Below are 72,089 nucleotides of genomic sequence, written 5' to 3'. Positions count from 1 at the left end.
GGGTGGAGAAAGGGGGAAAGAAAGAAGGGAATTGTAGGGTATGACAAAGGTGGTAAAAAATGATAGGAAGAAAGGCACTATGATTGGAGGTGTGAATGTCATACGAGACAATGGATAGCCAACCGACAAATAAGAGAGGATGAAAAGAATGATAGTTTTTAATAATTTTGAAAACTCTAAAAACATAGCTGACAAAGATTTTTTTAATCTATGAAAAACATTTTTTGATAAGCACTCAGCAATTTTAGGGCTACAAGATAGGAGAAATTTTTTTCCAAAATTGAGGAAAATAAATTAGTTATAATTTATGTTTTTTATATTATAAATTTTGATATATGGGTATAAATTTTGATATATGGTTATAAATTTTAATCTATATTATAAATTTAGTATAATTTTTTAGCCTTTTTCATATATTTCATCTTGTAATATAATATATAAATAAATATATATATATTATTGTTTTGAATTGAAATACAAACCGGTGCATAGCACGGGTCAAAATGCTGGTTAACCCTAAAAAGAACTATGCACATATAAAATTAATAATATATACCCACAATACTCAAAACAAGAAAATGATTAGATAACATTCTATGAAGTTTGGCTTTAACTTTAAATTTTCATATCTTGTACTTATGATTGGACATCAATTTGAGGTTTATAGATAACTAGTGGGTAGGGCACACACTATGTGTGTGCATATTTTAAAAATAATAATAAAAAAGATATAGAATAAAAAATTAGTTAGAGAGATTTTTGGGAGGTGATGGAATATTCATTGGCGGACTAGTTAAGTGTAGTGATAAGTATATAATGGTAGTTATATACGAGTAGGAGATTTTCCAAATAAGATGCGAGTAGATAATGGTAAATGTTGAAAGGATAGTTTTGGAATAGGAAATTTGCCAATTTGGTTCCTAATATTTTCACAAAAAACTTTTTTATTCCCTAACATTTAAAATCAGCAAGAATCATCCCTAATATATAAATTATGATCCATTTTGGTCTTAATGCTCATATTTGCTCATTTTTTCCAACTGAAAATAGCATGTCTCTCTCACATGGGCATATTTTTAAGGGCAAAACCGAAAAACATACTTCATTCCCAGTTGAAAGCAAAAGTACCCCTTTTCACCTTTCCCCCTAAAATTACAGTAAAAAAAACCCTAGTTTTTCCCCTAAAAGACCAACCGGCATATCCAAAACTCAGCTGCAACTGGATGGCTGTGCAATAGAGGAAGAATAGCAGCTCTATCTCTTTTTCCCCAACTTCTTCTCCTTCTAATGCAGTCCCACCACCTTCTTCTCCTTCTAATGCTTGCATTACACCTCCTTCTCCCAATGTGTCGCAGTAGCCTAATCAGACTCCCGATACTCCACCTCCATCTACCCCTTCAACCTCTTCCACTCCACCTTCTCAATCCTCTCCTCCAACCCATCCTACTTTCTCCCTTCCTCCCCGACCCCAATCTTTACCATCACCATTATCAACACCGCCCCCTTCCCCTTCCTTACCTCCTCTATCCCTCCTTCCTCTTCCGTCTATGCCACCACCGCCACCCCCTGCTGCCCCCCTCCATCTGTAAACTTATCACCTCCTCCTTCCCCACAAGCATCACCTTCCCCTCCCTTTGGCGTAGCACCTCTCTCTCCAACTCTTTCACCCTCTCCTACTCTGTCAATTGCAGTCCCATCACCACCTACCTAGTTTCTCCACCTCCTCTCGCTATAAAGTCACCGCTCACCAGCCCTCCCTCTCCTGCATTACCTCCACCTCCACCGCCTGTTTCTTCCCAGGCTCCATCCTTGTTAAATCCCCCTCCACTTTCGCTGGCGTCTCCTCCTCCCATCACCACATCTCTTATTCCACCTTTTCCCCCGCCTTCTAGAATAATACATCCCAAGCTGATGCTCCAACTAGCTCGGCCTTACCAGTAATTGCCCCTAAGAAACCCACTGCAAGATCAACTACACCTACTCCAAATATTGCTGCAATCACAATATCCAGAAATGGTGAGGGTATGAAGGGTGGAGTTGTCATAGCAATTGGATTCGTGGGCTTTCTAGCAATTGGTCTTGTGGTGCTTGGTGTCTGGTTAGCATGAAAGCAAAAGAAAAAGGGGGCCCTATTCAACATTAAGTACATAATGTCTTCTCCATATGCTTCCTCCCAAAATTTAGGGGGAAAACTGGGGTTTTTTGTGACCGTAATTTTAGGGGGAAAGGTGAAAAGGGGTACATTTGCTTTCAACCGGGAATAAAGTGTGTTTTCCAATTTTACCCTTAAAAATATTGCCCACGTGAGAGAGGCGTGCTATTTTCAGTCAGAGAAATGAGCAAATATGAGCATTAAGACCAAAATGGATCATAATTTATATGTTAGGAACAATTCTAACTGATTTTAAATGTTGGACACTAAAAAATTTTTTTGTGAAAATATTAGGGACCAATTTGGCAAATTTTCCTTTTGGAATAACAAACAATGACACTTGTTAACATCAAACCATTGCTCATGCTTTATTATATAGAGAGATATTTTGAATTATTATTTGAACTTGGGAAAGACTCGTTATTAATATTGTCCAAGGTAATGGACAACTTTTTCATACTCACGTTAGTTAATTAGTTTTTTTTTTTGTGAAAAAAAATCTATTATGCATGGTTGAGGTAAAGAAGTTAACACCATATCCTTCATCATCTAACAATGTTTGCAAGTTCTAATCAGTTATACAACCATAATTATTCTTTTGTTTAGTAGTTAGCACTATAGTATTTTCTTTATGATATATCTTCTTGGTATTTTTTTTTTCTTTTCACTATTCTTCTTTTGCAGTATTCTAACATATCAGAGCAATACATTATGGAGCATCATATTTTTTTTATTTATATGTGTAACATAACACTCTTATACTAAGGGTAGGACTTAAGGTGAAGGTATTACCTATATTCACTTGAACAAAAGTAACATATTCTAACTTAAATGATCAAGCTTATATTTGGATGGTTATTTTTTAGTTTCTTTAGAAAATTTTGACTATAAATATTTTTAAGAAAGTCGAGGAGTTTACACCTTAAACCTCAATTTTAACATAAAATAGGATTTAAGATTTGGTATTTGGTAAAAAATATCTAGGCAATGACAAAACTATTTGTGAATGGTGAAGGGGGAGGGAAAGAAGGGATTGGATAAGCTAATCTTTGGTTGAGAGAGAGAGAGAGTAGGGCTGCAGGAGCAAGAAAAGAGTAGTGAGAAAAGGTGATAAATAGTGCTATATTATAGGTGAGAAATGGAACAGTTGGGGTAGGGATTTGAATTGTAAGTGTGGGAAAGGGAAGGATTGCAGAGGGGTAGTAGGGTAGCGGGATAATGTTAAATTCTTTCAAATGGTTTTTGTACATTCACTTTTACTATACATAGCATGGGCGGGTAATATGATCTAAAGTATTATTATCGATTATATGTAACACTATCAAGTCAAATGATTTGGTTTACAAAATTTTGATGACTAACCATTAGGTAATTAAAAAATCCACATCTCATTCAAAATTTGTAAAATTCTTTGCTGTTCATAGGCATTTTAAGAATATCTATATCTATATAAATTTGAGAAGGGGTTTTTAACAACGAGCCTCTACACACCTTCCCACTCTCAATTCCATTTTTTTAACATTTTATATTTAATTTATTTCGTAAAATACATCATGTCCACATTTGAAACACACTACTACGTTTCCATCAAATAAGAATTTCACTCTAACTAACACTCCTCCCTTCACACACTTCCCACTCCATTTAATATTCCTCCAACCCAATAATAAGAGATAACAACATAATTTGACCAAAAACCGCAATTTACCATTTCTTTCAACTTCCTTCTGGAGAGGAACAGGAACTGAATTTGTGGAGATATGGAGAAGGAATGAGTCAAATGTGAGACTGCCATTTGGGTTCGTATTCCATTTCTTGGACTCTGATTTGAATAAATAATTAAGATAAAAACGTTACAAAGAAAACAAGGAATAGGGAAAGCAATTTGCCTAACCTAGGAAATAGGGTCCTTTCGCATACCTTCCCACTCCAATTAATACTCCTCCAATTAACAATTCCACTTCAATTAAAACTCCTCCAACCGAATAATAAGAGATAACAACATAATTTCATCAAAAACCACAATTTACCATCTCTTTTAACTTCCATCTAGAGAGGAGGAACAGGAACTGAATTGTGGAGATATGGAGAGGGAATGAGTCAAATGTGAGACTGCCATTTGGGTTCGTATTCCATTTCTAGGACTCCGATTTAAATAAGTAATTAAGATAACAACCTTACAAAGAAAACAAGGAATAGGGAATGCAATTCGCCTAACCTGGGAAATAGGGTAAAACACATAATATTATAAAAATCTATATATCTATATCTATATGTATTGCAGGGAGGGTTTTTTGGATGGTTAAATAAGAATGCTTATAACTCCTCATTCATTTTTTTTTTTAGAATTTTAATTTTTTTAATTGTTATATATCCTTTCATATCTTTTGAATTTAAAAGTAAGAAGTGGTCCACTTATATAGGAATTTGATTTGAAATCTATTAATGTGAGGGTAAATAAACAAGAAAACCACCAACCCTACTAAAAGTAAAAAAGTAAATAACAATATTTTACTCTTCAACTTAGTAATCCTAACTAAAAGGGCAAATTATATAGAAAACAAAAAGAAAATAATATTCATTGGTCATGGATTTAAAATATCAATAATGGGACCATTTGTGAATCCTAAATTATGAAATCACTAAATAGAAAATAAAGTACTACTAGCCTAAAAAAACAAATTATGAATTTATAGGGTTTGGAAGAATAGTGAAGGGAAAAGCATAGGAAATTGGGTGGCAAAGATAGAAAGTTAGAGGCTAGCTATAAGCGAGAGAAAGAGAATAGCAAGAAATTAAAGAGTGGTGGCGAAAGTCAAAAAATGAAAGTAAACTACTACAAGATTGAACGAAAAAAGGGGAGAAGAAAAAATGGGATTGTAAGGATATGACAGGAAGGATGATACCATGGTAAAAGGTTTGAAAGGCATAGAAGGTAGCGAATAGCCAATTAACAGATAAAAGAGGATGGAAAGGATGATAGTTTTTAATAATTTTAAAAACACATCTTACAAAGATTATTTTAAATCTATATTAAAATTTATGAAGAACATTATTCTATAAGCACTCAACAATTTTAGAATTACAAGATGAGAGAAATTTTTTCTAAAATTGAGGAAAATGAATTAGTTATACTTTATATTTTTAATGTTAAAAATTTTGATATATAGGTATAACATGATATATTGATAAATAAGTTTACAATTGCTCTATCATATAAATCGTTATAACTTAAATTATTTTATTCAAATTGTTATCATATCATATCCTGACAATAGGTTAACAAAATTTGGTTTCAACTTATTTAAGATATTAAAATTAAGAAAATCCATTTTGTACTTATGAAATAAACTTTTTTTAACATGTTAAGCATACACTTCTTTGAATTTTTTTGCCTTTTTCATACACTTTATCCTATACTATAATATATAAGTATTATTTTGAATTAAAATATAAATCCGTGCATAGCACGGGTCAGAATGCTAGTTTTGAATCCTTAGGGTACAACAAAATTAAAGAGAGGAATATTTCTAAAATAGGAGAAATAATAAGCAAATGCAAGAATGTATGACAATTAATCACCACAATTTTTTTTGGCAATTTCTTAGTTTTCTCAAATTGGTCAGTGAAGCCATTGCGCATCTTCAATTAGTGGGGAATTTTTCCTTTGTTTTTATTTAAAACAATGCATTTAGAGAGAAATTGACATTAAAGTAACAATGTCTTGAACTTTTACATTTTTCTTTCCATATAGTTTTGTTTTTCTTACAAACTAATGTTATTGTTTGATTTAAAATCATAGCAACATTTTTAATTGATTGTTTCTCCTTTTTAGTTGGCATGCTTAATCTAATATATGTTTTCAAATCTAGGTTTCTAATTAACTAACTAGCCATGATCCCATTCATTGCACGGGATTATGTTTCGCTTTCTAGTTTCTTCAAAATTAAGTAAATATTCATGTGCATATCAACTTTTGATGGGTTTTCTTTTGAAGTTAAGCAAATAAGCAAATAAAAGTTTATGTAAAAAGCTAGTTAATAGAAGACCATTTAAATAGTAAAAAGATATTGATTTTCAACTATTTAATTTTAGATGTTTTGTGGGAAAAGAAAGGTTAAAAAAGTAACATATGAATCCCTATGTCCTAATAACACAAACATACTCCTGCCAACTACTTCTGAATACATTTACAAGGGTTGATACATGCTTGAACCTATTATATTTGTTCTTCTAAATCTTTTAACATAATTTTGTATATTTAATATTTCTTATATATATTAATATATTTTGATACATAAGTATTAGTATTATATATTTAGATATATATTATATAATTATATATAGATTCAAATTAAAAGGCCAAACCTATATCAAATTTGAACGTAACAAGACCCAAATTCGGTTCACATTTGATTCGCACCTAATATTTAGGCTCAATCTCAGCCCAACTTAATGAAAGGTTAGGCTCATCGGCATTTTATCGGATTGAGTGGGCCGAGTTTTGATTGGCCCGACTCGATTGACAGTCCTATTTGAACCCGATATCAACTTCACAAAACAAAAATCCACAACAAAGTCATTCAATATCATGTTGTTTGTTCTTTAAGCTACCAAAGGGGGGAAGTACAAGTAGAATTGCGTATAGAAGTTAATCAAATAGGCCAATAAGATCAAATACTTAAGGCTTAAATATTTAGTTCCAGCGTTAAAGAAGATGGTAGTTGAATAAGTAATAAAACTTTTGTTATACATCTTGAGCTGTTTGTAACTATCAATTAAGTAGTTTAAGTAAAATTCTAGATTATATAATCATAATGCCTTGTAAGTATCAATCATGTAATCTAAGCCAAGACAAATATGCATGAAGGAGCAGAGAAGAAGTACATGTAAATATGATAAAAGGGCTTTAAATATGAGTAACTAAAGGATACTCCACCTCCTTGATTTTAGAGATTCTCATGTCTGTGTCTATCATTTAAGAATGTCGTGATTTAGAGTAGCATTTTGTAGATAAAATCTAAATTAGAACTATTAAGTAACTGGTTGACTACTTACATTTGGTATGTAAGTTAACTACAATAAGAATTTTTGTATTGGGATTTCTTCCCTAAGAAGGGAAAAAAATTATGATGACTATAAGTAATAAAATAGCAAAAAGTAGAACATTAACATTGGATATATACAATAGTGGCCTCGTCAATTAAGATCATTAAGTGTCCAAATGTCTATTATTGGCTTTTTTGCTTGTGCTAAAATTACAGTCACCAATTAATATTTGAGTTGTCTAATTATAAACAAACCTCTAAGTCCGTGAGGCTATAAAAATGCATAGAAAATCCAAATTAAAAATAATCACAACACAATGCAAAGATTAGTTAGACTTATTATGCAAATGCATTTGATAAACTTACATACACGAATGAACTTACTGTTCATTTTGGATTGAGGGATTTGACAAATGATTTGAAATTTTGTCAAATCCTTCTAATTGTTTAGATTATTAAGGATGTATTTGAATTTGCAAATTACAAATTATTATAGTGTTTAAAATGTATTTTAATAATTGATGAATTATAAATTCAAATGCCTCTTAAATAATCCAAACAATTAGAGTGATTTGGGTAGATTCAAATCTTTCGTCAAATCCTTCAATCCAAACGAAGCCTTAAAGGTATGATGAATCTTTGAGAAAACTCATATCAAGCACACCAACAAAATTTACAAAAAGCCTTCCAAAAGTACCACTTCAAAAAGAAAAAAGAAAAAATTGTTTCAAGTGTAGAGTAGATCAGTAAATTCTTGAGAAAATCCAGAAATCCTCTTCAAGAAATTGCAATGAATAAATTTAAAAAGAACCGTTAGTTCATTAAGAAAGTTCAAATATTTATGCATAAGAAACAAACTCGGAGGAGACTGAACCACCACCGGACTAGACAGGTGCGTAGGCACCCGTCTGAATTTTTTTTATGCACTCGTCTGAATTTTTTAAATAAAGCCACTTAATGTGGCAATTGGTGGGAGACAAGGATTCACACCCCCACCAAGTTTTAATACTTTGGTGGTGGCCACCAGGCCAAAAGCTGGTGGTTCTAAGCCATCCCTCCACCTATGTATTTTTTGCCACTTAGAATTGGGGATTGCATGTTGCTGGTACGAAGGGGGATCTCTATTTGATTAGCGGATCCACCATCATAAACAAACATTTCATTTTCGGTAGGTCATATACACTCTCTGTTATTTGTCTTTTCTTTTAGTTTTTTTTTTTGTAATAAGAATTTCAATTGATTGTGTAAGTTTATTATAGTATCTAATTGAAATAAAAATGATAAGTAGTTTGGCCGTGTCATCTCCTGCTAGAATTTGCATTACATTGTGGAGAATTCTAATTTCTATTACTATGTATCATCTTAAATGGGAGTGGTCCCAAAATTACAATGAATTGTTAAGTAATTATACTTATTTGATGTGGTAATGCTTTGTGTCTAATGATCTATAAACATTGCGTTCAAGGTTAGTCATGTGGGAATGTTTTTGTTTTGCCAAATAAGCAAGAGTTTTTGGTCACGAAAACGATTTAGACTTAGATTTTGATTACAATCTCTAATCAATTAATAAAAGAAAAGGACTTACATGAGAATGTGTCTGTATTTTCGATAATTTGGATTAAAATTTATTTTTGTTAATCTCTTGAATGATTGTTACCTATAAATATATGACTTCTTTAGCAAGAAAATTAGAAATATACTAGTTTAACAAAGTTAATTGAACAATAGTATCCTTAGATAATTACCCTTTTATTTGATTAAAAACTAGTTACAATGCCATGATATGTGGTCATGTAGGTTTAAAGTCCATATGTTAAAAATGACAAGAGAAAGACAAATGGAATCTATGTGTTAAAAATGAGTATAAACAAAATCCGAACAATATACTTTATACATAGAAGTAATAAATACAAAGATAGATAGTATTCAAAAACCAGTTACTAGATTTCCTAATGATATATCAGCACTTCATTTTCAACCTAGAAGTTTAACAAGAGAAAGAGAACAAGAGTTAGTTCAAAGTGTTAATATTCAGAAAATAAACAATACAGATAATATATTGAATAGAATATCTCAGACGTTGCAGAGTTTAACAACAGAAACTCAAAATCAAACTCCTAGAATAAATGCATTAGATAATGTAGTAAATGAAGAAATAACATCAGAAGAATCAAGTCATTCAGAAAATGATGAAGATATAATTTCACCCGTAGAAGATCAGTTTAAAGAAGAAGGAGATAATCAAATAAATAAAATAAGAAGAAGAAAACCTTTTAGTAATAAAAAAGATTGGCAACTGGTAAGCACTAGAAATTATTATCCAAGACCCAGTCCCCCAGATATTCAATATGAAGAAAGATCAAAATTTCATACTACTAAATATGATGGAGATTCAATTTATGAATGGAATATAGATGGAAGAGCAGAATATGAAGTATTAAACACTTTACAAGAAATGGGAATGGCTAGATTAGCTTATAAAATTAAAAATATTCAAGAAAGAAATATTGCAACATTATTAGTATCAGAATTTACAGGACAATTAAAAAATTGGTGGGATAATGCTTTAACACTTCAAGATAAATTATCAATATTAGATCATACACAAGAAATTGAAGATGATCAAGGTAATATTCAAGTACAATCAGATGCTGCAGAATTTTTAATTGTAACAATAGTAATGTATTTTGTAGGAAATCCGAAAAAAGAGTTAAATGCAAATAAAACATTCTTAACAAATTTAAGATGTCCAACTTTGTCAGACTTTAGATGGTATAAAGATATGTTTTAAACAAATGTATTAAGAAAACCAGATCGTAATGCTTCATTTTGGAAGGAAATATTTATTACAGGATTACCAAGTTTATTTTCACAAAGAATAATGGATAATTTACAAAAGGAAATGGGAACAGATGTTATTTCATTTGAAAATATTACTTTTGGACAATTTTTTGCTTTTGTGAAAAAAGAAGGTTTAATATTATGTTCAGAATTAAAACTTCAAATTAAATATGGTTCCTAAACAAAAGAAGTAGGATCATTTTGTGAAGCATTTGGTATAAAAAGAATTAAATCACCATCAGCACATAAAAAGAAAAGTAAAAAAGATAAAAAATACATAAGATATAAAAAAATCCAATAAAGATGGAAATTATGAGAAAAAGAAAAGCAAAAAATTTTATAAAAAGAAAATTGTTTGTTATAAATGTGGGAAAGTAGGACATAAAGCAAACAAATGTAAATTAAAAGAAAAAATAAATGAAATCTATGCAGAAGAAGAAGAAATAAAAAATAAACTAATAAATTTATTAATAAATGAAAAAGAACAAAGTACAGAAGATGATTATTACAAAAATGTAAGTAGTTCAGAAGTGAAGAAGATTGTAATTGTTCAAGTAATTCAAAATATATAAATGTAATTACAAAAAAGGAAGATAAAGAATTTTTATTAGATATAATAGAAAAAATTGATGATCCTTTAGCTAAAAAGGAATATTTGGAAAGATTAAAAAGTTTAATCATACAAGAAGACAAGATGCCAAAAATAATTGAACCATTTAGTATTTCAAAATTAATAGATAAATATCCTAATATAAATAGTATGAAAAAAGAAACTACTAAAGATCTTCAATCAGAAATTAATAGTTTAAAGACTCAAGTAAAACAATTACAACAAGAAATTATAGAATTAAAAACTAAAGATTTAAAAATAGAAGCTAAAATGACATTAATAGAAAATAAAAAGATCAACCTTCTACTTCAAAAACATTAACTACAGAAGAAATAATTATTCCAGAAAAACCAGTAAATGAACAACAATATTTAAATATAATAGAAAAAATGACATTTCAAAAGTGGTATGCTTTAGTTACAATAATGGTAAAAGATTTCAAAGAAACATATGTAGTTTTATTGGATAGCGGAGCAGATTCAAGTTGTATAAAAGAAGGAATAATTCCCACTAAATACTGTGAAAGAACAAATGAAACATTAATGGCAGCAAATGGAGAAAATTTACAAGTAAAATATAAATTTACAAAAGGATCAATATGTAATAATAATTATTGTCTTAGACATAATTTTTTTAATTGTAAGAAATATAAGCAATGATATAATATTAGGAACACCCTTTTTAATACAAATATATCCATTTTCAATAGGATATGAAGGAGTCTCTACTAATATTATGGGAAAAACTATTACTTTTAAATTTTTAACTCCAATTAAACAACGGGAATTACAAATATTACAATCATCATCTATTTATGAAACAATAAATACTATTACTAAAGTTAAACAACATATAAATTATATAAAGGAAGAAAAATCTTATTTAAAAATTAAAGAACAATTAAAAGAGATAAAAATGCAAAAAGAATTTCAGAATTAGAAGAATTAATTAAAAAAGAAGTTTGTGCAGATATTCCGAATGCCTTTTGGGATAGAAAACAACATGTGATAAATTTGCCTTATGAAAAGGATTTCAATGAGAAAAATATTCCAACAAAAGCTAGACCTATACAAATGAATACTGAATTATTAGAATTTTGTAAGAAAGAAATACAAATATTAATGGATAAAGGATTAATAACACCTTCAAAATCACCTTGAGTTTGCAGCTTTTTATGTAATGAATCAAGCTTAAAAAGAAAGAGGAGTTCCAAGATTAGTTATTAATTATAAACTATTGAATAAAGTTTTATTATGGATTAGATATCCAATCCCAAATAAAAAGGATTTATTGAATAGATTATATAATACAAAGATATTTTCAAAATTTGATTTAAAATCAGGATATTGACAGATAATAATAGCTCTTGAAAATAGATATAAGACAGCATTCACAACACCCTTTGGACATTATGAATGGAAGGTAATGCCATTTGGATTAAAAATTGCACCTTCAGAATTTCAAAATATAATGAATGATTTATTCAACCCTTATAGTTCATTTAGTATAGTCTATATTGATGATGTGTTAATATTTTCAGAATCATTAGAACAATATTTTAAACATCTAAATATATTTTTAAAAGTAGTTAAGAAAAATGGATTGGTAGTATCAGCATCTAAAATGAAATTATTCCAAACTAAAATAAGATTTTTAGGATGTGACATAAATAAAGGAACAATAAAGCCAATAAGTAGAGCCTTAGAATTTGCAAATAAATTTCCAAACGAAATAAAAGAGAAAAATCAATTGCAAAGATTTTTAGGATGTTTAAATTATATTGCAGATTTCTTTCCTAAATTAAGACAAGAATGTTCCATATTATTTAACAGATTAAAGAAAAATCCTAAACCATGGTCAGAAGAACATACTCAAAAGGTTAGATATCTTAAAGAAAAAATTGAATTGTTACCATGTTTATGTATTCCTCATCCTAAAGCTTTTATGATAGTTGAAACAGATGCATCAGAATTAGGATATGGAGGAATATTAAAACAAAGACTGGATGATTTGAAAGAAGAATTAGTTAGATTTCATTCAGGAACATGGTCTAATCCACAAAAGAATTATTCTACTATTAAAAAAGAAATCTTATCAATAGTATTATGCATATCAAAATTTCAAGATTATTTGTACAACAAAAATTTTTTACTCAGAATAGATTGTAAATCGGCAAAAGAAGTTTTACAAAAAGATGTTCAAAATATTGTTTCAAAACAAATTTTTGCTAGATGGCAAGCAATTTTATCAGTATTTGATTTTGAAATAGAATTTATTAAAGGAGAAAACAATTCTCTTCCTGATTTTTTGACAAGGGAGCTTTTACAGGGAAATGGAACAAAGTAAGCAATTGCTCAAGGCAATTCGAAAAGGAAACAATGACAAAAATAATACGAGGAAATATCTTCGTATTATTTCGAGAGATACAATATATTATGTAGTTCAAGGAGGAAAAACTAAGAGAATTTAAGTATATGATATTCCTAAATATGATGAAGTGAAGATGAGACCTTCAAAAGTTATTCTTAGCATTCGAGAACAATGTTTTGCAAAAAAGAGATTGATTGATCTTACAATATTACAGAAAGAATGGGCCAAAAGAGTTCATGGAGAAGAAGATGAGTCAATAGAAGGATATAATTATGAGATTAGAGAGAAAAAACAAAAATTGAGTTGTATTATTTGTTAAATTTTGCAGGATCATGGATTCAAAAGCAGGAAGTTATAGACCAAAGACTCCTCAAGACTATGAGATGGGTCTTACTCCTATAACTCAAAATAGATTTCAATTATTGCAAGATTTTCCAGCATTGACTTATAGTCAAGCTACTCGTACTCCAACTTCTTCTCAAATAAGACCAATTCAACAAATTCCAAGAACTCCTGAGAAATCCAATGAAAATCCCTATTTCACAAAACCATTTACTCAACATATTACTTTAACTAGATATCAAGAAGTACCTCTTTACAATGTACTCAAAGACTTTTCCCTTCAAAATGTTTTTGGCAACCAGATGACCCATCCAAAAATTTAGACTATTATGAATTGATTCTCACAGATACTCAATCTGTGGAAATTTTCCCTATTCCAAATAAAAAGAACCCATAAATAATTATCCATTCAAAATGTATTATAAAGAAAGTTTGTTCTCCTAATGAATGGACTTCTCTTTATTCAAAAAAGTCTTTCTCAGTTAGATTCATTCCAGATGGATTTACTTATCAGGATTACAAAATGGCATGGTATCGTGTTTTTTTGTATAGACCTTTCAATCATTCATGATTTTTCACATTCAAAGAAAGTTGCAGCAGAGAATTCCCAATTTGGTTTAATCATTGGTGGCAATGGTTTGGGCCTCAAAAAGAAATTCTACCTCCAAATGCTTTAATGGGATTCCAGACCTATCTCAAAAAAGCAAAGGGGGAAGAGTATACAAGGCCAATTTTATTCCACATGGAATTTAAAGTACCACGGATTTTTTGCTGGAGTTTCAAAATTCATCAAGAACTAGAAAGACCACTTTCAATGTCACTAGTCAGAGAATTCAAGATCAAATGGTGGACAGGATTCAATCAAGAATTCTGTGATCAAAAGAATGTTTTAAGATTTTTAGAAATAGGAGAAAAGCTCAAATGGACAAATCCAAATCAGCAGAATGCAAAAAGAGTTAGTACCCCAACAACTCCACAAAAGAAGGAAAAAGAAAAATCAAGCAGCTCAGTCTCAGAGACAATTGCAAATGATTTCTTAATGAAGAAGATGATGCAAAATCCGGAAATGCTTAAAGAATATTTGAATTATTTGCAAAATCAAGACAAAAAAGAAGAAGACAAAAAAGATGAGTCAGCAGAGTCATCGTCAAAATCTACTTTTGATCCTTTCAGTGGTCCTTGTGCTCAAGACCCAGCAGACTTTTGATAAAGTTGTCGGCCAATTTCAAAGGATAAGAATCTCAAAAGCAACCAATCAAAAGAAGATAAGGTGTCGGCAGAAAAAGCAAATGAAATTCAAATGAAAGGTGTTGCTAACCAAATGAAGATGAAATTCGAAGACAAAAGCCTCTATAAATAGAATTCAAAATCAGAAGAAGAGGCATCGAGTGTTTTAGCTGTTCTAAGAAACTCTCTGAAAACCTCTTACTTCAAGAAAGAATAAAGAATTGAAGTTTGATTTCATCTCAAAGGCTCTACAATTAAAAGCTTCCATTTCAAAGATTATTCTGATTTCCTGTAAGTTCTTTATTATGCTTAACTATTTAATATTATTAATTAGCTTTATTTTATTCCTAGGTTGGTTCTGGTTTCCTACTTGAGTTTATTCACAACAAGATAAATAGAGAAGAAAATAGAGAAATTAACACAAAATGGTCACTGAATTATGTAAAATTCCCTACTTTGGTCACAAGTATATTCTTTACGGAAAATAATCATTTAATTGATCATAACATATATTTTTGACAAAAAAATGCACAATTTCGTTAAATGACAAAAAAAAATGCATGTTCTTATTAGATGAGTGGTCAAACAATTAATAATTTATTATTTCAGTGACCATTTTGGGAAAAAAAATTAAGTTACTACAATAAGAAATCGACCATTTATCCCATTTGCTCAAATACAAACCTCTCAAACTTTTTTTTTTTGGTAGGAAACAAGCATGTCGAACTTGCACGAAAATTAGGCCTAAACAATGTTAAATTTATAAGCCAACTAGTTTTGTACCCATTCGTTGAACGGGAATCTTCGAAAAATAATAAACTATTTAGTCAATTTTATAAAAATGTCGATATGAAATACAAACTTAATGTATATTCTATTATAACCTTTTTTAAGTATATTACTATGTGTGCATCATAATATAAAGTATTCTTATAATATAAATGTGAAAATCTAATTCAGTGAATAATAATTCAAAAATGAAAAATATAGCATTCGATAATACCATAACATTCAAAAACTTGAGAAGAAATAAAAAGTGCAGTAAATAGTATCAAATAATGTTCTATTTTTCAGAAACTTTTTTTTTTTGTTTTTCTTCTGTTTGAACATTCTCCTCCATTTATCCGTGCAAATCAGCATTTATTGATTTTCCATTATCACTGCATGATAGCAAAACAGGACAACTAAGTATAAAAAAAATAAATGATTTAGCACATTCAAAGTTGTGTAAGACAATACATAAAGATTATAGATTAAGAAAGTAAAATAGTATATTAAATCTACCTCCTCATGCTAAAATAAAATATTGTACATTTAATTGGCTAGACTATTTATGGTATTTGATGTATTAAAGTGAGTAATACTTTTATATTAAATTGTATTTGTAGACTTAGTTGACTATATATTATACCCATGAAAATCTTGTTACGTTGACCCTTGAACACCGACATACATAAATTTCACAAAAGGAACTAGAATAAATTTTTCCATTTCAGTTCATGATCACTTAAGAGGTATAGGCCAAATGCTTATAATATGAATATTTAACAACAGTGGAAGACATAGAAAACATAGTTCAACTAAAGTAACTAACAGCAATAATAGCTAAAGATACAAAATTTCTGAAGAAATATCTTCGTCAATTGATTATTAAAAATTTAAGAACAACATGGGACATAATCAACAATAGCATTTACTTCCATAAAATTGAACAATTCAAGATGAAACTGTTCCAGATTGTAGTTACAAATTGTATTTACAATTCTGGGCAACAAAACCCATGATCATTCACAATTCAAGATGAAAATTTAGTAGACATTTTGTCTTCGCAAAAGGAATGAAAATAAATTTGCCCCTTTTAGTTCATGATCACTCAAGAGGCATAAGCCAAATGCTTATAATATGAATGTTTAACAGCAGTGAAAACATAGAATAGATAGTTCAACTAAAGTAACTAACAGACTTACATGTGGTTGGGAAAAAAAGGCTGGAGACAATAACAAATTCAACTCTTGAAGTATGCACTGAGCAAGGATCCACAGCACCAGCTACAAGTCCAGTACCTTGGACAAACGAAACAAAGGAAAATTAACAAACATCTAACATGCATCCTATAGCATATGAATGTTGTCCAATTCGGTGGAAACATCTAACATGTTTCTACATGAAAACTTACGATGAAAATACCATTTTAAATCCTATCTCTTCAAACAAAACAAATAGAAAATAAAACCAAAACACACAAAATTCAAGATATGTTACTAAATTCTTACAATTGAAGATGAACATGTCTTTTTAAAAAAGAAAAATGTGTATTGAAGGAAGATTTACCTGATAATCAAGAGGAGTGAAAACCCAAAATCGATACTTTAATGTGCCAACCGCTTGCACTGGAAATACCTAACCATATAAAGAGGCTATATGTAGGCATAAGAATTGATAAGCATATAAAGAGATATTGATAAAAATATTAAAAGTAGTTTTATCTTAATTTAAGTTGCTGAAAGTACGTAACCTTATGTAGGAAATAAGAATTGATAAGGATATAAAAGATATTGATAAGGATATTAAAAGTAGTTTTATCTTAATTTAAGTTACTTAAAGTACGTAACTTTGGGTAGGAAATAAGAATTGATAAGGATATAAAGAGATATTGATAAGAATATAAAAAGATGATAATAAAAAATAGTTTTACTAAAGGCATGCATGCTAAAGAAATTATACGGGTCATACCTTGTTGTTATACCTAGAAGTTCACAAACCAAAAGAGGAGCAAGCGGCCGCAGATATATGATTATGATAGAATGATAATCAACCGCAAATATAGGATAGAATGCTAAGAACAGTTTTCTAAGTCATACATGGATGATAAGGACGGTTTTATATTTGAAATTTAATTTAAATAGATATTGATAATTGATTTCGTGCTTATGAAAAGAGAGAGATAAGCTCTATATAGAGCATAGGTTATTTTTTTTAAAAAAGGTGGAAATCATGGAATAAATGAACAAAGGCAAAAGAAGAGAGAGATGGAAGAGCGTAGGTTATTTTATAGGGCGTGTTGAAACCACTTGCCCTGTCATTAAGCCACATAGGAAAGAGAAAGTATAAAGCGATAAGAATGAGAATACGACTTTACTATATATATATATATATATATATATATATATATATATATATGGGTTAAATGCAAAAAACCCCCACAAACAATTTCGGGCCTGTTTGGAAGGTGAGTTTTTTGGGTGTTTGTATAAAACTTTACTGTAGATCACTGTAGAAGTTGTAGAAAAACTTTGTAAGATGAAAAAACTTTTTTTCTTTTCCTTTTTCTTTTTTTCCTTTTCCTCTCTCCCTTCCCCTTCCCCCTCCCCTGTTCCCTTTCCCGAACTCTGCAAACACATACAAACTTTTTTTTTTTTTTTTGCTTTTCTCCTCTCCCTCCCCCGCCACCCCCTCGGCCCGCCCCCCTCCCACTCCCTCCCCCACCACCCCCTTCTGCCCACCATCCCTTTCCTCCTCTCTCCCCTCTCCCCCGCCACCCCTCCCTCTCCCTCCACCGCCACCCCTTTCCTCCCCTTTCCCTCTCCTCTCCCCTCCCCCTCTCACTCCGACGCCAGAGGAAGGCCGGCCATGGATTTTTATTTTTATTTTTGCTTTTTCTCTCCCCCTTCTCCCCTCCCCTCTTCCCCTTTCCCTCCCCTTCCACCCCCTCTTCCCCTTGGCGGGGGAGGGAGAGGGGAAGAGGGGAGGGGAGGAGAGGGGGTGAGGGAGAGGGACAGAAAAAAAAAACTTTTGAGGTGACCGGCGCCGGGAGAGGTGGTGGAGGTAGTGGCTGGCGTGGTGGGTTGGGTGAGGGAGGAAAAAGAAGAAAAGTTGAAGGGAAATTTTTTGTGTATTAGATATTTGAAGTGTGTAAGTAAAAAACTTTGGAAGTTTTTTGGGATTCTTGTAGCCAAAGTTGTTAAAAAACTAGTTTTATACAAACTTGCTAAAAAACTACACACTTCCAAAATATACCCAATTGCAGTTTACCCCATAAATTATAATAATAGGCATTTTGCCCCATTGAATGATATGTTTGGACAACACTACCCCTACTATCTTAAATCCTTTCTTTTTTTCTCTCTATTAGCTTTTTTCATTTTTTCCTTTTATTTTCTTTTTTTTCTCCTTCTCTCGTGGAACTAGCCAATGTCTCTCTCCGATGTGAAAAGACTTATATAAAAAATTTTAATATTTTTTAAACTACTTTTTAAATTTGTTTATTTGTTAAATTCATTCTTAATAATTTGTCATAAACTCTTTGTTATTACAAAATATATGTAGCTTATATTGTAAAGTATATTAATCTAGTAATTCAACAATTTAAGTACCTATAAACTAATTAAGAGTTCACAGTTACTCAAGTACTTATAATAAAAGTAACATATTATATATCACATAAAAAAGAAATGTTAGCAATTGTTATTTGTTGTGAAATAAAAAATAAGAATAAACAACAATAATAGTTCATTTTTTTTTGTTATTGATACTACTAATAATTGATTAATCAATTTCCCTATTTTGTTATTATATATTTGAAAAGTTCAATTTCTTAAATGACATTGACTTCAACATTTGGAAAAAAAATCTTGTATTCCATAGATTTTTTTTTTTTATAAAATATTGACATACGAAATTAAGAAATAAACAAATTTTGACTAATCTAGTCTACTTATTTAAACAATGTTTAAAGAAAAAAAGGAAGAATTTAAAAAGAAAATGATAGGGAAAAAGAAAAATAACAATGCTTAAAATGAAAAGGGTAGATTTGTCTAAACATATCATTCAAGGGGGCAAAATGCCTATTATTATAGTTTAGGGGGTAAACTGCAAAATTATGTTATATCTATAAGTCTTAGAAAAGGGGACATTATTAAAAGTGTCCCCACCGCTGCCGCTTTTAAAATCGTGTGCGTGTGCGTGTGCATCCGTTTCGTTCTCCCACCCAATCCCACCCTCCCTCTTTCCCTCTTCTTTCCCAATTTCAAAACCTCCCTACTTCCCTAGTTCCAGCTACCAAGCCTCCAAAATCGAACAGGAAAAACGGGGAAAAAAAAAGAAAAAAAGAACATAAAAATCCTCAAATGGATGAATCAGGAGAAGAAGAAATCACAGAAGCGCAAAAACAGCGAGCCGAATCTAACCGTCGAGCCGCATTAGCCAAGCGGAAAGCCGCTGCTTTAGCCGCCACCTCCACCACCAGCTCCACCGTCGCCGCTGTCACCACCACCAACTATAATTCAAACGCCAATCAATTTCAGAGTGCTTGGAAGCTGTTTAAGTGCCAAAAACTCTCATCATCTGGACGAAAGTGCTCTGATTTTCGAAAACCACTAATTTCCCCTCCTTCAACTGAGAAATTTAGGGCTAGGCTTGAAATTTGCTCCCCTGATTCATTCTTCATCACGCCTTTTACGGTTCCAGGGTTTCCGTATCCCGGTGATGAAGCCTGCTTCGAGAAGCTGAGTGATTGGCTATCTAATGTATGTATATATATATTTTTGAGCTTTTTTGTTTCCCAATTGAATGTGTATTTAATGTGTTTGTAGAAAGAGCTGTTCTTGATTTTCGTGTGAATAGATGCGAAATTAGTTTTGTTTGATGTGATGTTGGAAGAAGGACTTCTTGCCGTTTTGTTACTTGCTGGTGTTTTTCTTGTTCTTGCGCAAATGCAGGAGTTACTTGTGTTTGATGAAAATTGTAGCTGAAGGAATTCTGAAGGCGAATGAGGATATTTTTCTTCTGCATTAGCTTCCAGGGTCCTATTCTCCTGGAGAATATGTTTCCTCTGGTGGACAATTTAAAAAAAAAAAAATCAACTGGCTTTCTAGTATACAAAAATTTTATCTTGCAGTGAACCAAGAACACCTCTGTGTGCATCTTTTTTTTTTTGTTTGCATATGTGCGCAATGTGAGTTGAAAAATTGTAGAATAAGAGTCATCTAAATTCGAAAAAAGGTTTCTAAAGTTGGTTGTAAGTTGTTCTTGGATTTGTCTGTGAAAGGGAAAAAAATGTAAATATTTTGTCTAGGGAAAGCGGGGACTGAGCAATTATGTTTTAACATGAGATAAAACAACCAGAAGAGATTTATCCATCATTATGATGCGAAAAAAGTGCAATACGAGTTGTTATAATACAACTAAAGCTTCTGGGTTAACCCTTATCGTTTATTCCAATTTGATCGCAGCTTTTTGTTTAAATAAATGACATATCATGTTTATATTTCTTTTGTTTTTCTCCCCATATTGAATGCAGAGAAATGTGCAAATAGAGTTGATTCATTTTATTTGATTGCAATCAGGTTGTACCACCCCACTATACCCAGAACAATGAAGGTGGAAGGGCCTGCAAATATAGCCTTGGGGAGTATGAATCAATCTTGAAGTTGTTGAAGAACTGTGAAGGCGTTGAATGTGAAGAGATACCTTGGGGAACTTTTAATGTGATTGAAACAATGTTACATTCCTATAGCGCTGGCAAATGGATACCTCATAGGCCTGAATTTCTTACTGATGAGAAGGTTAATGAATTGATCAGGAACCTCCCCAAAAAGTTGCTTGACGCGCTACTGCCTTTTCAAGTTGAAGGTGTTCAATTTGGCTTAAGGAGGGGAGGGCGATGTCTAATAGCAGATGAGATGGGACTTGGTAAAACTCTACAGGTAACAATGAAACTGGGAATATGTACCCTCAATGACATATAATTAGTTTGATAAGCAAAAAATTGTTGCCATTTATGTGTAATATCAAAGTATATAGATGGGACATATAGATAGGACCTCCTATGAGGAGTTTTGGGATCAGTTTAAGAATGGCTGAATCAGGTACTTGGTATGCTTTGTTTTCTTCGAAAGTGTTTTCCAGCAGCCTCTTTCTACAGAAAGACTGTTACCTTCACCATGCAGTACAATTCCTTGTGGCTGATATTCCTTTTCACCATTTTGCTGTTCTTCATGTGTTAAGAACATAAAGACACACCGGTCCGGCTTCCCATCCTTCCACCTTTCACTCTCTAACAAGTTAAACTGCCATGAAGGATGGCCCCTAATTGAAATACAAGAAGAAGATAAATACAGAAGAGCAATGGAAGGGAGACACAGCCTACGAGTAGCAGCATTAATGAGGCACAGAATCTTACTTAGTGCAACCTAGATGGTATTCAAAGCAGTTGGAAGCATTTGAGATCGACCTGAACCAACCAACTCAAAGTTTGTGAAACCTAAATGCCCAATAGAAAATAAATTGAAATCCAGGCTGAATTGCCTAGCCTATTAACTTAAGTAGTCCTGACTCTGGCTTGAATTTTACTCATTGATTTCATTTTCCCTTGACCCATATATTCTGTTACTTTGAAAAGCTTTACAATTGGCTTTGAAGTGTTTCAGAATCCTGCTATACCCATTAATATTGGTGGAAAAAACTAATATATAGCGGGGTGTATTTGATAGAACTGGAAAGGAAACGAAGGAAGGAGGCTTTGAATTTTGAGTTTTGATTCTACAGGTCCAATGCTAAGGGAATGCAGGAGAAATGATGAATAGACTAACTGTTTGAAGCTCAAGTTTTCATTCCATCAGCATGCTACAGGGGGTCAATGGTCGGGGATAGAGACCACTTTTTGATAGATGATATATTGAACAGCTAAAATATCCTCATCAAAAATAGAAGTCCTTTGATTTTCTTCTGCATATCATTTCACTTGTAATCTATCGTTTCTCATTTTAAATACTGCATAGAGAGTCTGGAGGTCTCTGAAAAATCTCAAAGATTTGTTTTGGTTACACAAAAATTTTGGTTCCCGAGTTTTGTATAGCTTACACAATATATTCAATTAGTACCATTCTATAACTGAAGAAATGGTAGAAAAAGGTAGCCAAACCATGTAAAAACAGAACTTGATGCTTTTATCAAATAAATTCAAGCTTAATTGAGATTGCATCAAATGCTGGTTTAGAAGAATAAATTACAACTCAGTTTTTGTATTACCGGAAACTATAGGCATGTTGGTAAAAATAATTCATTCGGTAGTTGGATACAACATGGAATGCTATATAACTGTATCTTCTTTTCTGCACCATCATTCTTCCTTTACTACTGTTGCTAATATTGCTTGGAGTTGAGGAGCCATTCAACAGAGTGAAATGGAATAGTTAAATTGGCGTGGAACTGCTGTTCTGCTGGAATGAGGTGTATGAGCGTGTCTATGAGGGAGGGAAGGAGTGGATGTGATCATGTGTGTGATTTAATGGTGGTATAGATGGATAGGCAAGATGGTGTTAGTTGGAAAGGGATCTAATTTGAAGTCAGTATTGGTTAATAGTTTAAAGGAAAAGATCAAATAGTGTTGGGATTTAACTTTCAGACAAGTGTTTCAGTTGTTTGGACAGAATGCCAATGAGAGAAATAAATTTTTAAGTAGGTACTAGAAGAACTCATCTTATACCTCAGGGTTTGATAGATGTACGTACACAATATACATTGACAAGCCACTGATGATAAATTTTAAATTTTATCTCCACTTATTCTCCGGTGTGGTTATGTTGAAACCAACTCTCTATTTCGTTAAACTGTTGTGTTTTACTCCTGTAATCTACCTGCTGATGAACAATTTCAATTGTCTAAATTTTGCCAGTCACGGTTCTGCCTTAAGATGATACCTGTAGTCTCGTTAAAAAACTATAAGACTGAGTCCAAGTTGAGGGGTTTGGGTGGATTTGGATATCAAATCTCCAAAACTAATCTCCTAGCTTGTTTGGATACCTTAAGAAAAATGTGGATTTAAAACTGACCTATAAGTAGGATCAATTCGAAGTGTTAAACTGGTTGAATCCTAAACTCAACCAAATTACATGTCCTTTTGAAATCCATCCTTCCTACTTGATCTCTTCCCTAAGCTATCCTTGTTTTTGTTTCTATAGAGCAATTACCTGATTACTACATACACCATGGTGCCAGCCACATTCTTGTATGAGTGTGTATTGCTGCCTTCAATCAAGTGCCAAAAATAAGAAATCCTGGATTACATAACCTTGTATTTAGTTGTTTGAATGTACACATACTCTTGTATGAGTTTCTGTGTGTGTGTGAGAGAGAGAATTGCTGATTGTCTCTATGGTCTCAACCACCTGTTGGAGAGATTGAGATCAGAGTTAGCGCAAGGAAGCTGGGGGCTGAAAATGTAAAATTACACCTAACCCCTGAGTTTTCTGGTTGTTTTGTTATTTTTGTGACTGGATTACAAGTTGCCCAAACTATGTGTTTGAATTAAATATGGACTTCTGACGAGTTCATTTAAAGTCCATCCATTTAAATTGCTTCCTTAATTCAAATGCACCCGTCCAAATGGATTGTTTGGGCATAATATTTGGTTGCCAGGTCTATGCATGAGTATCAACAATGGCACCTGTAAAGTAAATTGGCTTAGGCTATTTTACTACTTATTGATCATTTTAAGTGGACAAATTTTTGGTTCCTGTATTATTTTTGTTTATAAACACTTGATAATTTTAAAACTGCATTACCATTGACTACTATGGAATTTGAAATGTTGTATTGAAATCTGGACTTTCATATGGCAATTTTTTTTTCATTTGGTTAGTTTTATTTTCAATTTGAAAATTGATCCTGCACATGTTGAAAAGACTATTGAAACAAGTGACCATTGGGTTATAAATTTCAAGGCACTAAATCACTTCGCAATAAGTAAAAAGCTCAAAAACAAAGAGTTGAAATGCGATTAGTTACATGAATGGGAGAAACATATTGAACTTTTGCTGCATTATAAGATAATCAGTTTGGCCTACAACATTAATTTTCCACAAATTATCTAAATTACCAGGAAAATGTGCAATTGTCTTCGATTTTTAACTTTCTGATTAAAACCTAAAGGGCTTTTAAAGATGTGCTAATCGTGGGGGTGGGGAAAAGTAAAAGGAAAAGCAACAGAAGGCATGGTATACCAAGGGGTATCATGGTGTTCATTCTCATTTGAGTATTCATTTTCTTGCATAAGAAATGAAGTTAGATGCTTTTTCCCAATAATTTTGTTAAAATTTTACTTTGGAACTTCTCATAGATAATAACAATTTTGGAAGCCCACTTTATCGAAATTGCATTGCTTCAGGAGATATCTTCATATTAATTATAGTTTAGGCAAACTCAATTTCAAATGATAAATGGAAGTACATAAGCTGCCAAACATAATTGTGGCCAAAACATTTGTGGTAACATTTAATGGTCCAGATGGAGTATATCCCTTGACAATTAAAGCAAACAGTACAGTTTAATGATTCCATGCTTGTACAGTATGTTCTTCCTGATTTGACTGTTGACTCTGGCTTTCAGGCTATTGCAATAGCAGGCTGCTTCAGTAATGAAGGTCCTATACTTATCGTCTGCCCAGCTATTTTGAGATACTCATGGGCTGAAGAATTGGAGCGCTGGCTTCCTTTCTGTTTGCCTTCTGATATTCATCTAGGTACAATTTCTAGATCTGTGGGTTTCTAAATTGACTGTCTTATAATTTCTTCAGTGAGATTCAAGTTTTATATTTGCAATTTATCATGGTAGTCTGAACATAAGTGCTATTGATTCGATATTTGGAAGATGATCTTTTTCTTGAGAAGGATTTCTTATTAAATTTAACATGAGTAAGCGTTACATTGTCGGTGTTGGCACTACCAGAGGGTACTTCCTTTTTTTTTTTAATCAAATTTATCCACTATTCTATGATCAACAAACAACTATCGAAAATAATCAACAGCCAAAGATTTTATATCAGAAACGTAATCCAAACAACCACCAGAATCTTCCTTAATCCAAGCAGTATAATTTGCATTTCATTTCTGCTGTACTGCAGAATGAAAGAAAGCAGAATTCCCATCACCATACTGAATCCATTTAATTGAGGATTTTTTGTTTCCAATCCTCTCAATTAAAATGTCTAGAAGGGTGGATGGACTGATACATTCTATGACATCATTGTTGTCTTATTAGCTTGATCCATTTTGTTCCTATAGCAGATGTCCCTGTTGAGCAAAGCTAATCAAAATAGTTGATTGGCTTTAAGAAATTATGAACGTACCTTAATCTAGAGAGAGTCTGGACCTTGGCCTTTTGGTGTCCAAAGGCAGATCATTATGGCTATTTCCCTTTGGTGGTTGTTTTGCTTATGCGCAAGTTTACATAGAACAAGTCCCAGCAAAAAGGATGAGGTCTTTGAAGTTCATTTCCCAGTAATCTTAAAGTTTTCAAATTCCTTTTTACTTCTTTTTTGCATTGCAAGGTTGGAGATATCTCATATATGTGCTTTTGGGTAGATCAAGTGCTTGGAGCTCATTTTTTTCCCCAAAACTTGATTTACTTTGCTTTTTTTTTTTTTTTTTTTTATATTTCCCCCATCTTTTCATTTTATTCTTTGGTGCTGATTCTTGAATTTGCACAATCATGGAAGCTAAAAGATAGGTATGTCAAATCAATTCGCCTATTGAGTCTTTGTAACTCATTTGCACCACGGTCAAGGTTAGACACTCTAGGTCATGATTTGTTATTGATTTTGGCTTCTTCTGATCAAATCGCCTTTTTCACATTTATAGAGACTGATATTGTCCTCCATATCTTTGGGTAGATAGAACCGATGTGGATAGCAAGTTCTCGCTTTCAATAGAAACTTTCTCATGGATGAAGACTAGATGAGTGTGCTAGGAGTGGGCTAGCTAATATCATTAACTTGTTGCTGGAATGAAGACATAGAATGCCCTTTGTGCACATTAGTGTTCTGTGTGCAAGTCCTAATTAGACAAATAGTGACCTCTACCTTCGGTATTTAACAGATACAAAGTTTGAATATTTGTTCATCCTTTCTCCCTAAGGTGTGGGTTCGCTCAATTATTCTGATGAATACCATACAAGTTAGCCTTTTTTATTTTGGTAAGAGTCAGCATGGGTAAATTCCAGGGAAGTGTTTCTAGGTTTATTTACATTTTGGGTAGCTCTCTTCTGAAATTTAAGAGCGAATAGTAGGAGTGCTAAAGATCATTTTATTGCTTTGAACTTACTTTGAGTGTTATTTGCCTCTCTTCACCTTGGGCTGATCATATTTTTAAGGTAATAAATTTGCAGAGGGATTGGCAGGTGGTTCTTATGTTTCTTTTACTGTGTGTTCCCTAAGAATTTCTTGTCCTCTTCATCGTATCTCTGCTCATTAACAAAATTTCTTCAGTCATTAACTAGAAGAAAAAAAGAAAAAAAAAGCTGGTGACAGTTGTAATTGTCTGTACAGCATATGTAAAAAATAAAAAAAAACTGGTGACAGTTGTAATTGTCTGTACAGCATACATATTCCTTTCCTCATACGATCTATACTTGTATGCTATCCTTGGTGGGAATTTTGAGACGTTAGTTTCTTGGTTTTGGCTCTTTAGATTACTTGATGCAGCACAATGTTGTTGGTAGGCTAACAGATCCTTAGGATATTTCAGGAGACTTAAGAATTGCAGTTATATCAGCAGAATGATCAGGAAACAAAATAAGGCCTGAAATAAAGAAATACTGCTGTAGACTTCAAATTGAGAATATGAATGAATGAGGAAACTCTGGGAATTATACTATATACCTGACAATAGGTATTTGGGAGGAAAACATCTAGTCACCGTATTATGAGTGACCAACTAGTATTTATAGGAGTACAAACCTAACAAACTATTTACAAGAATACCCTTACTAATTTATTATCTACAAGAATACTTATATTCTCTTAACACTCCCCCTCAAGTTGGAGCATATATATCATAAGCACCCAACTTGTTACAAATGTATTTCACTCTAGAACCCCCTAAACTCTTGGTAAACAAATCAGCCAATTGATCTATAGACGGTACATGAGATGTCTTGATGACTCCGTCAATCAATTTCTCTCGAATGAAATGACAATCAACTTCAATATGTTTTGTCCTTTCATGAAACACTGGATTAGACGCAATATGAACAGCCGCCTGATTATCACACACTAAATTCATAGGCTGTTTATGCTCAAACCCAATTTCAAGTAACATGCTCTTCAACCAAACCAACTCACACACAGTGTGAGCCATAGCGCGGTATTCAGATTCTGCACTTGATCTGGAGACAACTGTTTGTTTCTTACTCTTCCACGACACTAAATTACCACCAACAAACACACAATATCCTGTGGTTGATCTTCGATCTGAGGCAGAACCAGGCCAATCTGCATCACTATATCCTTCAATATCAGTGCGTCCATAATTTTGATACAGCAACCCTTTTCCAGGAGCACTCTTAAGATACCTGAGAATCCGTATAACAGCATCCCAATGATTAGTACGAGGAGTATCAAGAAATTGACTCACAACACTCACTGCAAACGAAATGTCAGGTCTCGTTACAGTGAGATAATTTAATTTACCCACAAGTCTTCGATATTGCCTAGGATCATCTATTAATGCATCTTGATCTCCTACTAATTTCACATTAGGATCCATAGGAGTATCCACAGGTCGGCAACCTAATATTCCAACTTTACTCAGCATATCGAGTACATATTTCCTTTGACATAAATAAATCCCATATTTGGACCGAACTACCTCAATATCCAGAAAATACTGTAGATGACCTAAATCTTTTGTCTGAAAGTTTGCCTGTAGATTGGATTTAAGTTTCTGGATTCCCACAACATCATCACGTGTAATCACAATATCATCCACATGAACAACTAATAAAATTTTACCAACATTAGAATGCCGATAAAATATAGAATGATCTACTCCACATCTTGTCAGACTGAACTTCATGACAATACTACTAAACCGGCCAAACCAGGCCCTCGGAGACTGTTTCAATCCATATAAGGATTTTTCAAACGACAAACTAATCGCGAATTCTCCTCCTGAACAACAAATCTAGGAGGTTGTTTCATATATACCTCTTCTTCCAAATCTCCATGCAGAAATGCATTTTTCACATCCAACTGATGCAATGGCCAATTGTAAGTTGCTGCCAAAGAGATAAGAAGACAAACTGAGGTAATCTTTGCAACAGGAAAAAATGTTTCTAAGTAGTCTACTCTATACACCTGAGTAAATCCTCTAGCTACCAGACGAGCCTTCAATCTATCAATAGATCGATTAGGCTGCACTTTATAGTGTACATCTATTTACAGCCAACAACAGGCTTACCTGAAGGAAGAGGGACAAGATCCCAAGTACCATTTTGTTTCAAAGCAGACATCTCTTCTTGCATAGCTAATCTCCAACCAGGATGATTAAGAGCATAGGTAATAGACTTAGGAATGGAGACAGAATCAAGGGAAGTAACAAAAGAAGAATATGACATAGAGAGACGAGAATAAAAAACAAAATTAGAAATAGGATGAGAAGTACAATGCCTCTTACTTTTGCGTAAAGCAATAGGAAGATCTAACTCAGAGGACGGCGTCATACCTGGATTTGAAGATTGAGAGTTAATTGGTGAAGTGCGTGGCATATCAGGAACTTTCTCAACCATGGAATGACGAGAATAAATTTGAAGATGAAGACGAGATAATCGAGCTATTGAATCTGGTGGACTAGATAACTCAGGTAATAAAGAGGAAGGGACTGGTAAAACAGGAGAGGAAAAAGAGGGACACTGGTGTAACTCACAAGGCATACCGTGTTTGATAAAATATGGAGTGGATTCAAAGAAAGTAACATCAACACAAGTAAAAAATCGATTTAAAACTAGACTGTAACATCTATACCCTTTTTGCGCTCGTGCGTATCCTAAGAAAATACATTTAATAGCACGAGGATGTAATTTATCTACCCCGGGAGCAAGCTAATGAACAAAGCACACACATCCAAAAATACAAGGAGGTAATTTAAACACAGGTTCATGAGGAAAAAGAATGGAGTGAGGTAATTGACCTCCAAGAATATTAGATGGCATGCGATTAATTAAATAACATGCAGTTAGAATTGCATCACTCCAAAATTGTTTGGGCACATCATGTGCAACAACAGTGTTAGAGCAATTTCGATTAAATGTCCAATTTTTCTTTCAGCAACTCCATTCTGTTGTGGAGTGTGAGGACAAGAGGACTGATGAATAATACCAAATTTAATCATAAAGGTATTAAAAGGAGTGGAAAAATATTCTTTCGCATTATCACTGCGAAGTATACGTACAGGCACACCAAATTGATTCTTTATTTCTGTAACAAATGCACAAAAAATGGAATATAATTCTAAACGATCTTTCATTAAATAAAACCATGTAACTCTTGAAAAATCATCAACAAAGATTACAAAATATTTAAAACCTAACTTTGAAGTGACTCGACTAGAACTCCAAACATCAGAATGAACTAACAAAAAGGGTTCAAAAACTCGTTTATTGACTCTAGGAGCAAAAGAAACACGATGATGTTTCCCAAACTGACAAGACTCACATTCTAACGAAGACAACTGACTCAAAGTAGGAACCAACTTTTTCAAATTTTGTAGAGACGGATGACCCAAACGACAGTGAATTTCAAGAGGAGAAACAGTAGCAGGACATGCAATCGGACTATTAGTGTTGAGAAAATAAAGACCATTATGCTCATGCCCTCCATCAATCGTCCTCTTTGTTTTCAAATCCTGAATGACAACAGAATCAGGAGAAAAAGTAACTGAACACTGTAGAAATTTAGTGAGCTTACTAACAGACATTGATTAAAGGGCAAATTAGGTACGTAAAGAACAGAAGACAGCGGAAGAGATGGATTAATTTCTACAGTGCCTAGTCCTTTAACTTTAATCAGCTAAAGTAACATGAGGAAAGGAAGTAGACTCTTGAAAATTAGAAAAATTTTTAGAGGTAGTTGACATATGATCAGTAGCCCCGGAGTCAATAATCCATGAGTCATTACCTTTTTGTGCTAAAGAAGCAGAGGGAAAAGATGCGTGATTAGTAACTTGGTACTGTAGGAATTTAATATAATCTTCCTCGGATATAGTAACAGTCTTCTGGAACCCATGTACTGAAGAACTCGATTCAACTTGGTCAGTGGTAACTGCATTAACAAACCTTTCAACCATAGCGAATAGCACGTCAAACCAAAGAAAGGGTCAAAACTCGAGATGAACAGCGCCGCGTGAACAGTGCGCTATGAACAGTGCCACGTAAAACAGTCGCGATGAACAGTATCGCGTAAACTGAACAGAACTTTTGCTAGATGTTTAACCCTAACCCTAGGACTTTTGTTCTGATACCATGACAATAGGTATTTGGGAGGAAAACATCTAGTCATCGTATTATGAGTGACCACCTAGTATTTATAGGAGTACAAACCTAACAAACTATTTACAAGAATACCCTTATTAATTTATTATCTACAAGAATACTTATATTCTCTTAACAATACCTTTAGGCATCACCTCCAAAACAAGATTGCATCTGACAATCCTTAAGAAGACAACAAAGTCTGAAAGAAGTTTCATTAACTCAAACCTGTCCTCTCTTGAAAGAAAATACGTTATCTATAGACTCCTAAACCAAATCCTATTTGGACTAAGACTTATCCCTTATTTAGAGTAGGAATAAGATTCCTTTCCTAACGCAACATTAAATCCGAATCAGAAATGCATTCCATAGACAAATACTGAAGGTAGTAATCACCAATATGTGTATTCAAATTAGCTAAAAAACTCCTATAGTTAACTGCCTAGTTAAATTAGCTAAAAAGGATTCTTAATTCAACTCCAACAGGCTGCTTGTCTTCCAAGGCATGCCATATCAAAGCTTGTATATCAAGTGTGCATGCTTTGCCTGTCATAATCTTTAGTTGACTGCTACCATTTGTCTCTATCATCTCTTTCCTATGTCACTAATTCCAACGTACTACTTTTCTTGTTCTGACGTAGGATGCTTGGATAAAAAAATCCGTCCATCTATCATCTTCCATTTGTGTTGTTGTATAGTTCTTCTCGACCATCTTGCAGAGAAGTTTCTTTGTTGTTTGTACTATGTGTTGCTTTACATAATAAGGGCAATTGGTTGGATGGGTATACCTTGCAGTTTATGCTTCGTGAACCAAGAACTATATGGATCCTGATATGGTAGCAATAATTTCATCCTATCCTTTTGGCCAAACCTAAATATTTTGGTAACTACTCAAGTTATTTTGGAACTTTTTTTTGCGTAGGTAAGCCATTTTGAAACTTTCTGATAGTGTACCCTCTTTTGTGAGCTCAGTCAAAAATAAGCAAGTTATATTGGTTATTTGCTTGTTACTTCAAATAGCAGGCTGGCACACTAGTTCGTTGGTATTCATTAGGTTATGTATTTGAAGGACCTGGATTATTATATTTCAGGGGGCCAAAAAAATGGTTGTTATGGTCCAGACTGGATTCAGATCTAACAAAAGCTACCTGATCATTAAGCTAAAAACTGATGAACTGTTATTATCTACCTCTTGAAATTGAAACTTAAATTCTCTCATCCTTTTCTGACATCCCTTCCAAAAGCTAGTTTTTGATTGTCATGTTCAGATGTAGAAACTGTAATTTGTAACCTTTTCTTTCTTCTTTGCTGTTTAAATTTTGTCTAAGCTCGGCTTATAGCATGAAAACTTTTTAAATCAACTTCTCTCTTTAAGTGCTATCCTGCACGCAAATTGTGTTCCTGTCATACTCCCACATCTTTTATGGCCTAATTCATAATTTTCTCTTCAGTTTTTTGCCATCAAGATAATCCTACACGTTTAGCTAAATGTCCCAAGGTAGTGGTCATTTCATACAAAATGCTTCATCATTTGTGGAGGAGCATGTTGCAACAAGAGTGGGCTACTCTGATTGTTGATGAGTCACATCATCTACGTTGTACAAAGAAGAGATCAGAACCAGAAGAGGTATGGGACTCTTTTAAGTATAGACCACTTCATATTACACTTGAACTGCTGGAGTAAAATTTGGAAGAATAGCGTAAACACATTCCCCCTACAGCACCTTAAAAGACAAGGAAAAAAGTAGCAATAAGGAAATTTCCATCAACAATCTGGTGATGCGAGCCTTTTCTTTGTCTATTCATCATTGAAAGATGATGTAATCATTGGACTCATATTACTACTTGACATGACCAAGAATGTCCAATTACTAAAGTTTGTACCACTGCTTGTACATCAAAATTTCCATAAATGATGCTTGCTCCTCTTTTAAATGCAAATATATGTTTTCCTTTCTAATGAATGGCGTAGGAGACTTCCTGAAAAAGGTCAATGCTTATCAAACTTAGAAACTAGGACTAGTTGGAACTTGACCACGTGACACGGTTGTTACTTGTTAGCAAGAATAGTTGATCACATTGTTGACTTTCTCTTCGTGAAAGAACTAACCGTATTTGTTCACTAGTAAAAGATGACCTTTAGGAGTCATAGATGCTATGAAGCATTTGTTGTATGGGAATTGGTGAAAAGTTTTTATTTTCTTTGTATTTTTGAATTTTGGTTAATCTTTCTGTTGGGATAGTACGCAATTGAATCAAGTTGGTAATATGCCTATATGAAGCTTGGTGTGCATTTTGGCATTTCTTTAGGATGTCTAAAGTTTTATTTCCTTCTTCCATTGTTTACCTTTAAACAATCTTCGTTGACTCATCAGATGGGCAGCCCATGCAAAGCAAGAATTTAATTAAGTTGGAGGATAAACACTTTAGGCTGTTCAATTCATGATTGCGCCCAAAATATGATACAGTAGTTAAATGATAATGCTTCTCTTCAGATTTATCTTGAGTTCCAGACATTTTATGGCATTCCTGCTATGACTGTCCATGCTTGGCAATGCATATTATACATTTGAAAGAAATTCTTTGTGGGTGCTGGTCTGATTGAATTGCATAATAGCGCTTTAATTCTGTTACTAATCCAAATCCAAGAAGTTTGTTTTTTGTTGCATGGCATCCTGTGAGTCATCTAATCAACTCCAATTTCTTCCTTATTTGATAGATAAAATCTGTGCTTGATGTGGCAATGAAGGTCAGGCATTTAATCCTACTATCTGGGACTCCCTCCTTATCAAGGTTGTGATGGAACTGTTTGACATTTGTCTTTTTACTATGTCAAAATTTCGAATTTCCATTACTTGTTAATGGATGTGTCGATATACTTGAAACCTACATTAGGATATCTTGCCTACTGTTGTCTTTGATTATGTGTATCATGCCAATTGGATTCCCTTTTCACCTGTGCATATGTTCCTAGGTGATAATAGGCCATTCGACATTTTTCATCAGATAAATATGTTATGGTAAGTCTCCCATTCTCTTAGAGTATTAGACTTCTGATTATTCTGTTTAAGCTCTTTTAATATCTTTGGTTGTGCATCCTTTTCCTAGGCCGGGCTTGCTTGGGGAGACCAAATATGATTTTGCAAAGACATACTGCTCAGTTAAACTTGTTAATGGTTGTCAAGGGAAGGTTTTTCAGGTAGTTTTTTTGGTCTTTGGAGTGGAAATACTTTTACTTTGTCAGTGACTAACATATTTTACTTCATTGGTAAAAGGGAATATGAAATGATGCTTATATTCTAGTCCTAGGGCATTTTGAGCCCAGATTTAAAGGCGGGTTTTACAAAGTTCTTGATGTTCCCTTGTATTCTTGGGTTTTGGATGTTCCCTTGATGATTGTTAGATTGCACAATTCCAAAATGTTGTCTAATCGGATGCGGTTTGAAATTCACTTAAAGGATTATAACTTCTGCTATTTATCTGGTGAAACTACTGGAGTAGATAACCCTTCACAACTAGGTTAAATTTTATTAACCAAGTTATAAAACTTTGATTTTCAATTATTCATAGCATAAATCTATTATATGTTAACATATTATCACCAACTCCATCATCCTTCCCCACTCCCCATCACCTCCTCCCTGGAAAAGAAAGAAGCATTTAGATGGTTGCACTCCACTGTTGAGCATGCATATCATAATAAATTATCTTTTTATCTTTTGTTGTCGGGTAATATAAAAATCATGTTCTCTTTGAAGTAAACATGATTTCAACTGTCCTTGTGCTGTCACTGACCTTTTCTCGACTGTGCTTTCAGAAAAGGGGCTTGCGTCATTTTTCTTTCTCATTTGTATTACTTATACAATTTCTGCCAAATGAAAAAAGACAATTACTAAAAAGATGTTTAGGTTATTTAGCCACCTGTGGTTTATAGTGCATCCTATGCTACAACAAAACCTCTAGTACAATGAACAAACATGATAATACATGGTATTTAACATCCTGATGTTTTATGTTCTGAGATTTTTAAGTCTTGCATGATTAATGCACAGAAAATGATTTGCCTGTAATAAATTGCTCAATCTTTCAGGATTTCTCAAAGGGCATACGTTTGGAGGAGTTAAATGTTCTCTTAAGGCAAACTGTCATGGTATGGTTTAGCATGGACTATATTCTGATGTGCATGACATTTGTTGTTTTCCTGTATGTCTTAAAAGCTGCAAGATTAATCTATTGTTCTAGTCGGCTGAAAGAAAGATTTTAAGGTTGTATTCTCTTCTGGGAGTAAATGTGGAGCATAATCTCCATTGGTGGAGACTCACATTCTGAGTCTTGAAACCCTGTAACAGTGATACCAATTGTCACCACTAGAATTGGAGTTTCAACACTCAAACTTTCCAGTTTACGCAACAATTTCTTCTGCAAAATAGCATTAATTTAATCAATTAATCAATTGCAATTGAAGAAACTTCTGAACATTTGGTGTCACATATTTTAGAAGCAGGAAAAAGAAGGGCCAAAATCAATAACTTTCTTTGTTACTCTGTACATTGTCAGTATTGATGCCTCTCATATCTTTTTACCTTCTGACTAGAATATAAGTTACTTTTGCACTAAGGGTTGGAATATTTTTTGTAACATGCTTCAAAGGTGTCTCTGCTCTGATTTTCTGTAAGGACAAGCGATTATTATCCTTCATTTGCATGCTGCAGATAAGGCGTTTGAAGCAGCATGTGCTGGCACAGCTACCACCCATACGCCGGAAAATAATGAGATTAGTTTTGAGGAGAACTGATATTGCTTCTGCCATGGCTGCTCTTGGATTGGTTTTAGCAAAATCAGATTTTACTTCTTTCGTTGCTGCACTTGGTGTGCTCGATAGTGACACTTCTGCAGATGATACTGAAGATAAACTTTCTGAACTTAGTCAAGGTTCAGTTGTGTCTTTTATTTTGTTAGTAGTTATTGAATGTGAATCAAGGTGCAATAAATATTTATGCTGCACCATGAAAGGTTTTCAGAAGCTAGCATCTGGAGTAGCAAATAAACCTAAGCTAGTTTAAATAAAGGTTTGTCTCATCAAATTCTCTTTAAAACAAGATGAGAAGGCATTGGTTGCATTACTCTTTATAAGCCAAGTGTCTATTCTAGTAAATCATCTTATACATGGATCTTTCTCGTTTGTTGACAAATACTTAACTGCTGCTGTCTTTATCGCTTAATAGGCTAGTTGTTGAAATCCTGCATCTCTGTTAAGCAGTACATTGCTTGACCCCTTGATAAAAAATAAAGCTCTGCGATATCTTGCAAGGTTTATCTGTAACTTTTGGTGTCGGGCGTTCATAAGACAGCATCATTTAAAAGTCAGAGTGGAGCTTAGTTTATAACTAGATACATAAATTGTCAATAGTTTAGAATGCTGTTCCATATGTTGCTAAGACTCTGAGTCTTAAAATTGTTCAGGAGGTCGAAATTCTCTGAGTGCCTGTGACTCACAAATGTAGGAATCAACTAACTGCACTGCATCATAGCATCCTTAAGAGCTGCATATCCATGGACATGCATTATGATTGTTGGCTTGGAATTCCAAGTAAATGATATTCTCAAAGATCATTAGATCAGTTCTACTCCCTTGGAGAAGCATCTGACAAACGTTGCACTTCAAACGTGTTGGTTATTAAATGTTGAGATTGGGTCCCTATTCTAAATATTTTCAGATAAAAGCAACATTCGAGACATGATGAAAAAGGAGGACCAAATACTGGGTCTAGCGAAACTGTCGGGATTCCTTGAGTGGCTCTCTATACATCCAATGCTTTCAGGGTTTGATGGTGAGGAAGTTACAGAAGCTAGTTTCAGTTCACAAAAAATGATAATATTTGCTCATCACCATATTGTGTGTGACAGAATACAGGTCAGTTACTTTTCCTTTGTACAGATTGAATGATTTACATTTGTCTTCTGTATTCTCTTTATGGATCTGATTGTGACTTGCTTCTGCTTATGATCTTGCTGTTTCTGTCCAGTTTTAGGTTCTGGCAATTTCTAGATTTTGATTTCTGTGAAACACACATGCGAGTCACATGACAATTTGCTTTGGGTGCTTTGTGTAACAATAGATATTTATTTCATCAGAATTCATAACAAAATTCCTATCTCTGCAGCAATTTAAAGATGTGCTTTGAGAAACTTCAAATTCATATTGAGAATTAATTGGACGGCGCCTTCTATAGTATTTGAGGGTAGAAGTGTTCTATTAAATTGTCTATTTATGCTATTTTAGTGTTTTGTAAACTTCTGTCAGCTTTACGATGAAGACAAGAATCATGGTCTAGCAGTTTATGGTAGCTTCAAGAATAGTTAAGGATGAACCTTACTAGATTTCAACAGAACCATAGTTAATTACTTCATAATGTGTTTCTTTGTTTCACTGCTCCTTGTATGCCAAAAACGATTTGGTAAAATGTGATTTACTCTTGGAAAAGACAATGTCTTTGAGCAGTACTTTTTTGGCTAAGTGACAAAAACCTTTAAAACTTTTAGTTCCAAATAAGGCTCCTTCAAGTAACAAAACAAGGAAGTTAGGGACTGGTGACCTACAAGGACATCTTTTAATGTCGTTCCATTGCATATTGAAATGGACCGTCTTGGGTAATTTCACAACTGAATGGTTGATGGTAGTGGTCAGCTAAGCGTGTCCAATGCAAATGTTGCTTTGGAAAGTCATATTAGATATTCTCCCCGTGAAAATGGTATCGAAGAGAGGGGGGGGGCACTTAATATAACAATTGGATATGATAATTGAACAAAAAGAAGAACTGAATTGTTCTGTCATATCTTTTGTTCCAGACTCTGTACAACATTTATACAAATGGAATTTGACTTTTGTCAATTCCATGAAATCTGTAATTTCCTAAAAATTAGGAGCTAATTTATTCTATCCTAAAATACATTAGGAGTAAATTATTCTATCCTAAAATAGAGCAGAAATCATGGGATATAGCAGAAATCATGGGATATACATAGAAAAAGATATTCTAGATCTCAACACTCCCCCTCAAGATGGTGAATAGATATTTTCCATTCCCATCTTGCATGTAATGTCTTCAAAGTTGGAAGTTGGCATTCCCTTAGTTAAGACATCTGCCAATTGATTATTTGATGCTACATATGGAGTGCAAATCATGCCACTGTCCAGCTTTTCTTTAATAAAATGTCTATCAACTTCGATGTGCTTTGTGCGATCATGTTGCACTGGATTGTGTGCAATGTTGATGGCAGACTTGTTGTCGCAATAGAGTTTCATAGGTCCTTCCCACTTGATTTTAAGATCATCAAGTATTATTTTGAGCCATAGCAATTCACAAACTCCATGAGCCATAGCTCTAAACTCTGCTTCCGCACTTGATCTTGCAACAACCGATTGCTTCTTACTCCGCCATGTCACTAGGTTCCCACCAAGAAATGTACAATATCCTGAAGTTGATCTACGATCTACAACAGAACCTGCATAATCAGCATCAGTATATGCCTCTATGAGCAATCCTTCATTTTTCTTGAACAAAATTCCTCTACCTGGTGTCCCTTTGAGGTAGGATAGAATTCTATTGACAGCCTGCAAGTGTTTCTCTCTTGGATCATGCATAAATTGGCTTACTACACTTACAGCAAATGCTATGTCCGGCCTTGTATGGGACAAGTATATCAGTTTCCCAACCAACCGCTGATATCTTCCCTTATCTACTGTGCTATCATCCTTCTCTTCATTCAATCTCAAGTTAGGCTCAATGGGTGTACTTGCTGCCTTGCATCCAAGATTGCCTGTTTCTTTAAGCAAGTCTAAGACATACTTTTGTTGGGAAACAAAGATGCCTTTACTTGAGTATGCCACCTCAATGCCTAAAAAATACTTCAGCCTCCCTAGTTCTTTAATTTCAAACTCCTTTGCTAAGCACTTTTTGAGTGTTTCTCTTTCAATTGGATCATCCCCGGTAATGATGATGTCATCTACATATACAAGTAGAGCTGTAACACCTCCTTTTGAATATTTTATGAACAAAGTATGATCTCCTTGACTTTGTTTGTATTGCATTGCTAGCATCACTTTAGTAAATCTTCCGAACCAAGCCCTTGGCGATTGTTTTAATCCATATAATGCTTTCTTTAACCTGCACACTTTCTTTTTAAAAAACATTTCATTGAAACCCGGTGGGGGTTCCATGTACACCTCTTCTTCTAAATCCCCATGTAAGAATGCATTCTTAACATCAAATTGCTGTAAACACCAACCAAAGTTAGCGGCTAAAGACAAAAGAACACGCACAGTATTCATTTTTGCAACGGGTGCAAAGGTCTCTTGGTAATCTATCCCATATGTCTGTGTATATCCTTTTGCAACCAACCGAGCTTTATGCCTTTCTAATGAACCATCAGCTCTATATTTCAAAGTAAACACCCATTTACACCCCACTGTTTTCTTTCCTTTGGGCAGGTTTACAATTTCCCAAGTCTTATTTCTCTCTAGGGCATTCATTTCCTCTTTCATAGCATGTAACCAGTTCTTATTTCTAAGTGCCTCTTGTAGTGTTTGTGGGATTGAAATGGAGTTGATGGTGGTAAGGAAAGTTTTATGTTGTGGAGAGAGTCTATGGAAAGACACGAAATTTGAGATTGGGTGCTTAGTGCATTCTCGTGTTCCTTTTCGAACAGCAATAGGCAGGTCTAAATCAATAAATTCACAAGGAGCAGAGTCAGATTGAACACACAAAGGAACAGAATTTTCAGTACCTGATTGTGGTTCAGATTCTTGGATTTGCACAGGTTCAGAAATATGAACTTTCTTCCTTGAGTAGACCTTGAGTGGTGTAGTTGGATTTAAACCAGATTTTCCCTCAGCTGCAAGATCAGGTTCAATTTCTTTACTGGCATGTTCAACTTCAAATTCAGGTTCAGGTTCACTGCTAGTATGTTCTCCTTTAGAATTTGGTGTATGGTCAGGCTTGAAAGACTTTAAGTTTAGTGTAGGACTTTGAAGATCAAGGAGAAATTCCTTATCTTCCCAAGAACTCTCCCCCTGGGGATGAGGATTGTTACTTTGAGAATAAGGTTCATTTTCAACAAATGTGACATCCATGGAGGTAAAAATTTTTTTTGAAGGAGGATGATAACACTTATATCCTTTCTTTGTGTTTGAGTATCCCACAAAAATACATTTTAAAGCTCTTGGATCAAGTTTCCCTCTTTGGTGTGCATGAACATGTACAAAAGCAATACAACCAAACACTTTTGGTGACAATGTGCAAGAGACATTAAAATCAGGGTAAAAAACAGAAAGAGCAGCAATGGGACTTTGATTATTTAGTACTTTTGAAGGTACTCTATTTATCAAATGTGCAGCAGTTAAAACAGCCTCCCCCCAAAAAGTTTTTGGAACTTTATGTTGAAACAAAATTGCTCGAGTCACATTGAGTAAATGTCTATTTTTTCGTTCAGCAATCCCATTTTGTTGGGGTGTATCTACACAAGATGACTCATGTATTATACCCTCTTTTTGGAAAAAAGATGAGAGAATTTGATTAAAATAGTCTCTTGCATTATCAGATCTTACTCTTTTAATCAGACTTCCAAATTGTGTACAAATCATTTTATGAAACATTGGAAAAATACTGCTTACTTCTGATTTTTCTTTCATAAGAAATAACCAAGTAGTTCTAGTACAATCATCAATGAATGTGACAAACCATTTTGCTCCAGAAATACTAGAAATTCTACAAGGCCCCCAAATATCAGTATGTATCAAAGAGAAAGGTCTCGTAGATCTTGTATTACTCAATGGAAATGATAGTCTATGATGATTAGCAATTTCACATGTATCACAATGAAAACTACTAACATCTTCATTCTTGAAAAGTGAAGGAAACATGCTTTTAAGTAGAATAAAAGATGGATGACCAAGACGGAAATGATGAAGCCAAATTTCAGATTTATTATTTGAGGAGCAGGTGAGGGATAACTGATTTTTGTTCTTCTTGTTGCCACTCATCTCCTCAAGGTAATAAAGCCCATCATTCACCTTAGCAAGTCCAATCGTCCTCACCGTAACCAAATCCTGAAAAACACAGTGAGTAGTATAGAAAATTACTCTACAGTTCAGATCTTTGGTAATTTGATGGATGGATATGAGATTGGAGGACAATTTTGGGACATGCAACACATTATTTAGGGACAAAGAATTTGATAGATTTACTGTCCCTTGGCCTGCAACAGTTATAGGAGATCCATCCGCAACAGTAATTTTTCTATTTCCAGGACATGGGTTGTATGTTCTAAATCTGATTGGGCTGTGAGTCATATGATCAGTAGCTCCTGAGTCGATGACCCAAGAGCCTAGAGAAGACATGCTTGAGGCACTTAAAGCATAAGAGTTAAGGTACTTACCTGATTGAGCCAATGAACACGTACTAGAGGACTTTTCAAGGGAATTTAGGAGGTTTCTTAGCTTTTCGATTTCTTCTTTCTTGAATTCTCCCATACCAGCCTGGTTGGATTTTTCTTGTGTTTGGTCTTCTCCAGCAGTTAAGTGGGCTTTTCGCCCTTTGAATCCTCCTTTACGACTAAGGACTTGTTCCTTCCCATGGAGTTTGAAGCAATCATCTCGCGTATGGCTTGATTTTTTGCAGTACGTGCACCAAATTGTGTCTTTATTTGACTTTGTAGAAATCATTGCAGAGCCTTCTAATGTTTTAGGCTCTAACATGACTTCTCGCCTGTTCTCTTCAGCTCGAATCAATGATATTGTCTCATTCAGAGATGATAATCTTTCCTTCCCCAATATCTGGATTCTGACCTGATCAAATTCCACATTCAGACCTGCAAGGAAGTCATAAACTCTATCCTTTTCGATAAAGCTTTTCAAGGTGGCTGCATCTTCACTACACACCATCTGAACACACCGATATTGGTCCAGTTCCTGCCATAGATTTTGCAGAAGGTTGGCATATTGAGTAACAGAAAGGTTGCCCTGTTTAGTGGCTGAGATCTTTGTTTTGATCTCATAGATTAGGGCAGCATCTCCTGCCTTTGAATAGGTCTGTCGAATAGTAGTCCATATATCTTGAGCTGTTGGTAGGAACATGCAAGTATCGCTTATTTCAGGTAACATGGAATTCCACAGCCATGACATGACCATAGAATCCTCTTCATCCCAAGCAGCGAATTTAGGATCTCCCTTTTTCGGTCCAGTTCCAAGCAAGTGGCTGATTTTGCCCTTTCCTTTGAGAAATGTTTGAACAAATTGTGACCACTTCAAATAGTTTTTCCCGTTGAGCCTGTAGGCTGCCTGGATACTCTGCAAATCCCCTGTTTGTGGAATATTTGAGGTCTCCTCTGATTTGGTATTGGAGTGGATTTCTGATGTTTCAGTTTCAGACATGGTGGAGGTTTCAAAGAAAAATTGGCAATGAAGCCCTAATGGAAAAAATCAGCAATGAAGGCTGGAAATTGCACTTGGCAATAAGACTTGAAAAAAAGGAAAGTTCTCAGCAATGAAGGCTGACAAGAAGAGGTCCCAAGAGCAAAAGCTCTGATACCATGAACAAAAAGAAGAACTGAATTGTTCTGTCATATCTTTTGTTCCAGACTCTGTACAACATTTGTACAAATGGAATTTGACTTTTGTCAATTCCATGAAATCTGTAATTTCCTAAAAATTAGGAGCTAATTTATTCTATCCTAAAATACATTAGGAGTAAATTATTCTATCCTAAAATAGAGCAGAAATCATGGGATATACATAGAAAAAGATATTCTAGATCTCAACAATAATAGTTATAAAAGCAGCAATAGAAATATTAAAGATCCATGGTCATTATACAGTTAAAGCACAGGATTGCAACTGTGACATTCTTGATCTTGGAGGCGGTCCACTAGTTTGATGGTTAGAGACCCTTAGAATTTCTTGTTTACTGCCCAAGCTTCTTGTATGGATTCAAGAGGCACTGTATGGGTATTTCATGTTTTTAAGGCTTTTAGTAATCCAGTATATATAGCTCATATTTCATTTTCGAGCTATGCAAATTGCAGGAGTTTCTATTGGAGAAAGGCGTGGAATATATTCGAATTGATGCACATGTATCATCTATTGACAGGAAGGAAGCTGTTCAATCCTTTCAAACATCAAAACAGGTCAATATTGCTTGCCCAACTTTTTGTTGTTTTATGTGTGCCATTTGGAGGGTTCAACATGTATTGACAAAGTTGTCACATTTTATTGCTTCTGCCAGTTCTTTGTAATGCTGAAAGCCACTATTTTTCAGATTCTTTGATCTGAGTAGTGCTGCTGGAGCTTGTGCTTCACGTTATTGCTGGCTTAGTTTTTGACTTAAATGCACTGGTTACCTGCGTCTGTCTATAGACCTAAAGGCCCATGTGCTTGCTGTATCATACACTTTTTATTCCATTTCATACAGGTTAAGATTGCTATAATTGGAATATTAGCTGGAGGCATTGGACTTACCTTGACAGCAGCAAACAATGTTGTTTTCTTAGAGTTGCCCAAGGAAATCTCTAACTTGAACCAGGTAAGTTATGACAAATTTTCTTAGATCTAGCCATCCAAATTTCCTGCAGTTAGGCCAAGATCAGTCAATGACTTTAATCTGTTGGTATGCTTGTAGTTTTTATTCAATATCTCGTCTCTTCGTATCTCAAGAACAAAAATAAAATACACTGATTGTTTCCTTCCAACTAGTTCATCCATCTTCACGTTCCTTTTCCAAAAATGAAACAGAAAGAAAGAACTTTTCCTTTCAACATTTTTGTTTGTCCAATCAGATGAACGCATTTAATGTTTTTCAAGCAGAGTTTTACTTGGTTACTTTTCCCTATGGAGCTGCTTTAGCTAACAAGTTAAGTTGTTTTTTTTGTTTTTCTGGGTTTTTTTTTTGGAATCTGAGTCTTAGACTTGTGCAAAAAGTTAAATAGTTTCCCATATTTGACTTCTTTCCTAATTTTGATACTACACTCCATGTACCTTTATAATGTTCTTGTTTATGTTGATTTCGCTATTTGGTTACAATGGTAATGCATCACAAGCTGGTGATAGCCCAAAAGGCTTGCAGACTAATTTGTTAAAGATTTGAAAAGACAGCAATTAACAATTAGGCAGTAAATGAAGGCTGAAATAGTAAAAACATCCTCTGAACTTGAAGGAAGAAGTTTGAATAAGGAACTCCAGGATTCATCCAAAATAACTTTTTGCATCACGTCCAAGGCACCTTTAGGCATCGTAAATAAGGCAAGCTTGCATCTTACAAAACGACTTATAACAGTCTGAAGAAGTTGTATTAACCAGAAGCCTCTCTTTGAAGTGAAGTACATCATCCATGGCTTTGCAAACATTTTCCTGCCTTGACTAAGATTTATTCTTTTAATTACCATGAGGATAATAACTTTATCAACAATGAACCAACTGCAAATGATAAAAGATTCCTAATTCACCAAAACCAGAAAAATCATTTGAAATAACTGAATTACCTATATTCAATTCACTTCGAGAAGTCCAGCAAGGACTTAAACCTCTTCAAGGTGTTCATCGAAGCACCCTCTTGGGTAAATAACGGCATTTAATGTTTTCTCATACTGTCATTGGATACTTGCCTTGCAATTCCATAAATTGTGTCCTCAATTATGAGTGTTTATTCTTGGGTCACTATGATGTTTGGGGGGGGGGAGAGGTGATAAAACTTTTTGTTATCATGTCAATCACTTTTTTTCCATTATTGGTATGAACAAATTACCAAGTACTTTTAGTTCAGCATGCCAATCTGCTTCAGTACAGTTTGACTATTTCAGTACAGTTTTCTTTTAGCATGCCAATCTGCTTCTCTTTCTTCTCCCTTTGCATTCTAGTTTCTCATTATTTGTTTTTCTGTGACTTGTTTACTGGAAAGGGTTATTCTGGAGGGGTTGGAGATGCTTGACCATTTATTTGAGTTGGTGATTTTATAGTAATATTCTACTGGTCTCATTTCTTGGTTCTTGTATGTTCATAGGCTGAATCTAGAGCTCATAGGATTGGACAGACGAAAGCAGTCAATATATATATTTTTTGTGCAAAGGTGATTTTTGTTTTCTTTCTTTTATTTTTAAATTATTTCCTATAATGTGGTAGGGATTTTTTTTCCCTAACACCATTTGCCTGAGCCCTTTTTTTCATTTTTCCCTAATACCATATGTATTCAGGGTACTTCAGATGAATCTCGGTGGCAAAAGTTGAATAAGAGTCTGTTTGAAGTTTCGGCTGTAATGAATGGGAAACATGCTGCAATACCTGAAATCAAGGTTATTTTCCCATTGTTAGTTTGATTATAGGATATTCTTCATTTGACGTTGAAAGTCGTAGAGACGTTTTTGGGCTATCAGTTAAGAAATCTAGCTTCCTACAGGTAACTCTTTTTCATGATTGGTTCGTGATTTAAAATTTATAGTGGGGTTCTCCAAAATACTTTAGGCCTTGGTTATAGGATTATTAGAATTGATCTCTCAATTTATTCTAAGTTAGGTATTTATGTTTCTAATGTTTTTATCTTACCTGGTGTTAATCAATCATATTTTGAAATCTGGAAGGCTGTAACACTTGAAACCAATTCACCCTTAGGCTAACAGGGGGAAAACTACAATTATAAGGAGAACAATTAGAATGAAGTAATAATGTTTTAAGTTACTGTAATTGAACAACAAACTGAATTTAGATTAGCCGTTCAGAATCTGAAACCCTTATTTTCAACTCTAGAATATTTTTGAGTCATTATGTGCTACTCTCTAGCAAATATATTTTTTTTTTTTAGTTTTTTTCTTTTTCTTTTGTAGCTAAGTCAGTCAGAGAGCATTCCTGGCTATTTTTGAATTTGAACAAATGGTATCTAAATTGGAGAGCTAAAATTTTGGTGTAGTAAGTACTGGCGGCTTTTGGTATTCCCTCGTGGGGTGAATTTAGTTGCTTCTTGCTTAACATTGTTGGCAAAAGAAAATTGACCAGTGGCGAGGTGTAAAAACAGAGTGAGTGGGTTAGTCCCCTTGTTCCCCGTCCCGAGTCCCACATCGTTTGTGAGTGGTGTGTGTGAGTTGTAGTTAAGTTCCATGGGGGGTGCCAAAAGTCAGCTAGCCTTTTGGTATTCCCTCGTGGGGTGAATTTAGTTGCTTCTTGCTTAACATTGTTGGCAAAAGTACTGGAGGCTTGGTATAGAATATTTTTTCTTGTGCTTGTTTCTGATTGGATTTAATTTATTTTATCTTTTAGCAATTGTTACGTCAACGTTCCATTGCATTCATTTTCACCTTTTTACTTCTATTAGTGTCTGTAAGAAGTATTCTGGCTGTATAACCCCACAAAAGGGCATTGGCATGAATTTAATTCCACTACTGCAGCAATACGTGTAGTTTGACTTCAAGGGCAAAGCAAAGAATCGTAAAGATGTATATGACAACGTTAATTTCAAAAAATGATCACAGCATGTCACATTGTTTGCTATAATCTCCAGAGATCATAATCTGTTTGCTACAATGTTTATGCTACTCGATCTCCATGGAACCATCTTTGTTTGGCTGGGAAATCGTGATGGCTCACATTTTATTTTAAGTTTATGGTAAGTTGCTGCAGAATTTGATGTCATGTCCAGCACTCATAATGGGGTCTTCATGCACTACACAGGTTGAAATGATTTCCAATATTGAAACAACTGGAATAACTGATAAGAGAAATGGTGATCCAGTTATACAGAGGGAAGGAGACAATGTGGTTTCTGCTAAAAATGTCATGATACCCCAGATTTACTGTCATATACCAGGTTCATGGCCTTCTGATCAATATTGCGAATCTTATAAAGTGGCAAACAGAGGGAGTAGTGGGGAGAATGGAATTGGTATTGTATCTTCTGAAGTGGTAAGCCTTCCATCAGAGGTATGGATTATTTGTTGCATTGCCTTTCTCTATTTGACTTCTCTTGGTGCTAGCATTCTGCTTCTTTGCTTTCATCTGCGAATCTGCTGAGAGTTCGCATGAAATGACCAAACCAGGCTAGTCCAACCCTGGGCTGCAATGCATTTTCAGTCGCTATCAGTGAAACTGCTGGAACAATTTCTTCACATAATTTAGATGATAGTGAAGCAACCCAAAAAAATGAGAAGGTACAGTCGCTTTGTCTGCTGTTTATTCTTTTTGGGCCATATTTGGGAATCTGTTTAGGATTTACAAGTTTAGGAATTCAGGTGCACCCACAAAGTGAGGTAGAATTAAACAGCAATGCCTCTGAGCCAATTGAGGCTGCTTCAACAAGCTCTGTACAAGTAGAGTATCTGCGCTTTGAGGTAATCCTGACAGACATTTTTGTTTTTCTTCGTCACTGATTGAAGTTAACTGCTTATATATGCTTGATAGGATGTTTAACTTTTTTCTAGTTTTCCATTGGTTCTGTTTGAGAATATGCCATACTTAATCTGTTTAATCCCAAAGCATATACTTGAGCCTTCTCTCAAACATCTTATGGTCTACAACCGCAAATGCAGTGGTTATTTGTGCATGGATGCCACCTAATACAAACCCGCATCAAATTTTGTTGGGCATATATGCAGAAAATCCTGATTACCTCCATATTCGTTTCCGCATGCAGCCAACTGCTTTTCTTTCTTTCTCTGACAATATCATGCAACTTAGAACCTATTTACAAGAACACTGAACTCCAAAATCTTTTGAATTGGATCACATGATCCAATATAGATCATCAACAACTTAGAGTGCTACTATTGGCATTTCAAAGTCAAAAATAAATACTAAATAGAAAATGTTTTTCATCTAATGTTTGCTTATTTGGTTACGCGTAAATTGTAAAAGTGAGCAAGTTTGTTGCATTCTCCATCTTTGAAGAGCTTTTCTACACATGCAGAAAAGGATTTTTTTTTTCAATTTGAAATGATAGCAAAAGTTCACGTTCCGACATAATTCCTCTAAATGTTTGAAGGAATCCTGACCACAGCCCATCATAGGTAGTGTGCTATATCCTCAATTTCGTTGTGTGATCTAGGCAACTCCACTTGGAACTGAAACCTAATTTCCAGGTCATATACTCTTCCCTCAATCTGAAGAACGTTGCTTTTGAAATTACACTATTTATTGTCCACAACCAAAAGAACAAATGAGGCAAGTGTGGAGTGTGAATGGCTTCCTGTCCTTGCAAGAGCTAGATATCAATTTGAACTTGTTGCGGTTATTTCTCATTTTTTCATTTAAATGAATTTGTAGTAGTTTTATCAACTGGATTTATCCATAGAGCTCTTTTTGTTGTTTGGTAGCAGTGAAGCAGAGTATGATTTTTCAAATTAAGGATGGCATAAATAGTTTGTTCTCTTAGTTTTCTACTAAACTTTGTACAAAGCTCCTTTGATTTCCTTTTGTCCTCTTTCAGGTGAGCCAATATACTGGAAGGATCCACTTATACTCTTGCATACCTGGAATGGATTCAAGGCCACGACCACTTTTTTTGAGTTTCAGGCCTGAAGAACTTGAGTCAGAAGACCTTCATGAGGATGTTATGATACAGGGAAAAAATTGTATACAAGATGATCATAGGTACCGATCTGCAGTTTTAATGTTTATGAAGCAATGGAACCAGTTGAGGCCTATAGAACGTAGGAAATTGCTGGTGAAGCCTTTGCAGTTGCCCTTGTCCACTGAACTGTGCTATCTGATGGAATCCCTCAACCATGATAAAGGGGTACATTTGTGATGAATGTGGTTTACGACTCTGGTCTGTATTATTTTGGACTTCAATTTTGATGGATTTTTCAATTAACAAACTGGTTATCTTTGTTAGGGACTGCTCAAATGTGGAAGTACCAGACGTATTACACCTTTAGATGAGATAACCAGCCGCTTACCATCAGATGCAGTTTTGAGAAAGGTCCATCTATGTATTGGCGGCACCAAAAAGGAGAAAGTCTACACACAAGGGTGGTCTACTGAGGACAAACCACTCTGCAAGTTCTGCCAAAGTCCTTGCATGTAAGTTTTGTGACTACTGGCCCTTCTCAAGAAAGGCTTCTGATGCACTCATCGAAGTTCTTGTTGTTTAGGAATGAGAATGCTAAGAGGCCTGAATATTTCGAGGATCTTTTCTGTAACCTAGAATGCTATGTAGAATATAGCTCGAGAACCAAAACGAAATACCTTAGACAGGTTAGTCTGAACTCTGTCTGATTGCCACGTAATAGCCAGCTTTTGGTGGTGTCTCACTAAGAAATTTTCTGTAGGCACTTTTCCAAGTCGAACGTGGCATTTGCACAATGTGTCAACTAGACTGCCATGGACTTGTGGAGAAAATTAAGCCTCTATCACATGAGAATCGACAACAGTATATAAGAGTAGCTGCTCCAAAGTTAGCAAAGTGCAAAAAGCTGTGAGTTACTATGCAAGTTATTTTGAACCAATTTTTTAAAGTAGATTATAGGTGTGATTTTCTCTTACATGTGCTTCTAAACTCTTTGCAGTTAAGTCTTGTAGAACATGATGATCAGATAATTATGCCTGTCAATTTCTAATGCTTAAACGCTATATGTAGCTTGTCAGACTAACTTTTCTGATAGTTTGAGTTTTACTTTTGGTTCTCTCTGGGGGCCAGGGGTTGCGGGGGGTTGTGTGTTAATCCATCAAAAGCTATTTGAAAATCATTACAGCACCAGTGTATAGACTTAGCAGCGGGAACATATCTGTTGAGTCATATTATCTGACTAGTAATGCTATTTTGTACTCAGCCAAAAAACTTGGGACTGTCTATCATGCGGAAGATATTACAATTTCCTATACCTAAGATGCATCTCAAAATGGGGATGGGAAGGTGTTTTAGAAACAAATAGCAGAAATTAACAAAAAAAAAGTGGAAGTCCTCAAGTTACATATGAAGTATACAATCCTCAAAAAGAGGCAACTTAGCATTACATTGACCCCTTTCTTATTCGTTGTGTACAATTCGTTGTGCTGATTTAGTACTGCAGTTGCATTCTTTGGTGATAATATCTCAATTTTTCTCGGCAGATTTGACAAGCTTATTCAAGATCCCACGGAGGGCAATGCGTGGCATGCAGACCATCTTGTACCTGTATATCAAGGAGGAGGTACTTGATCATCAAATTTCTGAACATTATTGCTTATGAACATCATCGTCTCTGGATCTTGAAAGAAAGATGTTCCAGTTTCTTAAATATAAGTTGCACTTCATGGTTTTGTACAGGTGAATGCAGACTAGAGAATATGCGGACCCTTTGCATTGCTTGCCATGCAGATGTTACTGCTGCACAATGTTCTGAACGACGTATAACAAGAGCAGATGCAAAGAGAGAACTTGAGGCTGCAATGAAGAAATTGGATGGTCCTCAAATGCATGACGCAATTGACAGCAATCTAGAGGTTTCCTTTAGGAAATTACGTTTCTAAGGATTGGCTTTTTATCATGTTTCTGAGTATCTCATTATGTATCTTTATTTGTAGTTTCAGAAACATCAACAGGTCGAAGCTTGGGATGGTATAGAAGAGAAGGAACTTTTAGTTGAGGTTCCAGGGAGTGCATATTCCGGAGCAAAGGCTAATAGTTCCATAGAAAATCAAGAACAAGAAAACCCTCAAGTTAAAGCATGAAGTACCTAAGCAGTTGTGAATCGGCAAGCACCATTATGTGCTGCATTTTTTCGAAGTACCCTTTTTAGCTAATGTAAATTGTAGAAAGAAGAAAAAACAGTTGATAAGTTGTAGGTTTTCTCTTGTTAAGCTGCTGAAAAAAGTCTCACACCATTATATATTTTAATCTTGGCTAGAAAAATTGTAAAATAGCCTAGCTATTTTAAGCATGGGGAGCACTATTAACTACAGCCTGAAGGTTGCCAATACAAACAAATTAAGGTATAATTGATGATTGGCAAATATGTTCATGAATTTTATATCAGTCAAAAAGAATTCTAACATTCCAATAGTTAATTGACAAATTTTCAAAGATTTTGTAACCCAACATTATTTGTTAAACCAGAAAAGTTTTATTTTTATCATTGGTTTAATTATTGAGCTAGCAATTATCAGCCAATGATGTTATACAAAAAATTTTAAATAATTGATATATTACTTTTACGGTTAAAAATAAAAAAAGCTTTTTGTGGTATACTTAATACATAGAAAAGCTCTTCATGGTTTTAAAATATATAAAACGATACCTCATATTTTGAATTAAATTGTAAACTAATAGAATTTGTTAAACTTAACGGAATCCGGTAAATTTAATGATAAATTTAGCTGAATCTGGTAAATTTAATAGCCGAAATTGTCATTTTCGTTAAGTTTAACGAATTCTGTTAGTTTACAATTTAGTTCAAAACATGAGGTGTCGTTTTGTATGTTTTGAAACCACAGAGGGACTTTTCTGTGTATTAGGTACATTATAGAGGGTTTTTTGGTTTTTAACCCTAATTTTTATTATTATATGGTCCAATAAAATGACACACACACATACAAATGGCCAATCTATTGAATTAAAAATCAAATTCGTTCAAAAAAAAAAAAGAAAACAAAAGAAAAAGAAGAGAGATAATAAAATTATATTGATTCATATTGTTGGTTAAATTTTAAAATTTTGTGTGGATAAAAAAAATATGAAAATACATATGAAATTAGGAATTTCTAATTAACAAATTTTATCATAAAAGAATCAAAGGAGTTTTTTTTTAATTTTTTTAATGAAGAATTAGATTTAAGAGCAAAAAGATACACAACACCATATCCTGATAACTAGATTGGAATCACTTTATTGCAATAAAAAAGTAGGCAAATCAAGAATCGGATTAGTTTAATATATACTATTGCGGTCTATTAGTTCATCAGTCCAACTAAGAGAGGTAACTGGTTTGCAATATATATAGTGAATGCATTTGGAATGGATATTTAACTTGTTTAATTTAGCTTTGGAAAAAATTTCTCAAAAAAGTGTTTGGACATGTATATATTTGGTATTAAGAATTTGACATTAAAGTATCTCACCCACTGCTACGGCATAATTTAATTCCATAAGGGTTCACGTGAAGACTATAGAAGTGTTCACATCCCAAGTCTTCAAAATTAATCAACAGTTGTCTCTTAGTCACTATGGACATCATAGAAAAGAACCATTGGTTTGAAGGGTAGTGAAAAAGAGGTCTCGTGTCCAGCGCCCATTTTTGTCACAAATCTGTGACTACTATATATCCAATCTCTCCAGCCTCCTGTTATTGCCCCCTTGGGTGTTGCCAGATTATCAACGAATTGCACATTTATGAATGTGACAGCAACATGTCGGCCGACACTTAAATAACTGCAATCCGACACGTCTTTCTCCCAAGCATCCAATTTGAATGCACGTTGTTTGGTTGTTAGCTACTTGAATCTTATATTAGCAAATTTCGGATTAGGGATTTGGGGCAGGTTAAGGGCCAAGATTGGCCCTCAAAATTTTGTGCGGCTGAGATTACACCATGTAACTCGATTTCCGCGCCAAGTGTGGGCCCCACCACTATCTGTTGTGAAAATACATCCTGTGAAAAAAAAGTTACACGATGTACAAAGAAAGTTACGCGCAGTTGATAATGACTAAAATTGGCAGGGACGGTTGCACCTGCAACCGTCCGTGCCCCGAGTCCTCGGATTAGGGGCAGGAGCAGTCATCAAGCCGACTGCTCCTGAACGGTCCTCTCACAGGTAAAAACATGGGGAGAAAAATGATCCACGTCAGGAAGGCTTAAGAAGGGTAAAAACGACGCTGTTCGAAATAAAAAATTTTTGACTTCCAAACGGAATCAGACGGAGCAAACGATAGAGTTGAAATTTTGAAAAGCAAGTTGAAATTTTGAATTAGCTGCAGAAAACAAAATTGGGGGAAGAGTCTTGGCGTACTCCGTCTGAAGATAGGGAGTTGACAGAAAAGTCTTATCTCAGTTTTCTTTTCTCAGAAAACTCTTTTCTCAGTTTCCGTCCGAGAGTGTTACCGAGAAACTGAGAAGAGACTTCGGTGACTGGGTCAGCAAATGTTCTATCCATTTCAAATGCTTACAAGGCAGGCGGCAAGGTAGAAGCAAACAGAGGAAATTTAGCATCTCATAAAACACCAGATTTTGTCCTTCAACTTAATAGCAGAAGCAGCTGCGCTCTCTGAGTTTGGTGAAACATAGAGCGTATTAGCAGACCAAGGTAACGTGACTGAACCATGTAACTAACTGTGGCCAATCATTTGTCACCCAAATGCACATCTGTTAAATGAAGGATGAAATTAGATTCACTAAAGACATCATATGAAGATGATAGAAGAATAGTAAAGTTGTATGATATTTCTGTGTGTGTGTGTGAGCATTCAGCTTTTCAGTAATGGATTATAATGGGATAGTAGTTATCGGAAGACCCAGGGGTATGTATTCAAGCAAAGCGGAATTAGGGAAAGATGAGAAAAATAAGTCACATTTAACAAGTGAATGAATGTACATCCTGTTGTAAATTAGTTACAGGTTATAGGTACTGTATTACAATTGATATGAATCATTGTGCATCCAGTAGTTGGTCCATATTCATGACACAATCTTAGTTTGCCCCTCTCTCCTGACCATGCAGTGTGTATAAAATGGAGGTACAGAGTTGAATGAGGTGAAGTAGAGGAAAAGACCGACCTATGTGAATAATAAATGGGTGTACCTGGTGTTGTAAGTAAATTATATGATATAATAAATATATTACAATGAGTAGAAAATGCTTGTTTGGCCCTCAAAATATAGAAATAGTAGAAAATGCGGAGTTGGCTTAGACGGTTGTCATTGACGAATGACATAAGATCCAGTGAAACAAAGTACCTAGAACCTAAATATAATCACCCGAGTGGATGTACATACAGTTAAAATATACTTACATCATGTGACCAACACATTACAGTACGTATAACTTATTGTACACGGAGTTGTATTTGTACATACATAATGCCGTTGTCTTAGAGTATAATAGGATTTGGTATACGAGTATTTGTACAACATTAATCATATCGATGAGCGTAATAATAGGATTTGGTATACGAGTAATGTGTGTAACATAACACATTATGAATGGTAATATACATTTATGTTGTCGTTTATGTACATACTATTCATGAACTGTTACAAATTATGGTGTTTGATGCATAATTGGTCGGAGCAGAAGTAATGGATTGTAGCAAATTGGCAAAAGATGGGACCCCTGAATTAGGAATGGAGTTCAACAGTGAAGATGATGCGTACAAGTTTTACAACAAATATGCATTTAAAATGGATTTTAGTGTACGCAAAGACTATCTAAATAAAGACAAAGACGGTGTGACCACATCTAGGAGATATAGTTGTTGCAAAGAAGGTGTAAAATGCAAGTACAAAGGTGATGTGATGCCAAAGAGGACACGAACGCCGACAAAAACGGGGTGTGGAGCTAAAATGGTTATCGTGTTGCTTAGAGGGACAATGAAGTACCGTGTGCATGACCTTGTCTTAGAACATAACCATGAGTTGCACATTGTTCAATGTTCGCACATGATGCCATCACAAAGAAAAATAAGTGAGGCTCAAGGATTCCAAGCTGAAATAAGCGAGGATGCTGGGCTTTCATTGAAACAGAGTCATGAGCTTATGGGAAAGGAGGCAGGTAGGATGGAAAATGTGTGATATACTCGGGAAGACCTGAAACGATATCTTCGTACTCGACGGGAAATGAGTGTGAAATATAGAGAAGCAGGTAGCAAGCTGAATTATTTTCAAGAGCAAACACTCGAGAATCCATCATTTTTTCATACCGTACAGCTGGACTGTGAAGAGCAGATAACGAATATCTTTTGGGCTAATGCAGGAATGTTAATTGACTACAACTTTTTTGGAGACGTAGTCACATTCGACACAAGTTACAAAACAAATAAAGAATACCGGCCACTTGGAGTGTTTGTGAGTTTTAACCAACATAGACAAATTGTGATATTCGGTGCTGCCCTTATGTATGATGAGACTATAGATTCTTTCAAATGGGTATTTGGTACATTTCTAGAATCAATGTGCGGAAAGCGTCCAAGTACCATACTAACCGATCAAGATCACGCCATGGTAGCCGCTCTTTCAATTGTCATGCCTGAAACATTTCACGGTCTATGTACGTTTCACATAAAGTATAATTTTATGAAACATCTTGGCAATCACTACAAGAAAAATAGTGATCTTCTATACATGTTTGGTGCCTGCATGTATGAATTTGAAGAAGTAGAACAATTCAATAGGGTGTGGGAGGCGATGGTGAAGAAACACAATCTTGAAAATAATGAATGGTTCTCCGGGTTGTATCGAATTCGTGATAAATGGGCAAGGTGCTTAATGAAAGAAAGATAGACTATGGGAATGCGAAGCACCCAACTTAGCAAAAGCCTAAATGCAGCAATTAAAAATCATTTGAAACTGGATCATGACCTTGTGCAGTTCTTTAGACATTTCAATCGGGTGGTTGATGAAAAGATACATAATGAACTGATCGCAGAATATGAAATGAGGTAAAAACTCCCCATAGTAGGGTTAAGACAAACATCTATGCTTGTGTATGCATCAGAGACGTATTCACCAACCGTATTTGTTGCATTCCAAAATGAATGTGGCAAGTCAACAGCTATGGTTATATTGAGACAACAAGATGCAGGGATGTTTGTGAAGTTCGCGGTCATGAGGTATGATGGAAGACCTGAAAGAATAGTGGTATTCAATCGGAATGATCTAAGTGTACGTTGTAGTTGCAAAAAATACGAGAATGAAGGAATTTTGTGTGGGCACGTGTTGAAGGTGTTTGATACCGTGGGCATGAAAATAATTCCTCCTGAATATGTTAAGAGGCGATGGACAAAAAGAGCTCGGACTGGAGACTGTTTTGACCGGCGAGGACGGGAAATTGTGGCTGATCCAAAAGTAATCATTTCAACTCGTTATCGGGAGCTCTCTCCAGCCATGATTAAGGTCGTAAATCAAGCAACAATGTCGGAGGACACCAACAAAGTAGTAATCACTGTCATATCCGATTTGGCAAAAAGAGTTGAGCTCCTCCTCTCAGAAAGCGAAGAGCAACCTTTGCAAAAGTAAAAAAATCTGAATATGGAGGAACGGGATAAAATTGAAATTGTAAATGAAATGGGAGAGGCAGTAGTCACAAGAGGCATTAAAAAACGAGCCGGTGGGAAGAAAAGTAGAGTGATGTGAAGTTGGGTCGATAAATTTAACAGAGTAAAAAGAAAATCTAGATTGTTAAGGACTACACAGACTACGGTATGGATTCAATTTTGGTATTTAGGGAACATTTATGCTAAAACAATGTTATCGTTATACTATTAACTAAAGTTTAGATACCATTCATTATGAAATAATATTATTGTCATGTCAATACTATAGGTCTCAGAATCGGAGCCAACATCGATTTCATTTGAGGAACACATGTTTATGGGTTGCCGTTCATCTACTGACTCTGTTTCGGTTAGTATAAAATGGATATGACTCTTGCTTTTATTTGGATGTTTCTAACAGCATAAATAGTTACATTGATGTTTCATTGTGTGATAATGTTGTTACGGCCGTCATCCCTCCTGATATACCTATTTTGTTTGTCTTATACAATTATTTGGCCCATACAAAACTCGTAGATGCATTCAATGAGCCAGACAGTGAATGCCCCCCCAAAGGCTGTTGCCCCCGAAATCGATGAAAGTGAAACGGTATGCATACATTTAGTAGATAAAATAAAGACTTTCTTGTTCGTATAGTAGAGCTACTTTTTTTCTTTAATTATAATGGTGGGCACCCGAACGCTGTCAAATCATGCATATTATGTAGTTAATGTATGATCGTTTTAATAACATATTGTTTTATAATATTCGAAAGTCCACTGTTTGGCTAATCAGGGGCCTCCTGGAAGTGTCCCTATAGAATGAATGCATCCCAAATTTTCTATTTTTTTCAAGTATAACTCCGTCAGAGATATTTTAATGGTCTGATATATCATTTTGTTATAATGTCTAGTCCAATTTAACTTTGTAAGTGAGCAATATAGGCACTGGTAATGATTTGTTGACAGTCGAATACTTATATTATATAATATAGGAGGAGCGTGCGGCAATTTCAATACACTGTGATATTGATGCATATCATGTATTTTCACCATCACCCTAAGTGATAAATTTTTATCGTTAGAGCACATATTTATGTAATGTTGTTAATTGGATACTTGAATATCGTATATCATTAACCGTATGTTTCATTAATAATATTAGCTGATTTGCCATCGTTACGCATTTCAGAGAAGAAATAACACCCAAAGATTGCAACTACGCGTTGACATCGCCTCCCCCGAGAATGAGGTTGATGAATGATGTGTACCTATAATTTTTAAACAAGACATTAAGTGGTTGTCCCAACTTGGGAATGCTGCATATATACGTTACAAGCAGTTAATAAGCTGTTACAACTTATTGAGGAGGTTGTACAGGCACCATTGATGTTTCACTCTTTTCAAACTTAGACAAGTGGATTACAATTGTAATCGCATCTAGTGTTAGTAGTCATTAAAAGTTTGTATTGGGTTGTATAAAATTGTTAGGAAATTATAAAGTTGGTAGAAAATTGAAATAATAATTTTACAATAGAATTGAACGTGTTTTTTTGGTGTTCAGATATTTTTCACTAAATCTACCATAACAGTTGAATGGCTGTCGTGATATATATACATTTTACTACATTCAATTGCATACCCTAATAACATATTTATTGGCATAGATCGCACCGCCAAAGGTAAGATGTATCAGATAAGACAATCTAAAGTACAAATTATCTTCATTTTGTTACGATGCTAAATTCGAATTATTATTGGGGTATTTTTATAAAAACATTATCATTGAGACCATTTGTTTTGCATCGCTTGACGAATTTAGCACACCATTGACATGATGTATCACAGGCACATCAATTGGTATTACAAGTTTTTAGGTTAATTCAATTATGGTCAAGCCAGGTCACGAGCACATGTTGGTAATAGTTGCGCATAAGAAAATGATTCTTTGGAGAACTAATTTGTAACGTTAAAATGAAGTTTTACAATGCAACAAAAAAAAAAAAAGAACGAACAGTACACAATGGGTTACAACCAGTTAGGTATATGTTACTGTTACGTTACAACTAGTTACGAATGTTTAACAGGCATGATTAATATCCAAATGGGGTAAGCAATTTGTTTGAATAGAGATTATAATGAGTATAGTTTTATCGCTACCCTGACAAACATTGGACTACATCCCTTGTTATTAGTCGTATCCCATACAACACCTGGGAACACCATCATGCATTAGACAATCGAGTATGTACCTTTGAAAGTCATCGTCGCTTGATTCAGTAAAGTCAGATAGGCCCGGGTCAGATATAAGCATGGGATCTGCTAAAATGTGCTGAACATCAAATTCTTTTCCAATACCATGTCTTTTTGCGGCCTGAATTTGGTGGAACCTGTGAAGCCTACGCTCCATCTGCATAACTTCTCGCTGTAGTCTATGTAATACGCTTGCATCATTGGTTTGTGGTCCTATAACAAGTCCGTTGACCTTGTTATCGGGACGCGGAGGCTATGCTAGTGACAAAATACCTCTAATTCTATTTTTCGCTCACGAACAGGCTCCCATATAGGTTTATGGTCCATAACGAAATAACCAGATGGTAGATGATCGTTAACGCTATTTTTAAAAATGTGGCCAGCTAATCCCAGAGAGTTGTTGGTGTTAAGTGGAGCATTCCTGAATTCGCGTTTAGTACCATATAAAATCCTCCCGTCTGGTGTTTTGTACTTGCTTAGGGCATTTCTTGGACCCAACAATACTTTTCGTCTTTTTTGATGGTGAGCTTGTATGAGATCCTTCGTTTGTGGGTTGCATGACTATGCTAATACCTACTGCTTTTTGGTTGGATGAAAGAAAAGATCTACTGATAAAGTATTGGAGGGGAGATACCAAAGAGATAGAAATTTTTAACGGAGCACCTGTTTCAGACCATGCATAGTAAATGGTTTCTTTTGCTAACTTGAACAACTGCTTGTTATGTCATTTCATGCTGTTCTCCATAGGATAGTACTCCTGGGTGAGTAGATGAAGGCATGGCAACCACCTATTAACGAGAGAATAGACTCAACGTTTGGTCAAATGTATAGTGTGTGGATGAAATAATGGTTCAATTCGATCCTTGTGGTAATAGTAGAGGGTTCGGCCTTTAATATGGTTGTCAAGAGACCGAATAAACCTTTAATATGTTACAATTTATTCATGTGGTTGTACAGGCACCTTCGATGTTTCACTCCGTTCAAATTTAGACAAGTGGGTTAAAATTGTATTAAGAAGAGTAATACAATTGGCAAACAGAGGCACTTGAATAGGTATATGTTACTATTAAAACGCATTATGGTGTCCTAATAGTATCACATGACCACATGTTGGTAATTGTTTCGCCGATAAATATGATAGTACTAGGGGACAACTACTTACCCATGTTCAATGTAAGTTTTATAATGCAACAAATAGTCATAATGAAGAGTACAGAATGAGTTACAACCTGTTAGGTGTGTATTACAATATGTTACAGCTATTGTTATTACAACTAGTGATTTTACATCCTGTTATACAGTGATATAGGAACTAGTTGAGATACGATAAACCTTTGCCTTTCTCTTGTTTGTGCTATTGCCCTTGGCCCAAACAATAATTCCTCCCCCCTACATATTAAATTTTTTAGACACTTAATTACGTGTCTAATGAGAATACAGAGATGATCGTTTCGAACTCCAAAATAATTGATGTAGCAAGGCCTTCTCGAACATCTCATTGAAATAGCGAGATCTTCTCGAACATCATGCAACCCATTGGCTGCTATTTGGCTCCCAAGAACTTGGTATTTGTGTGAACACTCTAGTGATGAGACTGCAATTGAAGTTGGAAGGGGGGTTGAAGATTATAAAAATAAATTTCATATTCGGGTCCATTGCTACCCTTCAGTAGAGTGAAATGAGAAGTGTGAAGTGGAATACAATGGATGAAAGTAGACTACTAAAAGGGGGACAAACAAAATTTGGTTGTTGAGGGATATACAACTTTAGCCGCGCCCTTTTATAGATGTTTAGGGTGCTCTTTGCTTAAGTGGTATCTCAGGGGCCAACGCATAGCAGGCCAATTGCATTGTAGAGTCACATGCAGCGCCTGAACTATGTCAATTCAGCCCCCTTCCCTACAACGCGTGACATTTTTGGTACCGACACTCGTGATAATATTTACGTCGTGTTTCTAATCAGTTACGGACAATAAAACAAAAAGCAAAGCTTTTATCATGAAATGACCTGCACGCCAACATTTAGGGTCACATGCATACACAGTTACACATCACTTGAAGTTAAGTTTCACAATATGAATGAACAGTTACACACTACACGTTTTGCACAAATCCTTCTGCAACAGTTTGTTGGCCCAAAGTCAGATGTGTAGCACTGTATGATCCAAATTCAGTCAGGGTAAGACCCAAATTCACTACCTCTGTGAGCCAGTCCTACCTCCTTCTCATATGATGATATAGTAATATCTGTGAGGGTTGTGTTCGACTTTTAATTTTATGAATGTTGTAACTAAGAACGAACAAAACTGTAAGTAAGAACATTTTAAAGGTAACAATATATGAGCAGTTTGTGAATCATAGCGAAAAATTGTTGGACCACATACTACCCACAAGCGATAGTAGCCGACTAGTACAAAATATTTTCAAACTTAAAAAAAGAGTCTTGCGGCGTTTGATTCTTGATAAAAATTATAAATCATGTCAATTCAGAATCCTTTGCGTACAAAAAATGAAGTTTTTGGTACCGGGACTCTTGATAAGTTTACGTCGTGTTACTACTCAGTTATAGATTAGCACAAATTTTCACGCGATGTATCCTGAAAGGACCTGTACGCCAACATTTAGGATCACGTGCAGACAAAAAGTTACACATTATTGAAGTTACGCAAGTAATTTCAGATGTAAGTAACATCGTAATACTTCACTTTACTTTGCATTACAAATTTGCCCATCTTCATTCCGCTGGTACACTACATCTATGCTTTTCTACATCCAAAGGATCAAGTGGCAATTATGGAAAGTCAACAGCAGAAGACATAAAACCTACTTTGCTCTTCAGCATACATCTACATTTGACTACCACCAAAGTCCGCATCATATGTCTTCAAGTCTGGGTAAAGTGGTGTCAGCGAAAAAATGCGATTACTAGCAACAGAAGGCCGACCGATAACAAAATCGTCATGAAGGTTTTTATTTGTTGAATATAATGTTCGATGCGTTACACAGGATGCGAGAAAGTGTTTGATTGATGGAGCACTGTTCCGGGACTGTCAAATGAGCTTTCTCTGCTTATTGCTTGTCGATTAGATGAGGTGGGGCAGTAGTTAGTCTGAACAAGGTCATGATTCCTCCCTATTGGATGAGCCCAAGCGAAAAAAGTACAAGCTTTTATTTCACAGACGAAGTACAACAACTCTTTCGTTGGTTTCTGTGATTCCACGATCTTGAGGCCAGCCCTCTTTCCACAATTACACATCCGATATTGGTACCTTAACTCACTAGATCCGCCACCAATATTGGTAGATGAAGACATGTGAACGATGTAAAACTGCTTTGGGGCATATGTTAGGCAAAGTGTTCGATGGGAGGATGAAGCAAAGGGTACAATTGGGCGGGATCAGTCATACAGGTAGGCGAGTGGTAATATGTGGCTAGAGATGTTATAAACTTGCAACTAATAGTCTTTGTACTAAATGAGTAAGAATGAAATACGTAACATATTGTTGTCCAAATTTACAAAAAAAGTTGTGCACGCAAGGCACAAGGCCTCCTAGTTTGCACTCTACTTTGAAAATAATGCATACAAATGGTATAAAACCTGTTTGTTAGGTAATGTGTTTTGGTTGCTGTGTTCTGGTAATGCACAATATGTAACTTTATATGTGATCTATGTAACACACTTTCAACTACGAAAGCTAGTCTACGCCAGTCCATGTCAATTCAGAATCCTTTCGTATAAAGCGTGAAGGCAAGAACGAGCATCTTTATAAGTGTCATAACGTGTATTGAAATAAGTCACAGACATAAGGCAACAATTTTGCAGCTTTTACCACGTGCTTTGACTGAGGGTGGCTACTTTAGAATATTACAACTATTCATTTACATTGAAGATAAAACACTTCAAACCTTGTCTTAAGTTGTACCAGTAGTTGACGTGATGTTACACAACTATTGAAAAACGAGACAAATGCAACGTTGCATTATTTACTGACTTGTTCATATGTCAATTATTTACTGACATGTTACATCCGATTGCATAACTTTATATTGCGGTACAATTGGACGCTTGTTCTACAGTTACACATTGTTGAAGGTAAGTTTCAGTATGTGTATACAGAGTTACACTCCGTGTATTTTGCACAAAACTTACTTGATTGAAGGTAACTATGGTCAAGTGAATGGTGTGTAACACTCTGCCCTCGTAAAAGTGCATGTCATCAATGCCTCTGTGTTTTTAGGGTTTTCAAGTAATTGGTCTTCATTGTCCATACTCTTCATAGTGCCCGTATTACAAGTAGTTGGCATAGAGTTACGGTAAATATAAATAAATATACATGTTCGGCTAATGTTATTACTGACAACTGCAGTTCGAACTCAATGGACATGACTTAAAATCACATTTTATGGCCACAAGCGATAAATAAACAATATGATACAAAAAAATGCAAATTTCGTCGCTAATATGGCCAGATCAAAAAAACTACTTATACACAGCAGAGAGAAAAATTTACATCCTTGGAGATGATCTTGCAATCATTTACTGTTTACACCCAACCGTGGCGGCAATAGTGTCCTAAAACTTTGTATTATACTCCGAACTACAAAGCCGCGGGGTGTACATAATTCGAACGCCACATTTTCCTGCACAATTTCACCTCTTGTAATTAACCCCGGAGATTAAGGTATTTATTAACCGTTTTATTGCCACAAGTAGACAAACGGATAGTTATAGAATATGATCACACCTCAGTAATTCGCACAGCCAATCTTCCACTCCAGTGTTCAAGAAAGGTCATCATGAAAACTCCATTATCGAACCTGTTCAGATCAACATATTTTGACTCAGAAATATGGCAATATACTAAACTGATAGTAGTACACATTGTAATAGCAAGGTATCGGGGTCGTATTGAAAAATCCCATATTTTACATGCTATCGAATTTGAATTTGATGAGGGACTGATGAGGGACATCAGCAATTTCGAATTTGAAACTTGCAAAGCCAATTTCCATCCCAAATTTAGCTGTCATTATCAGTTCAAGGGTACGTTGCTGCATGAAACATAGTCAAGTAACTCTTTGTATGATAAAAATTAATGAACAACTCCCATAAACAATCATACCAAGCGCTTTAGAACTGTAATATCTTTGCTCTTTGCTTGTTGTGGGTCAGGGTCTAGCAGATGGACCATGCGATGTGAGACATGGAAGGAGTACACAAACTAGTACCTGTCTACGCACACAGGAACAAGAATCTGACACATAACAAAAAAATAATTTTTCATCAGCACTAGCATAATAGAGTAGTTTACTAATAACTTGCCAATATATACAAACTCATCAATAGTTACGATAAGGTTATGTCCATACCAACTGACACTTAGATGGATCAGCCGTTTTATCAGGGCCGCGGATCTTGAACAACTTCATAAGCTTAGTAGTTAGGATGTCATCAGACTGTGATTCGAATTTTTGAAGATTCAAAATGCCATCCTGTTAACAATCAGTACAAGGGGATATAGATGTTTAGGGTGATTTTCACAATTGGTAAAAGATTGGTACATGCATTTGTGTGAAACTTCTATAATATTTTATTGAATGGTAGCCATTATCTAACAACAATTTTAATGCTTACAACTACTATAGGCTCGACAATATAACGTTTGATTCTACTGGTTGTGTTAGTCTCCCCACCCTAGTATATATGCCGGGCAAATATGTCCATAACCTGCGTATTCACAGTACAGTAACAGAATTGGTTTAGTTACTGTCATTTGGAAAATCTATCGCTTTACCTTACCAAACCAACACAATGTATTATTTCTCGGGTTGAAAAAATATGCCTAACCCGAGTCGAGACATGCATGCCATCAGAAATATCAATGGTAGAGATTATGGCATAAGATAATGGCAGAAATTGTAGCAAAGATTATGGCATAAATCATGCCCAAGATTTGTTCATTAATTGTGTATATATATTTACCTAGAATAGAATATCAGTAATTAGGACATTAGCTGTAATTAGCTATGTATAGATGACTACCTAAAATAGATTGTAAATAGATTCTTATTTAAGGGAAATGATCATCAAGGAAAAAGGCATTCAGCCAATTTACTCAGAAATTGTCATGGTACCAGAGCTAGTCTCTTGAATCCATAGCTGAATATTTGAATCATTTAGTTTTCTGGGTTGATTAATTTCTAATCAACATTTTGGCTTTGAGATTTTTTTTTCTCTCTTTCTCATTTTTAAGAATGTCTATTGAGAATTCTTTTGGAAGCTCACCTACAGAGACTTCGGCTATCAAATTTACAGGAAAGAATTATGCGGCCTGGGAATTTCAATTCAGAATGTTTCTGAAAGGGAAGGAGCTTTGGGGTCACATTGATGGGACTTCTCCTGCTCCCGACAATGAGAAAGAACTTGGTCAATGGGAGGCAAAGGATGCTAGAATTATTTCTTGGATTTTAGCTTCCATTGTTCATATGGTGAACAATTTGCGTTCATTTGGTACAGCTAGGGAGATGTGGGGTTATCTGCAGCGCATATATCATCAGAATAATACTGCAAGACGATTTCAACTTGAACACGAGATTAGTATCTTCAGTCAAGGTAATCTCTCTATTGAGCAATATTATTCTGGATTTATTAATTTATGGAGCGAATATTCTGGTCTTATCTACTCTAAAGTACCTAAGGAGGCCTTAGGCAGCCTTCAACAGGTTCATGAAGTTAGTATTCGTGATCAATTTTTGATGAAACTGAGATCAGAATTTGAGGTTACTCGGGATGGATTGCTGAATCGCAATCCCGTTCCTTCTTTGGATGTTTGTCTTGGTGAATTATTACGGGAAGAACAGCGATTGGCTATACAATCTGTTCTAAGTGCATCTGGAGGGACATCAGAAGTTGTCAATGTTGCTTATGCTGCACAAGGGAGGAATAGAGGAAAGGGATCAATGCAGTGCTACAGCTGCAAGGAGTTTGGACATATTGCTCGCAATTGTGGTAAGAAATTTTGCAATTACTGTAAACAGAATGGACATATTATCAAGGACTGTCCTACACGACCAGAAAACAGGCGAACTCAAGCTTTTCACGCTGCAGTTTCAGATCCTACTGTTATTGGTTCTCCACTTACAACCACAAGCACCAATCAGGCTGTTCTTACTCCAGAAATGGTCCAACAGATGATTCTCACAGCATTTTCTGCCCTTGGGCTTCAGGGCCTAGGTAAGACAATCTCTTCTACTTGGTTTGTTGATTCTGGAGCATCCAATCATATGACCGGCTCTACTGATTCGTTACAGAATTTGCAGCCGTATACTGGTAGACAAAATATACAGATTGCTAATGGTAGTAATCTTCCAATTACAGCCATTGGTAATCTTGGACATTCTTTTCGTCATGTTTTTGTCGCTCCTAAGTTGTCTACTAGCTTAATTTCTGTTGGTCAGTTGGTGGATGATAACTGCAATGTCAACTTCTCTCGTGATGGTTGTCGTGTGCAGGATCAGATAACGGGGAAGGTGATCGCAAGGGGGCCTAAAGTGGGAAGATTATTTCCGTTGCAATTTGCTATTCCTAAACCTTTATCTTTAGCCTCTATGATTGTTGAAAATAAGGCTGACGTTTGGCATAGGCGATTAGGTCATCCAAATAATGTGATATTATCTAATTTGATGAAGCGTGGTCTTCTTGAAAAAACAGATCAGTGTTCTACTCATGCATTGTCTCTTGATTGTTCTACTTGTAAGTTAGGAAAGAGCAAAACTTTACCTTTTCCTACTTATGGTAGACGTGCTAATGCATGTTTTGAGATAATACACAGTGATGTTTGGGGCATTACTCCTGTCATTTCACATGCGCATTATAGATATTTTGTGACGTTCATTGATGACTATAGTCGGTTCACATGGATATATCTTTTGCGCACCAAAGCTGAGGTATTTACTGTTTTTCAAACTTTTGTGGCTTATATTGAGACACAATTTTCCACAACTATTAAGATTTTCCGATCTGATAATGGTGGCGAATATGTGTCACATAACTTTCAAGCCTTCTTGCAACATAAAGGCATTCTCTCTCAGCGATCATGTCCTTATACGCCCCAACAAAATGGGGTTGCTGAGCGTAAAAATCGTCACTTGTTGGATATTGTTCGAACATTACTCTTACAGTCTTCAGTGCCGTCTACATTTTGGGTTGAAGCTTTGACAACTGCAGTGTATTTGATTAATCGTCTGCCTTCTCAACAATTGGGTTTTGACTCTCCTTATTTTCGCCTTTTTGGTGTCCATCCTGATTATCACATGTTACACCCATTTGGCTGTGTTTGTTTTGTTCACTTGCCACCTCATGAGCGTCACAAGCTTACAGCCCAATCAGTTCGGTGTGCTTTTATGGGTTATAGCACCACTCAGAAAGGATTTTTATGCTATGATGCTGTTGCTAACCGTTTCCGCGTTTCTAGAAATATAATTTTCTTTGAACATGAGTACTATTTTCAGCAGAATGTTTTGCCTTCCAAGCGTGTCCTTCTTCCTAGCTTTGATGATATCTCGCCACCAATTGAGCGTTTCAAACCCGGCATTGTCTATCAACGACACAGGGCCCCATCATCACAAATCCTTCCCGACCCTAAACCAATGCCTGCTCCAGTGGTTCTTCGAAGATCTTCTCGTATCCGTCAACCTCCTGCTAGGTATGGCTTCTCTGCCACTTTAGCTATTACTGCAGTTCCTACCTCTTATTCTCAAGCAACTAAGCATGCATGTTGGGTAAAAGCTATGCAAGAAGAACTTCATGCTCTCCAGGAGAATCATACTTGGGATATTGTTCCATGTCCTAGTGGTGTTAAGCCCATTGGTTGTAAGTGGATCTATTCCATTAAGCTACGGTCTGATGACTCACTTGATCGATATAAAGCGAGGTTAGTGGCACTTGGTAATAAACAAGAATATGGAATCAATTATGAGGAGACATTTGCACTCGTCGCAAAAATGACAACAGTGCGCCTTGTTCTAGCTATTGCTGCTTCTAAGGGCTGGTCATTGCGACAAATGGATGTTAAGAATGCCTTTTTGCATGGGGATCTTAAAGAAGAAATTTATATGACTCCACCATCAGGGTTATTTTCTACACCTTCATTTGATGTTTGTAAGTTGAAACGATCACTCTATGATTTGAAACAGGCTCCACGTGCTTGGTTTGATAAGTTTCGTTCTACGCTTATTAATTTCTCATTTGTCCAAAGTCAGTATGACTCCTCTTTGTTTCTTTGCAACACACCTAAAGGAATTGTCCTACTTCTGGTATATGTTGATGATATTGTTATTACAGGGACTGCTACTGACTTGATTTCTAAGCTTCAAGATCATCTTCAGACTTCTTTTCATATGAAGGACTTGGGTCCTTTACAGTATTTTTTAGGTCTTGAGGTGCGTTCCACCTTAGCTGGTATCTTCTTACACCAGCATAAATACATTCACGAGTTAATTGCTTTGGCTGGCCTTCAAGATGGTCGTTCAGTTGATACTCCCTTGGAGGTGAATGTTAAATATCGTCATGATGAGGGTGATTTTCTATCTGATCCTTCTTTATATAGACAGCTGGTAGGCAGCCTCAATTATCTGACTATTACTCGGCCTGATATTTCTTTTGCTGTTCAACAAGTCAGTCAATTTATGCAAGCCCCTAGGCACCTTCATCTCGCCGCTGTTCGTCGCATTGTTCGCTATTTGAAAGGCACTTCTGCTCGAGGTCTTTTCTTTCAAGTCGACTCTCCTATTCGTCTGGTTGCATACAGTGATGCTGATTGGGCTGGTTGTTCTGATACTAGACGTTCCATTACCGGTTGGTGCATGTTTATTGGTAACTCTCTCGTTTCTTGGAAAAGCAAGAAGCAAGATCGGGTGTCTAAATCTTCTACTGAGTCTGAGTATCGGGCCATGTCCTCTGCGTGTTCTGAAATTGTTTGGCTTCGTGGATTGTTGGGTGAACTTGGGTTTCCTCAAATTGAGCCTACTCCGCTCCATGCAGATAACACTAGTGCTATTCAAATTGCTGCTAACCCAGTATTTCATGAGCATACCAAGCACATTGAAGTAGATTGTCACTTTATTCGTGAAGCATTTGATGCTCATGTCATCTCTCTTCCGCACATCACCACTGCTCTCCAAACTGCTGATGTGTTTACTAAGGCTCTTTCCAAACCTAGACATCACTTTCTTGTTGATAAATTGATGCTAGTTGATCACCCAGCATCAATTTGAGGGGGGATATCAATGGTAGAGATTATGGCATAAGATAATGGCAGAAATTGTAGCAAAGATTATGGCATAAATCATGCCCAAGATTTGTTCATTAATTGTGTATATATATTTACCTAGAATAGAATATCAGTAATTAGGACATTAGCTGTAATTAGCTATGTATAGATGACTACCTAAAATAGATTGTAAATAGATTCTTATTTAAGGGAAATGATCATCAAGGAAAAAGGCATTCAGCCAATTTACTCAGAAATTGTTAAGAAAGAGTCCTAAGGTCATCTCGTGTGAGAGAAAATTGGAACATTTGAATGAGTGTCTCCCTGCCATTACGCGAGACAAAAAGTTACTTTTAAAATTGACAGTTGTTAGCAACCATGTTCTACAAAAATATAAATGCTTTATCATAAAGTTACATTCAATTTCAGCCAACAAATAATAGCACTAATAAACCATGCATCCCCTAATATGTTTCATTTTACTACCTTATGCTAGTTCTTCATTATAAAAAGTAGTAAAAGAAACGTAACTTGAGAGAAATTTTACAACCTTATTGTTAGAATTGATACCATTTTAGCCTAAATTTAATTCCAATTAGGAGAGCATAAAAATGCATGAATTGATTAGGAATGGACTGGAGGGATGCACTTAACAAATAGTAGTACTAATAAATCCTTAAGTGACTGTATCATAACCTCATAATCGTATTATAAATACATAGGAACCTTACTTGGGATTCTTATCTACCTCCCATGCGAATGCAGCGATCCTTTTGTCGTAAATGCTGATTGTCACGTGTGAAGGCAGAAGGTACTCGGCTGACCGTAGCATGTTGCTTTTCTTCGTTGCCCGAGTTGGCCTGTTCTCATTCTCATCTTCAACAATTGCTGCAGATATCAATACATCAGAAAACATAATTCAATATGTAGTTCACACTGACAGAATAATGATTAGGTATGCGTGTTATACAAAAATTTAATGGGGCAGCACATTGCAATAGCGTTTAACCGATTAGCCAAGTATTCTTCAATTAATATGCAAAACTCAAATGTGTTGAGCATAATTCAGCCTCAATAGTATCAAGGTTTACACTGGACACAACATAATAAAATAAATTTGTGACTACTTGTACATCAAATTCTTGACAGCATTTTATTGTTCACTAACCTTTCCTTTTGCAACTATAAGACCGCAACTTTCTCGGTGTGTGTGGCCGATCCAAAGGATGCTCAATTCGAACAGGACCTGTTGAGCAATCATGCTGCATATGTTGTGTGGCTTCATTCGCAATGCGGTCCGAAGTGCTTGTTATATGGCCACTATGTGCTTCAACGGCTCGTGAATCATCTTGGATGATTATTGGGGTATCATTTGACTTGTACACACTGTTTAAAACGTCCTTCCCATCACTTGTGTTGCCAACATTTTCTGCCTCCTTCCCATCAGTGGTTCTCCCACTTTGCTCTTTTTCAATCGTCTTCTGCCCCATCGAATGTCGGTTTGTTGGTTCAATCTCATCTATTGATCTGGTTGGGGTCCCAATGTCATCATCATTACCGCCTGCATCTTGTTCTTTTTCACTATCTCAGTCATCGTCATCGTTGGAGTCCTTTCCTGCTTCTGCCGATTCATATTCCGAATGATCTTCACTTTCCATATCAAGATGTATTTGCTCTGAATCAGATAGCCTCTATTTCTGCTTTTCCTTTGAAATGACCTCTATTGCTACTGCTTTGGCCCTAAGATGAGAACATAGCATTTCTGCAATCTTTAATATCCTTCTTTGGCAACTCACTGTCATACTGTACACTTCTGAAAGTTTAGCCTGCTTATACATTAACAAACCATAATAAATAGCCCGTTTCGACTTAATCCAGAACAGATGAATTCATATTATGCATTGATGTGTATTACTTCCTCATGGACCTCACTAAATCTGCCTTTTCGCTTTCAATTGGTGAAATAATTTTCAAGAAGAATTATGTACACCATATACATGAAAATGCCTTAAGGTGTATTTGCCACTTGAATCGAATGAAATATACAATTAACTTTATATTTTGCATGAATAATATTCGAGAATTTTTTTCTTTCTCTTTTCTGCCATAAAATATGAAAAAAGCGACACGAACTGTTCTATGTTTCAAATGTAGCTAGATTATTGCTGAATACTAGTGTTATTTGTGATCAGCGTTCGAAAACTCTTGCCACCTTTTTACAAAGCTTAACAAACATCTCTGTGTACTTCTTTGTCCCGTAATCCATTTACAACTAACTTTCTTGATTTTGTATATCAAGCATAGCAAACGCAAAATGATTGTATGCTGTACGCCAAGACTTAATGATTGTATTTGACAAGATAACTTTCCTAAGTTATGTAGGTTTGGCTGCTTACAAATGCTTGTTCAAATAATAAAAAATGTATAACTTTTACTTAAGCAATAATAGCGCATAATGAAGTATCAATTTTAAAAGTTAGGCAGCTTACAACAATATCATGATGCCCGCTGTCCATCATTATTCCAACTAGCTCAGGGGGTAGTTCATTTATCTGTGCACCAGATTCAACCTCTTCCTCTTCATGCGCCCCAATCTACGAAAACAAAATCAGACCTTCACTTCATAAGTACATGGTATGTGTGGCCTATACATACAAACTAGTAAGTTACAATCCATCAATACAAAAAAAAATTTATCGCTCTTACTAGTTTTCCTTTTCCATAACCTCCGAGATTATCGATCTCCAATGTATCCCGCTCTGAAATTGAAGCATCTGTCCATGCCTTTGCTCTTGGTGTAACTCGAGCCACTGTGTGCTTTAGTGTTGTCACTCGATCAAGATAATGCATTTGCAATTCAATTGGAGACTGACACATCAATTATATCACCTGCAATTCAAGTACTATGCATAAACAACCTTCATGTGCCTAATTAAAATTTATTTTCGTTGCATCCCCTACTAGTTAGATCATTTACTAACTTTCAATATCACGTAACTAAACTTACCAGTAGGACAATCATGCAGCCTCCAACATATTGGTGTTGCTTTTTGCTTTTTTTCTGCACTTCTAATATCCTATTGCATAATACATTTCTAACGTACTCTGCCTAGTTTAATGAGGGCACCTCAGTAACCACCTTCATACAACCCCATAGCCGGATTTTATGCTCAACTCGTGTAGTTGGAGCTAATAGACATCCACAAGCAAATGCAACAAATAGTCGCTTGAACTCGTCCCCACCGCTCATGCATACTAACTCTTTTGGCAACTCTTTCCATTTGCATATTCGGCGACTTGGTCCAGAATCTCCACCCTCACTGCTATCAGTATCTTCAACTGGTAAGGGGCCATCATTTGGGATGATTAAACTGATGTCTTTTGCTGTTAAGGGTAGCACGCCATCTCTATGTAGTTGAAAGCTGGTTAGTGTAGGATTAAAATTGTCGACCAACTAGGTTCCTATGCCATTCGGAATG

The 72,089-nt window shown here is 35.1% G+C and overlaps 1 protein-coding gene across 4 annotated transcripts; it reads left to right on the top strand.

Moving 5' to 3' along the window:
- Positions 1 to 19,582: 19,582 nt before the first annotated feature.
- Positions 19,583 to 50,875, top strand: LOC113741925 (uncharacterized). 4 transcript variants are annotated; one of them, XM_027269591.2, is made up of 24 exons: positions 19,583 to 20,115; positions 20,935 to 21,294; positions 24,977 to 25,109; positions 32,344 to 32,519; positions 33,612 to 33,685; positions 33,877 to 33,912; positions 34,001 to 34,091; positions 34,983 to 35,042; positions 35,605 to 35,824; positions 36,610 to 36,806; positions 42,974 to 43,075; positions 43,360 to 43,470; positions 44,944 to 45,009; positions 45,134 to 45,232; positions 46,602 to 46,832; positions 46,967 to 47,077; positions 47,159 to 47,257; positions 48,352 to 48,660; positions 48,760 to 48,947; positions 49,019 to 49,121; positions 49,196 to 49,341; positions 49,977 to 50,056; positions 50,173 to 50,348; positions 50,430 to 50,875. In XM_027269591.2, exons 1-24 carry the CDS (start codon positions 19,717 to 19,719, stop codon positions 50,574 to 50,576), a joined length of 3,714 nt encoding a protein of 1,237 aa, XP_027125392.1. In that variant the 5' UTR covers positions 19,583 to 19,716; the 3' UTR covers positions 50,577 to 50,875. The 4 variants fall into 4 exon arrangements, with proteins under 4 accessions (XP_027125392.1, XP_027125391.1, XP_027125390.1 ...); XM_027269590.2 differs by having other exon boundaries at positions 46,602 to 46,850; positions 50,436 to 50,875; XM_027269589.2 differs by having other exon boundaries at positions 46,602 to 46,850.
- The last annotated feature ends 21,214 nt before the right edge of the window (positions 50,876 to 72,089 follow it).

Source organism: Coffea arabica, chromosome 4e, assembly GCF_036785885.1.
Source record: "Coffea arabica cultivar ET-39 chromosome 4e, Coffea Arabica ET-39 HiFi, whole genome shotgun sequence".
In the NCBI taxonomy this organism is placed as follows: domain Eukaryota; kingdom Viridiplantae; phylum Streptophyta; class Magnoliopsida; order Gentianales; family Rubiaceae; genus Coffea; species Coffea arabica.
This window is presented reverse-complemented; position numbering and strand designations above follow the sequence as displayed.

Excerpts from the sequence above, each read along its gene's own strand:
- LOC113741925 (XM_027269589.2), top strand. The coding sequence starts at position 19,717 with ATGGATGAATCAGGAGAAGAAGAAATCACAGAAGCGCAAAAACAGCGA. Across the intron at positions 49,122-49,195 it reads AAACGAAATACCTTAGACAG|GCACTTTTCCAAGTCGAACG; the intron begins GTTAGTCTGAAC and ends AATTTTCTGTAG. Across the intron at positions 49,342-49,976 it reads TTAGCAAAGTGCAAAAAGCT|ATTTGACAAGCTTATTCAAG; the intron begins GTGAGTTACTAT and ends TTTTCTCGGCAG.